Genomic DNA, 72089 nt, shown 5'->3' on the forward strand with positions numbered 1-72089 from the left:
TCAAGTGAATTCATGTTCCCAAATCAAAGACTCATGTTTGGAAGCAAAGAAATTAAGTTCAACATGAAATAATTTGAATAAATGAAAAATCTAGTCTAGAAGGATATCTCAACAAGCTCAATTGTATACAAATTAAGTTTGAGAAGATAAGTCTAGTCTAGAATAAGTTTGAACATGGAAAGCTATCCAAAATAAATTTTGACATGCTTGCTACATCTTTGAGCCAACCAAGTAAGGAGTTTAGCCGATCTAGTCTCAGTTTAAGGGAAAGACAGAAAGAGTTGAGATTCAGAAAAACTCTCTTAGTCGACCTAGACATAGTCATAGCCGACTCAAGCATTTGGATAGTTGATCCAATCACAGACTCAGGATGAAGACAAAAAGGTGAAAATTCAAAAAAAATTTCTGATGTTTCCTAGAGGCAGCAACCTAAGGGGGTGGATTGGATTTCTCAAAAAATAATTTTAACTATTTGTGCTAAAAAATAATCTTAGAATTGTTTATGGAGTGCTTAGTAAATAATAAATAAAGACAATAGAAATAATAATGTAAGCAGAGTAAAATAATCACAAAACAAAAAGATTTATAGTGGTTCGGTGCTAAACTAAGCACCTATGTCCACTCTCCAAATAAACTCACTTGAGAATTTCAACTATAACCTCTTCAAGATCATAGTTCGATTATTTTATTAGGTTTATAATTTATTCTAATTGATTTTATTTGGATCACCAACCATAACTTTATAATTGATTGTTTTATCCCAAACTAACAATCAACCTCAATTAGTTTCTGTGGATATATCAATCAAAATCTTATACCGTCCAATTTTAGGCTTAGACCAATCCTAAGTTTACACACCCAAAAAACTTATTACAATAAAAATAAATAGGAATATACAAATAATAGAGTCTAAAAATAATAAAACTCTTTTAGACTCTGAAGAAGTCGAGGTACGTAGATGAGCTTTCAATACTTGGACTCCTTGAATGCTTGAGAGGATTGAGATAGCTTTCAATACTTTTTCATAACAGTAGATAGCTCACATTAATGTTCTCTTCTTCTCTTTCAAGTGAATATAAATGTGAGAAGGACTGAACTTAATACACTTTTGAATTCTTTCCTCTTTCTCTTTCGAGTTCCACACACTAGCTTAAAGAAAATAACTTAATAAACTTCTTTTTCTTGAAAACTTGGTTCCCTCCTTTAATGCTTCACATTTAAAGTCTAAAAAATATTTATAATTAATGCTCTAGTTATTGAAAGCTTGAAAATAGTCGTTAGAATCATTTTAGATATGTTTTAAAAATTTTAAAAAATTAGCTATTATTCTATCAAAATTTGTGAGTAAGCTTACCCAGGCTCTTAATCAGCTGACCTTCGACATTCAGTCGGCTCAGTGAAAACTCTAAGATGGCTCAATAGTAGATGCCAAAATTCTATCATTTTATCTTTTTAAGATTGGGTCGACATAGATCTCTTCTTATTTGGCTAATTTGATTGCTTAGTCAACTAACTAATTCTTTGGATCAGCTCAGAAGACTTGTTGATTTATATTGCTTTTAGTATTCTCCTATCTTTAAGGCTGAGTCAACTAAGCTCTAGTCTTGATTTGCTAATTTGATCACAATGTCAACTTAAAAAAAATACTTTGAACCTTCACCTTTCTATTTTCATCTGGAATCTGAAATTGGTTGGTTATCCAAAACTAGAGCTGGCTAAGGCACTGTCTTGGTCAACTAAGATGAAAGCTTGGTCGGCTAAGTCGATAGCTTGGTCGGCTAAGAGAGTTTATTTGAATTTTTTTGATTTCTATCTTTCTCTCAAATTAAGACTGGGTCGGCTAAGCTCCTCACTTGATTGACTCAGTGATATGCTAAGCATACTGAAAAGTATTTTAGATAGCTTTCTTTAATAAATCTTATTCTAGACTAGATTTGCCTTCTCAAACTTAATTTATGCATATGCAGATTTGTTGAGAGGTACTTTAGTTTCTTTGCTTTCAACTGAAGTTCTTTAACTAGCGATCATGAATTTTCTTGCGAAGACTTTTTTTTTGAGTAAACGAATTGAACACATTGAGAAATCTTGCAATCACTCTCAAAAGTATCATTAGTAAACGTAATTGATACTCAAATATTTTTAACATCATCAAAATCAATTCTAAGACTAACATCTGAGCCAACCCAGCAAACAACATAGCTGACCAAGATTAGAGCTTGGCTGACTTATACAGAAAGATAGTCAATGTAGTTTCAGAGATTGAAAAACACAGAAAGCAGTATTAATCAGTAAGTCTTCTGAGCCGATCCAAAAAATCTATCAGCCAACTAAGTCACAAAGTTAGTGATTAAGAAGAGATTTAAGCTGATTTAGTCTCAAATAAATAGAATAGATAGAAAGTTAGAATATTTGCATTTGCAACTGAGCCATCTCAAAAATTTTATTTAGCTGACTCAAAGTTTCAAAATAGCCGACTAAGAGCCTAGGTGAGCTGACTCATAGAAAAATAATGGCTAGTTTCAGATTTTTTTCAAATGATTAAAATATATTTCTAACGGTTATTTTTAAGCTTTCAAGAGCTAGAGTATTAATTCCAGATATTTTTGAGGTCTTAAATAAAGAAATTTCAAATGTGAACAAAAAGGATTATGCTTTAGAGTTTATGGACTTTTATTCTTCAAGCTATTGAGTAGAACTCAAAGAGAGAAAGTGGAAAGAATTTAAGAGTACCTTTAATTTAGTCCTTTCCACATTTATTTAACTCATAAAAAGGAAGAGTGCATTGATTTGAGCCAATTACTTTTGAACAAAAGCATTAAAGCATTTAACAATCCTCTCAAGTATTCAAAAAAGAAGTCAAAGCAATCAAGAGCTTAACTACTTCGACTTCTTCCAGAGTTTAAAGAATTTTATTATTCTAAACTTTAGATTCTTATATATCTTGCTTTGTTTGTTGTGACAAGTTTCTTAGATGAAGAAACTTGGGGTTAGTCTAAGCCTTAAGTGGGATATTGTAAAATTTCAGTTGGTATCTCTACAAAAATTAACTAGATTGATTGTGAATCTAAAAAATAATCAATTGTAAGATTCTAGTTGGTGATCTTGTGAAAATCAACTGGGTTGGATTGTAAATCTGAGAAAATAATCAGATTATAATCTTGATGGCTTATAGTTAGATTTGTTGGGGATGTCTGATCAGGACACCACCACCATTGGATCTTCTCGATACCACTTACATTGCACCCGATCAGCAAGAGAAAGAAAAAAGAAAAAAAAATACAAGATAAAAAAAAATCATGTGGATCAGCCCAAGACTTACCTCCACGAAGCATGCAAAGCTTTACTATGAAAAAGAATAAGTACAAGAGGAGATCCTCACACTCTCAACCCTTATACACAATCTCTCTCAACTAGAAGCTATCCTTACAAAGCACTCACTAGAACCTAAAAAGATCCTTGAACCTCTGGAACGACCGCTGTGTGACAGTCTGCCCAAGGCATCCTACACCCTTGCTCTCTGCCAAACCATCACATGGTCTGCAGCTGCTGCTTGCTGCCACCTCTCTCGAATTTTTGCTGAACACCAAAGCCACGCCACTGCTCTCTGTTCGTCCATAGGTGCCTTTAAAGGCCTCAGATCAATTCTTATGCGAACCCGAACTCCTGATAGCACACAGCAAGCCATTTCATCATTTGATCGTGATCGCTCGCTCATTGGGCCATTTGATTGTGCCTCAGCATGTGCTGTACGCCCCTGATTAGCATCTGGATTGCTCGATCAAGCCCAGAATCATGCCCATGCCATCCGATCGCATGTTTGATCCATAAAAACCCTCGTAGACCATGAGAAACTATGTGGAAATGCCCATCGATTCATCGTAGACCATGAGAAATGGCGGGAATCGATTTAACGGTCCACGAAGCACCCCATAGATCATGGTCTGTGGTACACTGTGCTCCCACGTGCTCGCTTGCGCATGTCGTGCTAGGTTGGCCCATACGAGACTGCATGCTAGGTCGTGCTATCGGGCCTGGCTACGCCACCATCAGTCTCTGCTGGCTCACCATCGACCTCCACCACTCCGTGGGTTGTGTCATCTTCTTTTGTACGTATCTCTTTCGTCTGGACTCTGTTTGGACTATTTTTGGACTCGTTGGATTCCATTTGTTATCCTAAATCTCACTGTGAGTTTATTATGGATCAAATCTTGAGACATCAAATTCTAATAATCTTCATCTTGACTCAACATTCGACCTCCACAATATCTTCGAGAGCTCATCTCTCACCTCTATGCCTTGGGGCAAATGCCTGCTGCTCATGGATGGACAAACATAGGATTCGAGCCAGACTGCTTAATTCCATCTCCATCACATATTGTGTCCTCTCTGAACTAAGACCTGCTCGAGATAGTCTCCTGTGGCAATAGGAACTTTACCTTGCGATGTCACCTCTCGTTCTCCCAAGTCTCCCATCTCATATCCGATCTATCTGCTTCTGGAGCTCCACCTCGCACTGGGCTCCCTGCCAAGAGATAGCATCCTCCATACTGCTTTCCCTTCATCATGATCTTATTGCCGCACATGACCTTTAGAATTCCTCCATCAGCTCTCCACCTATAGCTAGTCGAATCCAGTTTGCTGAGAAAAATTAGATTTCTTTTAAAGCTGGGTATGTATCGAACCTTACCCAACTTTCTTACTGCTCCATCATGTGTCTCCATATTGACCGTCTCGATGCCTTTGATCGCATAGCTCGATCCATCTGACAAGCAAACAGTGCCCTCACTGCTCTTCAAGGATTCAAATAGCTCCTCTCTGTAATAGACATGATGGGAACAAGCAAAGTTTAAAATCCACTACTAAGAAGGAGTAGATACCTCATCTGAGACCATAAGTGCATCAACGATCTTAATATCGCTACTAACCGCCGCCATAGTAGCCATTGTCCTTGAGTTGAGGGTAATCTCTGACATGATGCCCCAACTCATCACATCGATAGCATCTAATTTTGCTATAGTCTCTCATCTTGGAATTGGACCACCCATGTTGCGATCCCCTATTGCTTCATCTTCTGTCGTCACATCCTCCAATCACCATCAGGGCTGAGTCACCACCTGAACTCGAAGCTCTATTCTCCCACCTAAGAACCTCATTCTAGAGAACTGCAAAAATCATCTCTTTCATCTTGATGATGCTCTTCTCCACTAAAAGAGCAGTCACTACCTCTTTTATCTTGATGGTGCTCTTCTCCACTAAAAGAGCAGTCACTAAGGACTTGAAAGAGAAAAGAAGGGATGATAGCAAGACCAACACCCTGATCTTCTCCTCAACTTTCTCACCAATGCTGAGGAGGTCAATGAGGATCTTCTGAAAGTTGCTTAGATGCTCCTACACGCTCTATCTCTTGATCATCCACAGCTGGTAGAACTGTCTTCAAAGGAAGAGAGTATTGGTGAGGGACTTTACCATGTATAACTCCTCAAGTATCGCCCATATTGTTCTTGAAAAAATCTCATCAAGCATATGGATTACCACATCATCTGTTAGGTACAAGTGGATCGTACTCACCATCTACATCTAGAGTTGCTTCCAAACCATCACCTTCATGGTAGTCGGCATCTTCTCGCACAAGAAAGCATCGATCAACCTCTATTGGATGAGCACATCCTTCACCCTCGACTATCAGAGGAAGAAATTACTCTTTCCATCAAACCTGCTGATCTCCATCTTGATTGAATTTGTCTTCTCCATCTTCTTCAATCTTGATCAACACCATCATGATCTGGACAATCTCATGCGCTGATATTGCCTGAGCTCTGATACCAGTTGTTGGGGATGTCTGACCATGACACTATCACCACAGGATCTTCTCAATACCACTAGCATTGCACCTGATCAGCAAAAGAAAGAAAGAAAAAAAAATAAATATAAGATAAGAGAAAAAAAATCAAGCATGTGGATCAGCCTAAGGCTTACCTCCACGAGATATGCAAAGCTTTACTATAAAAAAGAATAAGTACAAGAGAAGATCCTCACACTCTCAACCCTAATACACAATCTCTCTTAACTAAAAGCTATCCTTACAAAGCTCTCACTAGAATCCAAGAAGATCCCTGAACCTCTGGAACGATCGCTGTGTGACAGCTTGCTCGAGATACTCTATACCCTTGCTCTCTGCCACTGCCACCTACTGCCCGAGTTATCCTATACCATGTCTGCAGCTGCTGCCTGCTGTCGCCTCTCTCAGATTTTTGTTGAACACCAAAGCTACACCACTGCTCTCTATTCATCCATAGGTGCCTTTAAAGGCTTCAGATCGATTCCTATGCAAATTTGGACTCCTGATAGCACACAGCAAGCCATTTCACTATTGGATCGTGATCGCTCACTCACTAGGCTGCTCGATCGTGCCTCAGCATGTGCTGTATGCCCCTGATCAGCATTTGAATAGCTTGATCAAGCCTAGAATCATGCCTGCACCATTCGATCGTATGTTCGGTCCATAAAAATCTCTGTAGACCATGAGAAATTATGCGAAAATACCTGTCGGTCCATCATAGACCGCGAGAAATGGTTAAGAATCGATCCACCGGTCCACAGAGCGCCCCATAGACTAGGGTCCGTGGTACACCGTTCTCCCATGTGCTCACCCGTAAGCCCGCATGCGACTGCGCATTGGGCCGCGCCTACCGAGCCTGGCTGCACCGCCATCGGCCTTCGCCGGCCCGCTGCTGGCCTCCACCACTCCGTGGATCGTGCCACCTTATTTTACGCATATCTCCTCTGTCTGAACTCTGTTTGGACTGTTCTTAGGCTCGTTGGACTCTGTTCGCTATCCTGGATCTCGCTGTGGGCTTATTGTGGATTGAATCTTGAGGCATTAAATTTTAACAAGAATTTTCAAGTAGGTTGACTTGAGGAATGGATTTAGCTATTAAGTTTAACACCGAAACACAATAAATCTTGTGTTTGTGATTGTGTTGTTGTGTTTATCTTTTAATTTTTACTGCTTATTTAGTTTCTTTTAAGCACTCCACAAACATACTTAAATTTATCTTTGGGTACAAGTTATAAAATTAATTTTTAAGAGATCTAATTCATCCTCTATCTTAGTTTGCCTTATCTAGGAAACAGAAATCATACCATAAGTAGTGATAGTTGCTACAATATTAGTGCATGCTTTGGCTACAGCCAAAAGGGCTATAAAATGGCTGGACGTCTAGAAAGGAAGGAAAATCAATCTAGCCATGTAGTTGAGCAAAACAAAGATAGAAGTTAGAAATCTCAAATTTATCGATAAATTTTACAATATTTATACATTGAATTTTGAGTCATAGTATTTGTGATTTGTGAATAATGAAGTATGTATTTATTTGTTTAGTTTATCTTATTATAGAATATTATTTGATGTATGATCGAAAGTATTAATTTTATCATAGATTGTGATCATTTGATTTCAATTCCGAATGATTTTGTGTGTGTATCTCTCTCTCTCTCTCTCTCTCTCTCTCTCTCTATATATATATATATATATATATATATATATAGCTTGATTTGAAACATAAATTTTGACTCGATATATTAATACCCTGCTAGTATAGATTAATTATGTATTGCTATATCGATGCCCCATCAATTATATATATATATATATATATATAGCTTGATTTGAAACATAAATTTTGACTCGATATATCAATACCCTGCTAGTATAGATTAATTATGTATTGCTATATCGATGCCCCATCAATGGGGTTACATGCTCGTCAATATTTTACCTGTAGAAATTATATGCTGGTATTGAGATGATAAGACATTCAATAGAGAAAACAAAACAAAAAATCTGAGATGATAAGGCTGTGATGCTCAAATGTTATCTTGTCGCCTGCAAGCCTTCGAAGATATGCTCTAATAATTGTTCATTTAATTTTGCTTTCTTAGAAGACAGAAACAGAAGCACGTATGAAGAATGTGCGATCGTTTTTTTTCTTCTCTGTCGTTCCATCTAATAGAGTGCAGCTTTATGAATCCCATTCATTATATTTGGAACTGATATTTCATGTTTAAGAATATAAATCTCTGTGGTTTTTATGGATTTTCAGGTATTACGGAGCATTTGAGTCGGATCAAGCTTTCTTTTTATTCTGTGTACCATCTTAGGGGCACGAAAGTTATATGCGCTCCTATACAATAGAAATTATAGGCGGGCAAGGATTCTGATTCTTCGCATATGTAATTAGAGTTTCCCTTTTAATCATACATAAATAATCGTCCTTTGACCTAAAGAAGGAGGCGATGGCAGTAATTGATCGAAATTTGTATTAGTCCAAAAAAAAAGAAATCGCTGATGACTCAATTGACGTTACTTCCCATTCATATTGATTTCCCTAGATGGTAACCAGTATTTCTTTCTTTTCCCAAAAGGTTTCTTCAACATTAAATCAACGAGGCAAAAAAAGGAAATCAATAACGCTGATGACTAAATTGACGTTACTTTCCATTCATATTGATTTCCCTAGATGGTAACCAGTATTTCTTTCCTTTCCCAAAAGGTTTCTTCAACAAATCAATAGCGGGACGACTAAATTATCGCCACTTTCCATTCATATTGATTTCCGTAGATGGTATCCAGTGTTTCTTTCCAATCCCAGAAGGTTTCTTCAACCTCATAAATTCCAGTGCCACCGTCAAACAAAATTCTTCTCATCACCGGATACAGAGAGTGCTTGAGAGACATGGCACGAGTGGAGATGCAGTGGAGGTTTGTAGGGCTTGCAGTGATTTGGCTTTTGCTGCTCAACAACTATTGTTTCGTGGAGGCAGCGCCCGAGGAGACTGTTAGAGGGCTGTCCAATGAGGGTTTTGTCGAACCGCGGCGCATGCTTGGGGCATTCCAATCCAAGCGAACTCTATCGACACCAACCCCTCCTAGACGTGGCTGTCTTCCGATCCACCTTTGCCGTGGCGTCCCGCCGGCAGCAAATAAATAGTTTATCTAAGTCCTATCTTTATTGGAGCTTTTCTAATAATGCCCTTTCGTGGCTTCTGGTTGATTTAGCGTCTTGTTTTGAATAAGAGAACTTGGATATTTAGTGGTTGTTCCGCCGGAAAAGACACCTCTTTCTCTCTCTCCTCTATTTTAATTGATTGTTATGGATGTCAGTAAAACTGTAAAACTAAAGATGGTAAGATATATGTCCCTGGATTCCTCTTTATTCCGTCAAAAAAAGTCCCCTTTAAGTCAGCAGAAATCTCCTCAATGAATATTTTTAATATTTTTTTCCGTAATAGAGCTAAAAGATGTTTTCTTATATCCTTTGCAGTGATCTGATAGTACTAGTAATTCTCATTTATCTGGCAACTGGTGATACTGCACATGCTGATATTTAAGTAGTAATCTGAAGGTCACAATAAGTGATATCAGTAGCAGAAACTTGTAGAAAATTATATGGCGGTTAGCTAGAGTGCTTGTGATTTGTATCCAACCATGCATTGAATCTAATTGAAATGTAAATGATATTAGGATTTCTAATGGTTTAGACAATATTTACAAGTTGGTTAATAATTTTTTGTAGAAATATAAAAAGATAGTATTTTTTTACTTTATATAAAAAAGAGAAAGTATTTAGACTTAAAAGTAGCTCCTCAGTTGAGTTTTACTAAAAATAATGTAATACTATCTTATTATGACGTAAGACTATTGTAAAATAGTACTTCCTTATTATAATACAGTACTGCTTTTTATTATAATATAACACTATTATAAGATAGTACTATCTTATTATAAAACAGTACTATCGTATTATAAAATAATACTACGATATTAGAAAACAGTATTATCTTATTATAAATCAGTATTACATAATATATTATAAAATAATATTATGATATTAAAAGATAGTACGGTCTTATTATATATCAGTATCGTATTATTGTAAAATAATACTGATTTGTTGTATAACCGTACGAAGGTATAAGGATATAACAGTCATTTCAACTAAAAATAAAAAGTTACTTTTAATTTATGTTTGAAATAAAAAATTATTTTTAATTTAAATTTAAATAATTTTTTTTAAAATATAAAATATAAAATAAAAATTTTTATTTAATTTATTTAAATATTTATTATTTTTATATTTTTCTTTCACTAATTTTGGGCATGAAAAAATTTGAATTGTCGCACGTGACACCATCGACGCAAAATTTTGGTGGGGTTTTCTCCCTTAACCAAAAAGTGTGCTGATATCAATTTTATGGTCATGGTCGTACACCATGTCTAGAAGAATTCAACAATACTGTAAGATTCATGTTTTCGGAATCCAATCAGAGGAATATTGTGGACAAGTGGAAATATGCGATGGTGAACAAGAGTTTCGGTTTCTGGATCCAGTTATCATTACCCATGGGAAGACAAACGATCAGTCATGAACCATGAACTTGATGATGTGGGACTCTGTACCAACTTGGTAACAGAGTCAGCAATGTGACTAACTTCACGTCACTCTCAGTAGCCGACCTGGATTTGGTGGTATACTCGGAGATGGCTCCAACCAGAACATGGCGATGACCCAGGAAACCGACTCAGACATAGCTACAATTTTAGGCGCAATGCCAGCATTATCTTCCGCACATCTTCCCCACTTTGTCCTATGTCACCTGTAGTGTTATCTTATAAGTTAGGTTTCTCGTGACAGATCAAGCAAAAAATATATCTAAAATATTTGTAGTCTATATGATAAATTAATCATTTGTGTTGAGTTCCTTTGTATCCGTTGCGGCCTCTCTTCATCGAGGTAGTCGGTCGGGAGCCGGATTGTTATGCTTGAGTTTCGGGGGGCAAGAGATATGCAAAAAAAATTTGTTTGTCGAAAATTATCCGGCAGGAGACCCTCCGATGCTTAAGCTAGCCGGAGAAAGGGACATAGTCAAAAGAGAGTTAAAAACGAGAGGCAAAGCTTGTAATTAGAAAAGTTTAGCTTATCAGATCCCCTGTTACTTACCGATATTTGTAGGGCAGCTGATGCCGTTACTGTGTAACTCTCGTCTCTGAGTATTCGAGACGTGGGAGTTATAGCATTTAGTGGGCAATTACCTCATTAACTGTCATCAAAGATGAGTAATGGACTACTCGTGGGCGATTATTGCGCTCCACATTTGCAAATAGTTAATGCTCATGTCGAGTAACCGTCGTCGATTCAAATAGTCAGTACGGAATCGAGGAAGTAGTCAGTTAAATGCCGAATATCATCAGCCAATCATAGGTTGCATTTCGAATCAAGTCGGTTAAAGGCCGACTAGATTAGGTTCGTCGCCCGTAGTTGGTCAAGTATTGTCGGTCTTAGTTGGTTGAATGCCGACTAGAGCAAGACTCGACGATCCAAGTCGGGTCGACAACTCGATCGGTGCAGAGATGAGAGAGAATTGATTGTAGTGCACTTGATCGATTGGAGCATACTTGGTCGATTGAGAGGTGAGGAAGAAGACTAGTTGGCTAAGCGATGAGGATCTACCCTAACAGTTGTCTCCCAACTTCTGAGTCTGATTATGTAGCCTTAATTAGGTGAAAGGAGTTAATCATTATGCAGATCTGAGTTGCTTTTTCTGATGATCTTTATTTGATGTTGCCCCAAAAGCTGTATGTAGCCATCTGTCGTTTCGAGGAGCGAGTCATCATTTTGTAGAACATTTCATCGAATTTGAAGCATAGTCATCAAATCGAAGCATAGTCATAGATCATTTCATCAAATCGGAATATAGTCGTAGATCATTCCATCGAACCGGAACATAGTCAATTAGAGAAAGTTTCTCTAGTTTATTTTGGACCATTTGATCCTTAGTCAATCGAATTAAAGCAGACTAACTACATCTTTATCTGCTTCGATCTGTGTGCATACCGTAGCTGATAGGCTTACAGCCCTTAGGCCATAGCTAGTATGCTTATGGTAGCCGAACCTTATGGCTCGTTGAATTATTTTGCTTTTCCATTAATTGAATGTCAGCTGAATAATATTTCGTCACGTACTAGCTGACGATACAATTGTTTGATCGGGGCTCATATGAATAGAGTGCTCATCCCAACAAGAGATTTTGTCCGCTTTGGCCATATGCACGCCGTAGCTTATACACTTACAGCCTTTGGGCTGTAGCTGATATGCTTGCAATTGCCATAGCTTATAAGCTTACGGCCTTTGGGCCGTAGCTGGTACACTTTCGACTGTCGAGTCTCATGATTTTGTCCTCTAAATTTTGACCCAAAAGATACCTCTTGAAGGAGAGAGGATCTTCTTATTTGCCTGCTGACAATTGGAGGAGCTTTCCAAACCGTCTACCTCCCGGAGTCTGGGTCCAATTGAGATCATGTTGACCATGCCCGTCGTAGATTGAGCGTGAGTTTCTTCTTCAGGATGCGGCTGTGGTGGTGGATCAATAGGCAGCTGCATAGGTCGGTCTCGCAAATATTTTTTAAGATATCCTCACCTTATTAAGGCCTCTATCTCATCCTTCAACTAGATGTATTGTTCGATATTGTGATCGTGATCACAATGGAACCGATAGTAGCACTTCCTGTTATGAGATGTCAGCCATGACTTCATCGATCGGGGTCATCAGAGGTAGCTCTCCTCCTCTATCTTTATGAGAATTTATGCACGAGGAGCAGTAAGAGGGGTGCAAGAGCCATACCTGCCACCAAAGGCTTTAGGCTTTGGATTTGATCAGAAAGATGGAGCCTCTCTTTCAGCACGGGTTTGGTTGGGTCTCTCGGAGATTCCTTCCTTCTTCATCTTTTTTTTTGATCTTTTCCCTCAGACTGGCACTGGTCAATTGCTCCCTTCTCAGTGTGAATGTACTTCTGCACGTATTGGAGGAGTTCGACATGGGACCGAGGAAGCATTTTGTTCAGGGAGTAAGTAAACCTAGAGCTTTGTAGTCCCTGCTTCATGGCTGCGATGGCCGTCGATTCATTGAGGTCCCAGACCTCTAAGGTGGTGGCATTGAAATGCAACACGAGTCTCATAGAGATTCTCCATCTTACTATCTAACGGAAAAGAGGCTATCGAAGGTTTGTAATATTTTTTGGTTGGTGCCAAAGTGCACCACGAAAGACTGTTCGAATTACTTGAAGGAATGGATACTCCCTGATTGAAGTCCAGAATATCATGTTCGGGCAGTTTTCTAGAGAGTACCTGAAAAGGCTATACAAAGGAGGGTGTCCGATGCCCCATGGAGAAGCATGAGAGCTTTGTAGCTCTCAAAGTGGTCAAGTGGGTTGGTAGAGCCATCGTGCAGCTCAATCTACGGCATCTTGAACTGATTAGAAATCGATTAGTCAAGAATCCTTTGAGAGAAAGGTGGATGGATGCTGATGTCGAGTTCGCCGGTGGGATCCCAATTATTTATTTAGAGCTGATCCAAGTGGTGGTCTAGTTCCCTCAATTTACAGTCGTACTCATCCAACTATCGTTGAGAGTCATCAGGATGCTTGGAATATCCTAAGGAAGAACCTTCCCCAGAAGAACTTGATGGTGATCGTGGCCCTTTCCCCTCTTGTGAGGCTCGTCGAGGGGAAGAAGACCACCAATTTTTGAAAGTGGCATGTGGAGCGTGCCAGGTATCAGGATAAGGTGACTGCCGATTGGGTCGATGACTCATCCAGTGGGAATATTGAGTCAAGTGGCGGGATGGAGAACGAGGGCGGAGGCTATGCTTGGAGGGCACATCTTGCAGCATTGGATCCTCCTACTGCCACTACTGCTATTGTTGCTTCTGCTTCATAGTTTGTTGGAGACTGTGAACAGCCTCCGTCAAGATCTTCACTTGCTGTACTAGGAAAGCAAATTGATATTGGTCCACAGTCACCATTGGTCATGAAGTACTGGACTCTCCAAGAGTTGCTGGAGGTGCATCACTCTGTGATGAGCGTCGAGCAGAACTTGTGGAAGTATTTTGCACTCTTATTTTGGCCATTGTAGTTCTTGGAAGAATTTTTTTTTTTTCTTTCTGGTGCGCCAAATTGTTGCGGCCTCTCTCCAGTGAGGTAGTTGGTCAAGAGCCAAATTATTGCGCCTGAGTTCCAGATGGTAGAAGACCTATAAAAGAAGTCTGCTTATTGAAAGTTGTCCGACGGGAGATCCTTCAATGCTTAAGTTAGCCAGAGAAAGTGGCACAATCAAAAGAGAGCCAAAAATGAGAGGCAAAGCTTGTAATAAGAAAAACTTAGCTTATCAGATCCCTCATTGTTTATCGGTATTTATAGGATAGGTGATGTCGTTATTGTGTAACTCTCATCCTTGAGTATTCAGGATGTGGGAGTTATGATATTTAGTGGGTGGTTATCCCATTAACTGCCTTCAAGGACGAGTAATGGCCACTCATGGGTGATTATTGAGCTCCATATTCGTATGTAGTTAATGCTCATGTCAAATAACCGTCGTCGATTGAAATAGTTGGTATAGAATCGAGGAAGTAGTTGGCTAGATGCCGAATATCATCAACCAGTCATAGGTTGCATGTTGAATCAAGTCAGCTAAAGGCTGACTAGATTAGGTTTGTTGCCCTTAGTTGGTCAAGTATTATCGATCTTAGTCGGTTGAACATCGACTAGAGCAAGACCCATCGATCCAAGTCGGGTCGACAACTTAGTCGATGAAGAGACGAGAGAGAATCGATTATAGTGCACTTAGTCGGTTAGAGCGCATTTGGTCGGTTGGGAGACGAAGAAGAAGGCTAGTCAGCTAAGCAACGAGGATCTACCCGAATAGTATCATTTAACTAATCTATTTAATTTATCACTGAAATATTTAAAGATGAATGGAATGACTTGGAAGACTAATGTATTAAATGTGTTGTGTGAAAGATAATATAATCAGATTGCTTTGCATCAGTACGGAGCATCCACTTTGCACAACATGGGTATATAACTTCATATACTAATATAAGAAACTGACTAAATAACATATTTTAAAGCATTGGAATTGACTAAGGTGGTAACAAATTCATATCGATCAATCACTTAATCATGGCATTTATTGTAAACTTTATTGTATGTTATTTAGAATTTTTTTTAGTTGATTATAAAATATTTATATTCAATTTGAAGTTCCTCCTCCCTCTAGTTAATCTGGTCATGTTTTGCAGTGTCCCTTTTTGTTTTATCATAAAAAAAGAATATAAAGTCAGCATCATGGAAAATACATATCTATGTGCCTAAGCTGTTTGTTGTTATAGTATTATATTCTTTTATGCATATTGGAGATAAATAAAGTTCTCAATTATAGAAATTATTTTATGATCTTAGATTAATGAAACAGCTGAGATATGCAGGTTGTTAAACCAACCAATATCTCTACCTTCAGGTTTATAAATATTAGGCTCTTGTTGTTTATTAATCCATTGATAGCTTGTAGCATTTTTTCAAGGAACATTTGTTTTATGTGATTTCTTTCTATATTAGCAGATCCATTCTTTTATACCTCAAAACTCTAGATGACATCTACTCAAAACTGGAGGAAATTTATTTTTTGCTTTGAAAATTTATGTTAGCAAGAAACAAATCATTGCAGTTAAAATTCTTGGCCATTATGAAACAATGCATACATCTCATATAATAATTTCTCCTATATTATCAATATGGTCTTTTAAACTAAAAAGTTAAAGTCATCACTTGGATTAAACACTCATGTCCATCTTAGGCATTTGCGTGATATAAGAAAATGCCTATTGAAACACAAAGAATCAGACCAGCTAATTTTCAGCATGACAGTTGGTTCTATGATGAATTTTAATCTTCTGAAGGCTAAAGCAAAACCTTAACCTTCAAAAGACCATGGTTCCTTCTTTTCTTTTCTTGAGATCATATTTTCTAGAAAAAATCAAAAACAAAAAACAAAACCATTTTTTAGTCATTAGAAGACCATGATTCAAAACCCTAACCCTCAGAAGAGCATCAGATTTGGATCAGAACCCTAACCCTACCAAGCACAAAAAGGGTCAAAATTCGAGCTTTCGTTCAAAAATCAAAGTTTGAAATGGTGGGGTCGAATATGGGGAAGGGAGGGAAGGAAACCTAAAGATTTAACAACATATTTAAACTTTTAACAGGATTTGAGGACTTTTTACTTTAGATTTTGACAAAGCCCCTAAACATGAGAACTTTGAGAGGATCAAAATCCCATTTAGAGGAAAAAAATAAAGAGAAATTTTTGGTAAAAGGTCTTACCTTTTAATTTTTTATTTGTTTCTTATTTTTCTCTGATTTTTTTTGAACTTTTTTCCTAATTTTTCTAGAGGTTTTTGTTGATTTTTCCTCTATTTCTTCCATCCTTAAGAATCTCAATCGGTTGAGGTTAGAGCAGCCGCATACAAAAATGTGGTGGCTAAAGAGGGAAGCTTAGTCAATGGGGTAAGGGTTTTGAGTTGGATTTATCTGTAAGGGTTTGAATGGTATAAATATTTTATCAACGATCATATAAATAAGGCTTGATTAGGCCTTGGTGGCTAATTAAGGTATTGGATAGGCTATTCAAAGATTTGGAGTTCAAATATATCTTCGATGAATTATTCATCCAAAAATTTTCTTCTACTTGTTCAAATATATCAAACCATCTTTTCATCAGAAACAATTATTTCAATAACTTAAAATATTGTTTTGAATTCTTTTAAAAAATTTCTAATGAATTTTCTGATGGAGTTGTTTCTGACAAATAATCCTTCAAAAATTTGTCAAAGATTTTAACACTTGTCAATTATATTTTATTTCTCTTTTTTTGATGAAAATATGTTAGTGATCCATCAAAAATTTCTAATGAATCACATCCGTCAGAAAATGCCATCAGTGAAGCCCTTATTTCTAGTAGTATCGTGTTAGATTTATACCCTAAAAGTCAATTATTGGCTGACACATCTTATATTTTCAGAGCTTAAACTTATACTTGTAATTTTTTTATTATCAATAAAGGAATTTTTTATTCTAATCATGTATATGTGTCCATGATTTATCCTAAAAATTAACAAAGATGATTTTTGTATATTCTTAAAGTATTAAAAATTTGAGACATACATTAATTAGTGATTAATTTCTAAATACTTTCGATCAAAGAATCATCACGGAGGACAGTGATCAATCTATTCAATATCGATGCACAGTTCACCTCTCTTATGGGCAGATGAGTCTTGGATCTGCAATGTAAGAACACTGGGGTGAGGGTGCAGGTGGTTGTTAGAGAATAATTTGTACTAAGCATGACTAACACGAGAACCACATGGATGTCTACTCATTCATCAGTGGTATTCTCGATGCTGTAGTGGTATGAGTGATTCTTTGACCTACAGTGTCATTGATTATTCGTAGCGAGGCTACAGAGTTTGACTGCACGTTCTTTTGATCTCTAGCCATTCGGATCCTTGCTATGTATGTTAGCTTCAGTAGGTTCAGGTTCGCTGTTTGGTATAGGATGCACCTAGATGGAATCATCGATCTTGATAGAAAAAAAAAGTTCTATGTGATTTGTGAGACTGAGTTCAAAAAGTCTTTGGCCAAAGCAAGTGTGAATATTGAAAAAGAGTTTTCACAGAATTCACAAATGAACTCAAGTTGAGCCAATCTAGCATGTGACTAATAAGAGGTCCGACGAGTTCTTCATGACCTCCATCAAGTCGAGACTCACGATAGAAGGACTGAATCATACAATAACTGTACCTAAAAATTCATACTTTCATTCTACTGGATTGCCACTACATAATGCTAGGTGTCACTAGTAGATTATGAGACGTATCGGGCATCATCTTGATGATCCATGACCCTCGAAAGGTAGAATTAAAAATATTTCAATCCATTGAAAAGAGTTTCGATGATATTATGATGGAGATCACAATATATCTCACTACTAAATAGAATAGAACCTATGGGATCACAAATTAAGAGATTTAATCTTGAATTTGTCAATTGGACTTATGAAGTTCTAATTGGGTTAGAATTTATTAAAATCCTATTGGGTTTAATAGAACCATGCTAGTATATGGTTAAATCTAATTCTTCTTGGGATTTTGATTGGATCAAGTCCATAGCCTTGAACCTAACCTAAATCTTTTTAGATTTAATTGGGCTCTTAATTGTAAGCCCAAGAGGATTGGATAATATCAATGAGTTGGCATACATTATCTCTTTATTATCTCTACATTATCTCCTAATTATCTCTAAGTGGTATGTCGAATAAATGGAAAGAATGGGTGGTGCCTACCTTCATTTTTGACAGGACCATGAGGCGTCAATCCCATGGATAATGCAAGAGGGTCCCACCCCCTTATGTGGCATGGCATGGAGGAGAGAGAAAGAGGGGCCATGCCACCTCTCATGAACCAAGAAACCTTAAGGGGCACCAAGTGTTGGCACCCCATCTACCTACTCTTCATGACATGAGGTGCCCAATCAGATTGGGGTGCCCCATGTACTTGTCAAAGGAGGATGATAACATACCAATTAAGTCTGATTTTATTGAAAAAAAATTAGATTACAAAGGTAAAATTTTTTATGAGATAAGAATGTATTTTTTTTAAGTTAATTGAATTCTTCTTTAGAGTCAAGGTAGAGTCTATTTAAGAGAAAGTCTCTAAGGGTTTCTAGTTAATAAAATTTTGTGAAATCAAAATACTCTCCCTCTTTCTTCTCCACACCTCTCCTCCTCCCTCTTTTCTCTTCCATGCCTAAGGCTTAGGCATCCCACTATTCTACATGCCAGGGTGGAGGTGATCTTCTTCAAGAGCGAAGAACGAGGAGAAGAAGACTACTAGATCAAAGAGTTAATTCCGCAGTCTAGATCAAGAAGTTGATCAAGGTTCTTAAGACTGAGATTCTACTAGGAGAATAAGAATCTACTATGAAAAGATCAGTTTGAGATTGATCCCTGTGGATACCCGTAGAAGCCGAATACATGTGTGGCTCAAGAATCTATGAATCTGTGATCATCAGTTGCGGTGAATTTTTACCCATACTAAGATATTGAGATTTGATTTCATATTTACTTTTATTTTTGGTTTACATGTATGTCTTTTCTTCTGAGCTTGGACAGAATTAGATATGATTTTATGCATATGGGGTTAAAGGGTTTAACTCGATCATTTTTTTACTGCAGTTATAAAATTTTTAAAATCTACATATGCTGCCTATCTGACTTTCTAACAGTGATATCAGAGCCACTGATTTTTAAAGATATATATAATCTAGATTTTATCTTAGATCTAAAAATTTTAATGATTTAAAATTGATCTTGTGCTGATATAAGGTTGTCTTGATATAGGATTTACCCCCTATATTGTAAAGGTTGTCCTAGCACAAGATTGATCGATTTTGAAAACTATTTTTAAAATAATTAAATTAATCTTTTAGATCTAAAAATTTATGTATGTGATATGTCTAATTTTATGTTTAGATCTGAAATTAGAATGATTAAAAATTTACATCAAACTGGTATAAGGTTGTCTTGGTGTGGGGTTTAACCCCTATATTGAAAATATTATCCTAGTTTGATGCGAACAAATTTTTTGAAAAGATATTTTTAAAATATTTTAATCATTATTTTAGATTTAATTTTATATATATTTGATATATATAATTTTAGTTTTAGATCTGAAATTTGATGTTTAGATCTAAAACTACATATATTTGATATGTGACATTAGGTTTAGATCTGAAACTGTTTCAAGATCATAAGTCACTAACGCATGCAATGAAATATAATCTAAAAATTATTTTTAGATCTGAAATTATGATGTTGTATATGGGTATGGGTTGAATAAATTAGGTCTAGTGATCAAACTATAATTAGGGTCAAATTGATTAGATCAAACTAAAACTCAATTTTCAAGTTTAAGCAGTTGATTGAACCTAATCAATGGCTGATTAGGATTAGGTCAAAAGGGCTCAAAGTCGAGTTTAGTTATAGTTGGTTGCATCGATTCATATTTTGATGTGAGTTGATTGACTCAAGATCAAATTTAGCTCAGTGGTTTGGGCCCGTTTCAATAGGTTAACCGGATCGATTCTAATCAACCAATTTGATGTCTAAGGTAAGTATTTAGATGATGGTTATTTAATTGATTCTATTGTCTGACCGGTCAATTTTGATTGGTGTCTAAGAAAAGCAATGGGGGGACCTCCACACATCTTAACTTACCTAGCCATCTTGAAAGATTTAGTTTCGTGTTAGATTACTTGCTGACTCAAGTTCACCCATGTCGATTAGGTTGGTTAAACATGTTGATGTGCTGACCTGAATTTGATCAGTCGGATGTCAGATCTACTAATTTAGAGAGACCTAAATCTAAATCTTCTCATTAAATATTAAGTCTAGAGGTCTTTCATCATCGTAGAGATGTGGGTGCCTTCCTGGCATTGATCATTCTCGATTGGTTATGGTGGTTAGGTTGCATCGAAAAGGTATAACCACTCTATTGACATTTGATATCTTGGGATAGAAATGAGGTTGGGCCCAATAACTATTAGATGAGGGTCTCAATGACGGCTTTGCTTCTGCTGGTGAATGATGGGTCTGACTTAACTAAGAAATATGTCAATAATTGTTAGGTGAGGCCACCGGACTTAAAGATCAAGCCCACTGCATCTTGCTTAGTGAAGCAATGGACAAAGTGTTATCCACTCATTGGTTTGTACTCACCAATAACTATTAGATGAGGTGTGTATAGGTTAATGGGACCTTAATATCCATTTGAAATCGATCGTGTATAGATTTTTGTTTCTCCATCCGAGGAGTGTGGGAGATTTAAAAAAATAGAAGAAGCTTTTGTTTATTTTTAAAATCTCTAGAATAAATATTTTTATAAATATAAATATCTAATTAAAAACTATTCTCTCTGCAGATAATCATATCGAGTTTCAATCTTTTAGCTCGTATTCTCGATACCAATAGGTTGACCAGTACCAACTATAAAGACTAGCTCTGAAATCTGAGAATCATTCTCAACTCTGAAAAACTCACCCATATCCTTGATCAAGATGTGCTTGTGTTACCTACTCGTCCATCTCCTGATCAACGAGCTACACTTGAGAAGTAGATGGATGAAGATAACAAGGCAAAGTGTTACATTTTAGTTTTCATGTCCAATGATCTTCAGCAACAGCATGAAGATATGAGGACTACCAGAGAGATACTTACTCACCTATAAGAGTTGTATGGTGAGCAGAATCACACAGCTTTCTTTGAGGTCTCTCAAAGATTTTTCAAAGTGAAAATATGTGATGGACAGTCCATCAAGGATCATTGTTTGACAATGATCAAGGACATCAAAGAGCTTCAGAAGCTCAATATGAACATGGATAAGGAATTACAGGTGGATCTGATCCTCCAATCTCTTTCTAATTCATATAGACAGTTCATCATGAACTACCATATGAATAAAATAGATGTCACTTTGCTTGAGTTATTGAATATGCTAGTAACAGTAGAGGATACCTTGAAGAGTTCAAGAGGTACATTCTAGCTATGGAATGGGTTTCCTCCAAAAAAAAATCTTCTTTTAAGAAGAAGAAAAAGCCTGCGAAGAAATAAAAGAACGAGGCCAAGCTCAAGAAGCAGATTCCAAAGAAGGCCGATAATAAGGGAAGGTATTTTCATTGCAACATCGAAGGCTACTAAAGGAGAAACTGTCCGGCCTACCTGACGACTATCAAGAGTAGGAGGAAGGATGGACCTTCTGAAAGTACATCTGATATGCTCATTATTGAAACTAATCTAACAATTTTCTCTTCTTCTAGTTGGATTCTTGATTCTAGTTCAAGTGCTCATTTGTGCACTTCTATGCAGGATCTTAAAGAAGTAAGAGGGCTGAGAGAAGGCGAGATCACTCTCCGGATCGACAATGGAGTAAGGGTTGCTGCTATGGCTGTCAGGACCTACCCTCTACGACTACCATTAGGACTTAATTTAATTTTAAAAGACTACTTTTATATATCTGTAGCTAGTAAAAATTTGATTTTTATATCTGTATTGACACAGAATAATTATAATATTTATTTCAATAAAGATATATATTTAATTTATTTTGAAAATAAAATTATTGCACGTGCTTTCTTGATTGATGATCTTTATCATTTACATATGGATGCGAGTGAAAATATTAACGAGCAAGTTGTGAATGCCATAGGGACTAAGAGACTTACAGATAAGATTAGCTAAAAATATCTGTGGCACCTTAGGCTAGGCTATATTGGAGAGGACAAAATTAACAAATTAGATAAAGATAGTCTTCTTGGATCATTGACTTTTAAGTCTTATCCAGTTTATGAATCATGTCTTCAAGAAAAAATAGTCAAGCTGCCTTTTATAGGATAAGGAGAAAGGGCCACTGAGATATTAGCTCTGGTACATACTGACGTGTGTGGTCTATTTGATATACAAGTCAGAGGTGGCTATGTCAACTTTATAACCTTTATCGATGATTATTCAAAGTATGGGTTTGTATATTTGATGCATAGAAAGTCTGAAGCTTTTGAAAAGTTCATTGAGTTCAGACATGAAGTAGAAAAATGGATTGAAAATTTTATTAAGGTTCTTTGATCAAATCGAGGAGGAGAATACCTCAGTGAAAATTTTTGAATCTATCTCAAGGATAATGGCATAGTCTCATAGTGGACACCTTCAGGGATATCTCAGCTCAACGAGGTATCAGAAAGGAAGAATTGGATCCTATTAGATATAGTCTGATCCATGATGGGCTTCATAGACCTTCCTATCTCTCTGGGGACATGCATTGCTTTCTGTAATTCATCTTTTGAATCGGGTTCCCTCTAAATCTATTCCTACCATAGCATATGAGTTATGGCATGGTAAGAAGCCAACTCTTGGTTATCTCAAGATTTAGGGATGTCCGACCCATGTCAAGCGACAGTAGACGGATAAGTTAGAGGCTAGGTCCTTTAGAGCTCACTTCATAGGGTATCCTAAGAAAATCATAGGATACTACTTCTATCTTTCTGAGGATTACAATGTGATTGTGAGCCATCATGCCGTCTTCTTGAAAAAAGAGTTTATCCAAGATGGAGGCAGTGGAAGGAAGATTGAGCTCAAAGAGAAAGTCTCTGAAGAGCATCGAGTCCAAGAATCTGAACCCAATAATGAGCCAGTAGATGTGACACCTCCTCCACCTCGTAAATCAAGTAGGGTCTCCCATCCTCTTGAAAGGTACTTAGGTATTTTTACATAGGATTTAGAGAAAGTATTCTTTATGGGAAATAGGGACATTAGGAATGATCTCAAGACCTATGATGAGGCAATATTAGATATAGACTCCAAGAAATGGATGGAAGCAATGAAGTCAGAAATTGATTCCATGCATTCCAACCAGGTTTGGTCCTTAGTAGATCACCTGAAGGTATTATACCTATTAGGTATAAATGGATTTATAAAATAAAAAATTAGATTAGATGGTAAGGCAGAGACCTATAAGATAAAGCTAGTTGCGAAAGGTTATAGTCAATACGAAGGCATTGACTATCATGAAATCTTTTCATTCGTGGCCATGCTAAAATCTATTCGTACTCTGCTTGTGATAGCAGTTTTTTATGATTATAAAATTTGATAGATGGATGTGAAAACTGTCTTCGTAAATGGATATCTTAAGGAAGATATCTATATAGAGCAACTTTTAGATTTCACATCCATTGATAGTGATCACAAAGTCTGCAAGCTGCAAAGGTCTATATATGGACTCAAGCAAGCATCTCAGAGTTAGAACACTCGCTTCAATAATGTGATCAAAATATTTTTTCATCAAAAATGAGGAGGAGCTGTGTGTACAAAAAGATCAGTGGAAGCACTGTCACATTCCTTGTATTGTACATGGATGACATTCTCCAGATTGGAGATGATATTTTCATGCTGACATCAATCAAAGTATGGTTGTCGAAAGAGTTCACCATGAAAGATCTAGGAGAAGCTTCCTATATTCTTGGTATAAAGATTTATAGAGATAGATCTAAGAGGATGATAGGACTCTCATAGTGTATATACATAGAGGAGGTGCTGAAGAGGTTCAGCATGAAAAACTCCAAGAGAGATTTTTTATCCCATAGATATGGTATTCATCTCTCCAAAAAGATGTGTCCTAACACACTTGAGGAGATCCAGCTAGTGCATGAGCAAGATCCCTTATACTTCAATAATAGGGAGCCTCATGTATGCTATGTTATGCACACGACCTGGTATAGCTCTTACTATGAGTGTTACGAGCAGATATCAGGCGAATCCAGGTGAAGAATACTGGATTGCTATTAAAAATATTTTTAAGTACTTAAAAAAGACTAAAAGTTTGTTGTTGGTCTTGGTGGAGGATCGGAGCTAAAAGTAGAGAGATATACCGATTCAAATTTTATGACTGATGTCGATGATAAAAAGTCTACACAGGATGTATCTTCTTGTTAATAGTGGTGCAGTTAGCTGAAAATATTCTAAGTAGTCGATCATTATAGATTCGACCATAGAATTCAAGTACATCGCCATCTTTAAAACTACTAAGGAAGCCTTTTGGCTCAAGAAGTTCATTGCGGAGCTGGATGTGATGCCATCAGATGCTATTGCACTATACAGCGACAACAACGGCGGTACCATAGCCCTCGCTAAGGAGCTCAGGTCTTACCAGAAGTTCAAACACATAGAGCGATGGTTTCACATTATATGTGAACACCTCGAGAAGAAGTTTGTTGATATGCAGAGAGTCAACTCTGCACTAAATGTAGTGGACCCGCTGACCAAGCCTCTCAACCAGCAGAAGATCGAAGCTCACCTTGAGAAGATAGATCACAGGTATATGGCTAATTGGCTTTAGGTCAAGTGAGAGTTTGTTAGATTTGTACCATAAAAGCTAATTGTTGGCTGACATATCTTGTATTTTTAAGGCTTAAACTTGTACTCGTAATCTTTTTATTATCAATAAAGGATTTTTTCATTCTAATCATGTATATGTATCCATGATTTATTCTAGAAATTAACAAAGATGATTTTTATATATTCTTAAAGTGTTAAGAATTTGAGACATATATTAATTAGTGATTAATTTCTAAATGCTCCTGATCAAAGGATCGTCACGGAGGACAGTGATCAATCCATTCAAGATCGGTACACAGTTCACCTCCCTTATGGGCAGATGAGTCTTGGATCTGCAGTGTAAGGACACTGGGGTGAGGGTGAGGATGGTTGTTAGAGAACAACTTACACTGAGCATGACCAACATGAGAACCACATGGATATCTACTCACTCGTCAATGGTATTCTCGATGCTGCAGTGGTGTGAGTGATCCTTTGACCTACGGTGTCATTGGCTATTCACAGTGAGGCTATTGAGTTTAACTGCATGTTCTCTTGGTCCCTAGCTATTCAGATCCTTGCTGTGTATGTTGGCTTTAGTAGGTTCAGGTTTGTTGTTTGGACTAGGATGCATCTAGATAGAATCTATCAATCTTGATAGAAAAGGAGAAGTCCTATATGATTTGTGAGACTGAGTTCAAAAGGTCTTTGGTCAAAGCAAGTGTGAATACTAGAAAAAAAATTTCAAGGGATTCACAAATGAACTCGAGTTGAGCCAGTCTAGCATGTGACGGACAATGGGGTCTGACAAGTTCTTTATGACTTTCGTCAAGTCGAGACTCATGATAGAAGGACTGAATCATATGATAACTACATCTAGAGATTTATATTTTTATTCTACTGGATTGTCACTACATACTTTTAAGTGTCATTGATGGATTTTGAGACTCATCGGGCATCATCTTGATGATCGATGGTCCTCGAAAGATAGAATTAAAAATATTTCAATCTAGTGAAAAGAGTTTCGATGATATTATGATGGAGATCATAATATATCTCACTTTCAGATAGAATGAAACATATAGGGTCACACATTAAAAAATTTAATCTTGAATTTGCCAATTGGACTTATGAAGTTTTAATTGGATTAGGATTTATTGAAATCCTATTGGGTTTAATAGAACTATGTTAGCACATGGTTAAACCTAATTCTTCTCGAAACTTCGATTGGATCAAGTCCATAGCCTTGAAGCTAACCTAAATCTATTTGGATTTAATTGGATTCTTAATTGTGAGCCCAAGAGGTTGGATAATGTCAATGAGTTGGTATACATTATCTCTTCATTATCTCTACATTATCTCCTAATTATCTCTAAATGGTGTGTAGAATAAATGAGAAAAATGGGTGGCACCTATCTTCATTTTTGGCGGGACCATGGGGCCCCAATCCCATAGATAATGCAAGAAGGGCTCACCCCCTTATGTGGCATGGTGTGGAGGAGAGAGAGGGGCCACGTCACCTCTCATGAACCAAGAAATCCTAAGGGGTGCCAAGTATTGGCGCCCCATCTACCTGCTCTTCATGATATGAGGCACCCAATCAGATTGGGGTGCCCCATGTACTTACCAAAGGAGGATGATAACATACCAATTAAGTCTGATTTTATTGAAAAAAATTAGATTAAAAAGGTAGAGTTTCTTATGAGATAAGAATGTACATTTTTAAGTTAATTGGATTCCTCTTTAGAGTCAAGGTAGAGTCTATTTAAGAGAAGATCTCTTAAGGTTTTTAGTTAATAGAATTTTGTGAAATCAAAATACTCTCCCTCTCCCTTCTCCATGCCTCCCCTCTTCCCTCTTTTCTCTTCCATGCCTAAGGCTTGGGCATCCCACTATTCTACACGCCAGGGTGGAGGTGATCTTCTTCAAGAGCGAAGAATGAGGAGAAGAAAACTGTTTGATCAAGGAGTTAATTTCATAGTCTAGATCAAAGAGTTGATCGAGGTTCTTAAGACTGAGATTCTACTTGGAAAAGAAGAATCTACTACGAGAAGATCAGTTCGAGATTGATTTCGATGGATATCCATGAAGTCGGACACGTGTGTGGCTCAAGAACCTATGAATCTGTGATCATCGATTGCGGTGAATTTCTATCCATGCTAAGGTAGTAAGATTTGATCTTATATTTACTTTTATTTTTAGATTACATGTATGTCTTTTCTCCTGAACTTGGATAGGATTAGATATGATCTTATACATATGGGGTTAAAGGGTTTAACCCAATTATTTTTTTACTGCAATTGTAAAGTTTTTGAAATCTACACATGCTATCTACTTGACTTTCTAACATATAGGTCATTTAGCCCTTAGCCCTTTACTTTTGGACTCACCCCTAATGCCTCAAATTGCTCTCATTTCAATGGTTTCATCCCTCTTTCATCCTTGAGTAGCTAAGATCGCCTACTTCCTAGTTTCTTTCCAATGGTTGCAACCAGCGACGACCGTGGGATTCTCTGGAGGTGCTATAGATCATCTCCACTTTGGTGATGAGTAACTATGATTGATAGTGTGAGGTGGTTAGTAGTATCAATTGATCCAATCCACTACTTCTAAATCTAGGTAAGAGATTATGAATTCTTAGTCTATTCCTCAAATATTCACTTGTACTACGTTATTTATGTGGCGTTTGATTTGGAAAGCAAGTTTTTTTGTGTCAATCTAAGAAAATGCGAGCTTTGTAGATCAATGCCTCTTCAAGTTCCGATAACAAACTTCCACCTAATGTATTCTCTATTCTAGTTGATGTATCTCTTCTTCTTGTTGATTTGTCATTTTGTTCTTCTTCTTTATTTCTTTCTTATTTATTCTTCCAATTGATGTATCTTTGTTGTCTCCACAAATTTAGGTCTGCTTGGTGTGTTTTGGAGACCCCTTGAGCATGACAATAGTTTTGGTTTGATGACAATTTTGTGTTTATTATTAGTAATTAACACAATAATAATTGATGCATAATGTGCCTTATGTGTGGAGGACAAGTGTTTAACTATGTCCAGCTGCAAACGATAGTGTTTTTGTTCATGGCTGATTTTGTTTGAAGCTATCCTAGAGTCAATGTATAAATTTATATAATTAGTCATGCAATTTAAGATGATGAAAATGTTAGAAAATAGATCATCCTTTTATTATAATTCTTTTAAAGAATAGTACAAGTGACATAGACATGTTGAAAGCTTATAATCAATTTTCATTGTAAATGTCACATCTATTTCATGTTATATAATCATTGATTATGCATCTTATGCTCATGCAACTCAAGATTATCAAAGAGAAGAAAGCTAGTGTTTTACCCTTTTTGGGTTTGAGGGGCATCTAAGTTGCTAACTAGCTAAATATACGCTTATTAATTTTCATAAACTTAGAAGCAAAAGAATGTCTGGAATTCTATACACTGCTTAGATATACAATGGTGACTTGGTCTCACAAAGACCTTATTTTTAATCCATGCATTGATGAAAATTGCCTTTAAACATTATGTTTATGTCATTATGTAGAGAATGTTACTCTTGTCATTTTTAGAGCTGGTGGAGGTCATAAATAACAACTATCTATGAGCCAAAATTACAAAGTTTGTGGAAGGCAAATCGGACTCTGAGAATCATATTCCTACATTAGCGAACATAGTAGGTGATTTGGACAAGGCAAAAGAAATTGTAGAAGTAGCTAATGCTTTCCAGTTGATTCATGGTTTCATTCCCTTTTTTAGCTTTGATTTGTCATGATTTTGCAGCAAACGGGGGTTCAAGGGGAATTCAGGGCACATCGTCCATTAGCTTTCATGCACCTGAAATGCATGATTTGTCTAGTTACCTTACCATCACTCTCTTTTTTTCCTATATTTTTTTTTTCTTTTTTTGGTGTTACATTGACAACATAGTCTGGTTATCTAGGCATGGTCCACTTGACTAGCCTAGTAGCTTGGTTCAAGTCTAGAAAGAAAAAGAAAAAAAAAGATGGGAAGAACTCTCTCCTGATATCACTAGAGGGAATCTAATGCTGACAAGGATTCACGATGATTCATCCCTTCGATTTTAGGCAAACCCCACCTACCAAACTAATGCTTGCAAAGTTCATGGGCATTTGCCTGAGTTCTGTTATGAAAAAATTTTGCCATCACCAAAGCCTGAGCATTGCCGAAAATAAGGTAACCACACCCAATCTCCTAAATAATCTTTGCTCCCATCCTCCATAACTGTAGAACATAGATTCCAGCCAGTTATTGCCAGATTTTTTTTTGGAAAACTAAAGCCCCATTTGTTCTTATTTTTAGCTATTATTTTTGATGTTTTCGATGGTGATTATTGCTATTGACTGTCAGATAAGGGGGGCCTCCAGCTTCACCACCATGGCCCTTATTGGCGGCCATAGTTGCCATCGATTGTGAGCCCTCCCCAGTAGTCTTCTATTATGCCAAGAACTAAAGAAAGAAGAGAGAGAAAAAAAAAGAGAGAAGAAGAAAACAAAAAGAGAGAAAAGAAAGAAATAAAAGAAAATGAAAAAAAAAGAGAAAAAAAAGAAGTAAAAGGGAGTTTCTCTTTTTTGTCTCTCTCCTTTCTCTCTCTTTCTTTACTTTCTCTATCAAATTTCTCTCTCTATAAAATTTCTCTTTAGATTATTTCTCTTTTTATAGTCACTCTAGGTTTGTTTGATCCAATAAAGATCTTCCTTCAATGATCTTATAGACCCTACTGAAGCGCACCTGATCTGTGGTCGTTGGATAGCATGTCGGCCCCCCACCTTAGCCAGGCCAAACATTGCTAGATTTTACCATCAATTACATCTTAGCATCCTAACATGACTCTTGATTTATCATTGATTGGTAGGATATCCTAGATCCAACTATCTAGGATGTCAAGTGCTACCGTATAGCCAACCTTATGAGGGTTTTGGAACTCTAGATTTTTATTTTCAAAATAATCATGATTAAATTTTGATAAAGTATAATTTTGGATATTAGATTTTGAAGAAAAATCATGGGATTATTTGGATTTGCCTGCTTGTTATGCGAGCAAAATTAAGATGCCTCCACATTGAAAAAAAAAAAGCACCAAACTACCATCACTCTCCAGTAGGTTGGTGGCATCCTTCAGTAGGGAGGGAGTCATTGATCCTACTAGAAATACTTAGACCTAAGTTGGAGTGATACAGATGCAATAACAAATGCAGCTACATTTGCTTCAAAAATAATAAACGCAACAATATCAACATGCATAGCAACAATGAGGATTTGAGGATTAAAAGAAGTAGCAAAATAACATTATAGAATTCAAGAAGCTATCACCACCAACTTTGAAGGAGATTACCAAGCCTTTGAAAGTTAAAAATTAGCTTATGGAGATGGAGAATGCATTTGCTATTCAAATATGCTGTGATGATGAGAAGATTCTTTATGCATGCCACATGTTGTAATGTGAGATATTTAACTAATAACAAATATTAGAATATAAATATGAACAAGATAGTGAACAACTCACCTGAGAAAGGTTTCTAGGAATATTTTGTGATAAGTGTTCCCTTGAAGTATGAGGATACAAAAATGCTGAAATTTATTTACCTAAAATAAAGGAATATGATGGTTGTAGAATATGAAGCTAGATTTACTGAGCCGACTAAATTGATTTCAAGATTGGTTGAGGATGAACTTGATTGAGTGCATAAATTTGACATGGGATGAAGGATTGGAATTAGGAAGCAAGTAGTGTCATATGAACTTACTACCTCACAACCATGGTAAACAAAGCTTCAATAATTGAAAAGGAAGTCAATGAAGAATGGGTAGAAAGGAAAAGAAATCTAAAGAAAAGGACTAGGTCAATTGAATCTCAAGGACTGGGATTTCAAATAGAGGATTGGCGAATAATAACTTAGGGCAGATGAGTATTAATAAATGTTCTAGATTTGGTGGAAACCATGCCATAAATGATTATTATTGCAATATTAGTGCATGCTTTGGTGGTAGTTAGAAGGACCATAAAATAGCTAAATGTCCACAAATGAAGGCAAATTAGGCTGCTTAGATAATGGAGCAAAACAAGGACACAGAAGTCAAAAATCCTAGAACTAAGGAAGGGCTATGCTCTTGCACAATAGGATGCATAGGTTTCTAATGCAGTGGTGACGGGTTTTAAGACTATTTCTCAAAATTAGTTGGATCAGTCAGTTGGTTTTGCTCTCAAAATAAATAATGTAACCTTTTTTCTAGATTTATTGGTGTATTATATAGTATTTATATCATCGAACTTTGGGTCATATTATTTGTAACTCATGAACATGAAGCATGATATTTATTTGTTGAGTTTATCTTACTATAGAATATTATTTGATGCATATATAATCAAAGGCACTGATTCTATTAGGGATTGTAATCAATTGATTTCAATTTTGTATAGTTTTAAATATAGTTCAATTTGAAGCAAAAAATTAAAAAGAGTTTTGATTCAAGATCGATTTTGATCTTAAATCCAACTATATATCGATATCCTACCAAATAAGGGTTATGCATTAGTATATCAAGTCAATACAAGTGGGGGTTATGTGTAGGTATATCGATAATTGCTCATGCTTGTTGTGACTGGTATATCGATACTCCGCTAGTGGGGGTTATGTGTCAGAACATCAATATTCTTCCAATGTGGTTTCTGTACTAGTATATCAACAAGCTCTAGTAGATGGTTACGTGTTGGCATATCGACATCTTGTCAATGGGCATTGTACATTGGTATATCGACACTTTATCAGCATGGGTTATATATTAGCATTTTGACTATTTTGAGCTTATTATCTAGCCAAGCCATAAGGTATAAGTGTGATTATAATTTATGCCTATTGAGATGAACTGGTTGTTTTGAGAAAAAAATTGATTTATGAATAAAATTTAAATTTTGAAAAGATTGTGTTCACATGCATATTATTTTGATAGTGCTGTGTACTTAAATTTGATTTTGAATTAATATGATCTGCATACTTATTTCTAATACGTTCTTATTACTTGATCTATTTAAATTAAGTGTTCATTGTTTACTAGATTATCTAGCTTCTTGTTTCATGTTTTACTATTGTATAAGTATAGAGAATTAGCTCGACTTGAGGATTCATTATGAGAGAGCAATTAGAAATAGAATTTTTAAATCTTTATTTTAGATTATGTTTTATTGAAGTTTGATGTAAGACTTTAGAATATTATTTTATAATATATTTGACTTAATTATTTAAATAAAAAATTTGAATATTAATTATTTAAATTTATTCTTTTATTGCTTGTGACATCGTGTTGAGATATCTTGCATGCTTATTTGGAGAGTCTGTATGAGTATGTTGTAGTTGCTATGACCCCTAGCTTACAATCTTAGATTGGAGACATAATAATTAATATGGTATTAGAGTATAAGTAGATGATTTAAATATATAGAATGAGACATAAGATGAGCGTAGGTGGGTAGATGCTAGGGCATTGGGATGATAATTTATGTTATTTCTGATGAAACTTAGAAATCTATTGACACAAGTATGCTAATAGATTTAAATCATAGTTGCACAATGAAAGCCTAGTGAGCTGAATTATTTTGAAACTCGTTAGAAACAATAACCTTATTTTTAAAAGTGTTATGACTTAATTTGGAAGAAGTATTGCCCTAGCTTTTTCAAGACTCAGGTATAAAAATTTTGGAGATGGAATTTCTTTTTTAGGAGGGAGAATGTGACCATCTAGCCTAATTACTTGGGCTTCTTCTGCTTGACTGGCCCAACATCTTGGTTTAGGCTTGAAAAGAAAAAGAAATAGTATAAAATGGGGAGAAGAGGAGTCTTCTTTCTTCTAATATCACTGGAGGGAATTTGAAGTTGAGAAGGATTCTCGATGCTTCATCCTTCTATTAAAGGCCAACCCCCCTTCAATTCTAAACTGAAGTTCATGGAGTTCATGAGCATTCCTCGAGTTTGAGCATGGACAAATTTTGCCACCACCATGGCCCAAGCGCCATTAGAAATGAGACAACTCTGATCAATCTCTAATATAATCTTCATTCCTATCCTCCATGACCGTAGATCAAGGATTTTGGCTGGCTATTACTGAATTCTTTCAAAAACTCATGCCCTACTTTTTTCTAGTTTCAGCTATTATTTTTTATTTTTTTGAGCAGCTAGTGACTGATGCCGCTGACTGCCTATTAAGGGGGGCATCTCGCTGCACTTCCATGGCCAACATTGTTGGCTATAGCTATTGCCGACTGTAAGCCTCCTTTGTTTTCGCTAGAAAGAAAGGAAAGCAATCCCCTATTTTGCTAAGAACAAAAGGAAGAAGATAAAGGGAAAAAAGGAGAAGAAAAGAAAAACATAAAAGAAAGAAAGACAAGGAAAAGAAAAAAAGGAGAAAAATAGAAGAAAAGGGAGTTTCTTTCTTCTCTCTATCTTTTTGACTTTCTCCCCCTTATTTCTCACTTTATAAAGTTGCTCTCCCTAGATTGATTCTCTTTCCACCATCTATCTAAGATTGTTCGATCCAGTTAAGGCCTTCTTTCAATGATCTTGATAATCTGTGGTGAAGGGTTCGAACCTATTGTCGCATGCTACAGCATGAGGCATTTAGCTGGTGGTGACTAATGGAACATAAATATGATCAAGATATGGGACAACTCACTTGAAAAAGATTCAAAGGAGTAGTTTTATTGAAAAATACTTCCCTAAAAATGTGAGAATACAAAACAAAAAAGAATTATTCATCTAAAACAATAGAGTATGTCAATTGTAGAATATGAAGCTAGATTTGCTGAGTTGGCTAAATTTGCTTCGAGGTTGGTCAAGGATGAGCTTAATCGAGCGAAAAGAATTTGAGATGGGACTGAGGTCTAAAATTAGAAAGCAAGTAGTGCCATATGAACTGACTACCTATGTAACTTTGTACACGGGACTTTGATAATTGAAAGGGAAGTAAATAAAGTATGGGTAGAAAGGAAAAGAAATCAGAAGAAGAGACCTCAGAAAATGAATCTCAAGGATAGAGTAGTAAAAACATTGGTGGTCCAAACAAGAGAGCAGCAAGTGATAACTCAGGACAAATGGGCCTCAATAAGCATTCTACATATGGTAGAAATCATGCCATAAGTGATAGTTGTTGCAATATTGGTGCATGCTTTGGGTGCAGCCAAAAAGGCTATAAAATGGCTGAATATCTAGAAAGGAAGGAAACAAGTCTACTCATACAATGGAGTAAAACAAGGATAGAAGTTAGAAACCTCAAATTTATCAACAAATTATACAATACTTATACATTAAATTTTGGGTCATATTATTTGTGATTTGTGAATAATGAAGCATATATTTATTTGTTGAGTTTATCTTATTATAGAATATTATTTGAAGCATGATTGAAGATATTGATTCCATCATGGATGGTGATCACTTGATTTCAATCCTGGATGGTTTTGCATATAGTTTGATTTGAAACATGAAATTTGACTCAATATATCAATCCCCAGCTAATGTGGGTTATGCTTTGCTATATTGATACCCTATTAATAAGGATTGTGTGCTAGTATATCGATATTTTATAAGTGAGAATTATATACTAGTATTAAGATAATAAGGCATTCAATAAAAAAAAATTGAGATGATAAGGCTGTGGTGCTCAAGTGTTATCTTGTTATCTGCAAGCCTACAAAGAGATGTGCGTGCTTGGATATGGATCATTTTATTTTTGCCAAAGTCAAAGGATGTAATTTGGTATCCTGTAAAGATCGAGAATATGAAATGTAAACTAAAACAGATGCCAAAAAGCTCCTAGAAAAAGTTGTTCATTTAATTTTGCATTCTTAGAAGATAGAAACTGAAGCATGTATGAAGAACGTGCTATTGTTTTGTGTTTTCTTTTTCCTTTCATTCCATCTAAAAGAGTGCAGCTTTATGAATCCCATTCATTATATTTGGAACTGATATGAATATAAACTTCCATGATTTTCATGGCTTTTCAGGTATTATCAAGCATTTGAATCAGATCAAGCTTTCTTTTATTGTGTGTACCATTTTAGGGGCACGAAAGTTGTATGCGCTCCTACACAATAGGAATTCTAGACAGACAAGGATTTTGATTCCTCGTATGTAATTAGCCTTTCCCTTTCTTTTAATCATACATAAAGAATCTTCCTTGACCTAAAGAAGAATGCGATGGCAGTAATTGAAGCAAGGACTCTGCAGCAATTGATTGATCTTCTCCCTTAACAAGAATTATCTGGACACATGAGCAAATGTTAGTCTGGATCCAAAAGTATGCTCAACCTGAAGAAGAAGAAGAGAGCATACTTCGTCAAATGATGAAGAAAAAGAACGAAAAAAAGTGCCCCAAGAAGAAGACCACGAAAATCAACAAGAAAATTACTCTGACCGACCTCGAAAAAATCCAAGGTCCAAAAGCCCACCTCAGCGATTCAACTCCTATGCCTCATTATCTGCTCCTCAAACTCCAATATTGATGGAGATCGAAGACTAAGGCTATCTTCACCAAGCTAATCACATGAAGCCCCACCAACAAAAAGAGATAAAAAGAAATATTGCCACTTCCATTGAGATCATGACCATGATACTGAACAGTGCTAATAACTTAAAGATAAAATTGAGGTACTAATCCATCAAGATTATCTTAGCAAATATGTTCAAGATTAGGCAAATCAAATTGCTGAATAATGCCAGAGGCTCGATGGTGAACATGAGCTCAATAAGCCCACTACCGAGGTTATCAACGTGATCTCAGATCTTAACGAAGCTCAAAAGGTAACTAAAGTAGCTAAAAGCCCTTCTCCAAAGTGGCAATATACTGGCAATATGATTTCATTTTTTGATGATGATGTCAAAGAAGTCCAAACTTCTTATAATGATGTTGTTGTTGTTTCTATAATAATAGCAAAATATGATATAAAAAAGATACTAGTTGATAATGAAAGCTCCACTGACGTATGGTTCTAGGATGCATTCTAAAAAATAAACATACTAGGTCAGTTAAAATAGGTCGGTGCTCCGCTGATCGAATTCTCTAAAAATTCTATAGCTGTGGAAGGAGAAATTACTCTACCAGTCACCACAAGAAGAGAACCTCACCAATCCACTATATCGCTCACTTTTCTAGTTGTCAAGATATCCTCAGCTTATAATGCTATTCTTGATTGACCAAGACTTAACGCCCTCAAAGTTGTGGTTTCCACTTATCATTTGCTAGTTTGGTTCCTAATCAAGGATGGGGTCGGACAAGGAGATCAAATGCATACTAAGCAATGCTTTTTGATTGCCACAAAGATGAAAAAAATCAGTAGAGGCTCTACCAATTGAAATACCTGATAAAAAAAAAAAGTTGAAGTCAGCAAGAATCGAAGAGAACCAGCTGAATGGCTCATTACTATTTCTTTAGGTGAAGATCTGAAAAAAATTGGTTAGATCAGATCTCAATTGAAACCTAATCTAAAGGAGAAATTGATATCTTTTCTTTAAGCAAATGCTAATGTCTTTATCTAGTTAGCCTCTGACATGCTCAAAATCTCTATCAATGTCATTGTACACAAGTTAAATATTAATCTAAAGCATAAACCAGTGTAGCAAAAGAAAAAAAAATTTATCCCAGAAAGGCAAAAAGCAATAGATGAAGAAAAGCTGAGTTCATTAGAAAGGCACAATATCCAAAATGGATCATAAATATTGTTATGGTTAAAAAGGTCAATAAAAAAATGAAGGATTTATATTGATTATACCAATCTCAACAAAGTTTGCCCAAAAGATAGCTTTTCTCTTTCAAGGATTTATCAACTTATTGATACCACCTCAGGACATAAATTGCTAAATTTTATGGATATCTTTTCTGACTATAATCCGATCAGAATGGCACTTGAGGATGAAGAAAATATGATCTTTATCACTAAAAAAGGTTTGTACTATTATAAGATGCCTTTTGGTCTTAAAAATGTAGGTGCTATGTATGATATCTCGTGATGTTGTCGTTAGGATATTGTGATTATCAGTTTAAATTTGATTATTTTAAAAAAATTTAAAAATATATAGAGAGTAGCGAGTTGGATCAGATCCATGGAGAAGACAGTGCTAATTTAAAAACTTTGATTTTATAAAAAAAATTTGAGAAAGTAATTTAAGTCAGAAATAAAAATTAAAAATATGAAAAAAAAATTGGTACTAAGATCTACTATCTAGATCTTAGCTTCTACTTGCCATAAAAATAAAGAATAGAAATTTAAAGTATATAAAAATAATTTGGTACTAAGATCTGCTATCTAGATCTTAGCTTCTACTTGCAATAAAAATAATGAGCAAAAATTTAAAGTACATAAAAATAATTTTTATATTAATTTAAATTTAAAATTTAATTATAAAAAATTTAAAAAAATAAAATAAAAAATAAAAATTATAACAAAGATTTTTAAAGTTGATTAGCGCAGTCTCGTCAGAAAGATGGTTGATTACCTCTCCTTCTTTCTTCAAACTCCTCAGAGCAAACTGGACTTCCTCTTCTTCTTCTTTAAATCTGATCTTCGAGATTGTGTAGACGTGGAGATAGCATAGGAATAAAGCTCTCCTCTAAGTACCTCCTTCTTAGAAGCTTCTCGCAATCCAAAGCTTGTTTACTGTCCCCTCTTTATGCCTCTCTCTCTTTTGAATGCCTTTTCTTTATAGCCTGGGATCCTTTTTATAGCCTTCCTGGCCCCCTAGTTTCAAAAGTCCTTCCTATCCATGGAATACATCACGTTATAGGTCTCCTAGTTGCTCTAAATCTCTCAAATCGCATCAAAATTACATCTGTGAAACAAGCTTTTTGTCCGTCAGATCTCAATCAAATGCCCTAGATTAAGCTAAAACATCACCTTATCATAGTTAGATTCAATGTCAGCTGTTGGATTAAGCCTTAGATCTACTCTGGACTATTGGATTGTGCAAAAGATTTCTTCTATTTTAGTTCTCCAGCTAGCAACCAACCACAACCATTCGATCACACCCTTGGATGATTCTCAGTCTCCCGATCACACACAAAAGCCAGGTCTCCCCATGCACCGCGATAAAGATCAACAGGCACTATTCCCATATATCGCGTATAGACTTGGTGTTGCGTAGCTCATGCACTGTGCGGTAGACCGCACCCTATTCTGTGGACCAAACAACCGGTCCACCATACACCAAAGGCCATTTTGAGTTGATTTTTTGATGATTTTTTGCTGATTTTTTGGCCTCTTGGCTTGTTCTCCATTTCCAATATTTTTTGCTATATATGTGACAAAATTGAGCTTGGATTTATGCTTAATTGGGCTTAATGTGATTAAATCTTCATGACCAATAATTTTTGAAAAAAAGTACAATAAGTATCAAATATAAAATAATAAAGATTAAATATCCAATATTTTAATACCTTTTATATCATATTTAATGCTTTGATCACACCCCCTACTTGAGTCAAGAAAGAATTTAGAGTTAAATATCATTTAACTTAGACTTTCGAATTTCACAAGATAATTTTCAAAAGGACCATTGATGTTCAGTAGAGCATGAGTTATGTTATTGGAGTATTAGTACTAATCAATATGAAAGTTAAGTCAAAAATACTAAATCTTTTCTTAACTTTTTTTTAAATTGCCCCTATCTTTATCTTTAAATCATCTAACTTTCATATGGATAAGTGTATTGTTACTTCCATCTTATATTTATTGATTTTTTTATTATTATAGAAGTATTTTTATATTGCCCACTTTTTTATGTGAACATCATTTCTTTATGAGGCAATGAGATCCGATTACTCGATAAGAGACCAATGCTTAGAACTTGCTCCTCTTTATTTTTTTTATATTTTTTTAACATTGTACTGCTATTGAGTATCTTAATCTCTTAAGCTTTCTATTTAATCCATGTAGCGAGTTTTTAGTTAATCTCTCAAACTAGATGACTTTAGGATACTAGGTATAAAATATCCCTCAGATTTACTTGCTTGAATCAAATAAGCTATGAGTTAAGACTAGCTTTACAATAGAGTATTTTTATCCTTCATACTTTTTGATGTGAAACTCAATACTTATTTAGGCAAAGAGGCTCGGTTACTCAGCATGAAGTACTTTAAATTTTTTTTTATTTTATGAAGAAATATATAGTTACCCTATACAAGTCTATAGGAAGTAAATTCTTCTTTAATGCTAGTAAAAAAAATTAGAAATGCTCACTAAAAAAATATTTATGTTCAAAACTTAACTATTCATTGGATTTTTTTAATGCTTAATCCCTCGATATCTCACAAACTCTCTGATCTGTGTATTAATTTTTTTTAAAAAAAATACTTGGTTCAACTTGATTCTTAAGCATAATCGGGTGCCTAAACACTAACTACTAACTTATTCAAGAACTTAATTTTTTTTTTATTTTTTTCTCCCTCCAACTTAATCGATATTGTCCTTAATAGAGTAAAAAAAATAAAATATGACAGACAAAGAGGAAGAAAAGAAAAGATGTCACCTGATCCAGATGTGTACTTGGTTCAGCCTGATCTTCATAATTCCACTCGAGATCTTTTCAAAATTGATTCTCCCCCCAACTTAGTCCTAAACTTAAAAAAAAGGTAAGCCAAAAAAAAAAAAAAAAAATCAAATATAAAAGCTAGGTTGCCTCCTATAAGTGCTAAATTTACCATCTTCAGTCAGACATGGATCAAGTTCCTAATAAATTGAAAAAAAATGAAAGTAAAATGCAAGAATCTAGATTGCCTCCCAGGAGAGCTAAATTTATCATCTTTAATCAGACTATACCGATTCTCTCACCTATCCCATATCAAATATTGGATTGATAAATTTTAATAATTTTGGATTTCTAATCTCAAGAAGATAGCCTACGATCCCTTTATTAATAAATTTTAGTATTTTGTTGCTAATCTCTAGAAAGTAGTTAATGACCTTGTTCTTTATCAGTTTTATCTTTCTAATTTTAAGAAGATTATTTACGAATCCATTCACATATCTTTATTTGTTGAGAATTTTTTCTATTTGTTCTTCTAAAATACTCATAAATTAAGTTTTTGGATTAGGAGTGGAGTCCGATGCAATAGGTACCAGAAGGATGTCACTTGATTTTAAACATGCATACTCGGATGTGACCAAGGATGACTTTAGTTCTAGAGGAAGTGGTGATTCTAGAGAGAAAAAATCAGCTTCTAGGATTGAAGGGAATGGGACTCTAGATTTATATGTCTTGACTAACTCATCTATTCTCTTCTTCCTTTTATCTCTCTCACTCAAATAGGAACTAGCATCAGTCCCAATTTCGAGATCAGATTCTTCTATGTAGTTAGTCTCAGTACTAATTTTCTATTTTAAGTTCACATTTTGACTAGCATCAGTATTAGCCTCTCTTATCTAGTCTTGATATGGATCCTTAAGAATTCTATCACTTCTAAGCTCAAAAATTACTTTAGCATTCTCAAATTAAAGATTCTTAGGTAGGACATTGGATTGATGGCTGGTCCAGGTGGTTGGTAGACATTGAGTGGGTTGTTCCTGAGATTCAGTATTGGTTGGCTCAATAATTAACCTGATTTTCTCCTTATGATGGACTCAGCTAACTATCCTATTTGTGCTTCTAATCTGACAATGGATTACTATAGGGTCATAATCAGTTATTGAAGTTGATTGAACTTATCGTCAACTAAATTGGTCTGTTGAAGAGGTGGGTATGATAGCTAATTGTAATATGGTGGTTGGATAGGCTAACCTCTATTATAGGTACAGTTCTAGTATTGGGGCCTATTTTGAAAGTTTTGCACAAAAAAAATTTGGATCTAAGCTTGAGTCTGTTAGGATTTCTAAAAAAAATTGTGATGGTTCCTCGAACCTTGGTTATATGTGCTCATGAATGAATCATTAACCGGCTTGGAGTAGCCTTGTGCAGCTTGGACTTGTTCTTGGATGAAAGATAGAATTCGTGCAGCCATAGAATATTCACTCACATGATGGGTTAGGCTAGCATAGATAGAATAAATCTCTTAAAATTAGAAGGTGATGTGTATTGTGCAAGAGATTGTTGATCTAGTGCTAGGAACTGATCTAACTTCTGGACAAGAAAGTCGATTTTATCTAATTTTTAAGCTATCAAGTTCAAACCAGTCTTAGAACTAGAGTCTGAATATTTGATCTCATAGATTGCTCACTTTTGGTAAGGAATCAACTTTTCATAAGAAGATAATGAAGCATGCATGGTTGATCAAATTTTCACTCAAGATTTCAAACAAGACATAAGCTTCATCCTCACTCTTACTCATGAATGCACCTCCACAAGATGCATCTACCATTTGTCTATATTTGTCTCCTAAACTCTTATAAAAAGCTTGAACAATTTGCCACTTAGATAGACCATTGTATGAGCATTTTCTAAGAAGTTTCTTAAGTCTCTCCCATGACACGTGAATTTATTCTCCTGAAAGATGAGCAAATTCAATGATGGCTTACCTCACGGTGTTGGTTTAATCTATGGGATAGAATTTCTTAAGAAACTCATGCTATATTTAAGCCCAGGTTCGGATTAGTCTCCTTATTATGCTAAGCCAGTACTTGGCTTTGTCCTTAAGTGAGAAGGAGAATAGGGTCATTCTGAGTGCATCATGAGTAAAGTTATGAATTTTCAGAGTAGAACATATTTCTAAGAACTCATCTAGATATTTATAAGAATCTTCGTTGGTGTTCCTATAGAAAGATGGGAGCATCTGGATTATGGTCGACTTGATCTCATAATGGCTTGCAGAAATATCAGGTAAGTGGATACATATCGATAGGTTATAGGTGGAAGGAATAAAATATTCCTTCATATGTCTAGGTGGTTCTTCAGGATTTCTAGCTATTTAATTGTTAGGTTTAATATAGATCAGTTGTTTAATTTCAAGATTAGGTTCAACTAGGTTAGAAAAAAGTGATCTCCTACCATGCATGTACCAGTGCAACCCTAATGTGTGGTTCAAATTTTTTTTTTTGGAAGAGGGAGAGAAGAAGAAGAAGAGAAAAGAAAGAAAGAGAGAAGTTCTAAAGAGGAGAACTTTAAGAGAGTCCTAGACCTAGAGATGATAGACAAGAAGAATTAGTTATGGTAAGATGTTAATTTCAATCAAATTAGCATAAAGTGGACTTTTTATCTTAAAGTTATCCTAAATCTAGACAGTTTCTAGCTATTCCAAATACACCGTCAAGCACTTCAAGTACGAACCTAACCAACCAATTGGTCAGATAAGTGTAAGGTTGATGGGGGTCCTCCCGTTGCTTTTCTTAGACACCAAGTTGGCCAGATCGGATCAGCGAATGGAATCAATTAAATAACTATCTTTCTTCGGGATGTAGTTCCTGAATCACTTTTTTAGACACCAATTGATCAACTAGGCCCGATCTAGTTTAACTTTCGGGGTCGCTTGTCCTATTGAGCTCGAGTTCCTTGGAGGTTGATGTCTAGTTAATTTTAATTAGGCTTAGATTAATGAGCGATGCTGGTTGGTTATTTTTGGACTAAGAAAGAATGATAAAATCTTTACCTTATCTTGTTAATGGGTGTTACCCGTAAGTTGATTTGAGATGAATATACACAATCAATTTCAAACAAGAGATTCTATGCAACTAAATTAGATACTTAAAACTAATTAAACTTAAGATTTTCACCTTGTCTCTAGCAATCACCAAAAAAAATAAATCTAAATGACAGATTCTCTAAGCAATTGGGTTTCTACTCTTGTCATGAAGTTTTAATTAGGTTTAAGTGGGTTATTTTAAGTTAATTTGAAAAGAAAGCAACTAATGCTAAAAAGAGAAAAAAATTTAGGGTTAGGATTGATCTCACTAAGCAAAATTGGAAGCTTTTTTTCTCCCCCTTTTTTTATAAAAAAAATAAAAAAAAATTAGTAAGCTGTATTCATAAAAAATTAAAAAAATCAAAAATCTTAGCATTCGTGCCTTCCTCAGAAATAGTGCCAAAAATTTGATATCTCATAATGTTGTCGTTAGGATACCATGATTATTAGTTTAAATCTAATTTTATAAAAAAAATTAAAAATATATAGAGAGTAGTGAGTCGGATCGAATCTATAGAGAAGATAGTGCTAATTTGAAAATATTGATTTTATAAAAAAAATTAATAAAATAATTTAATAAAAAATATAAAATTAAAAATATAAAAATAAAATTTGGTACTAAAATTTACTATCTAGATCTTAGCTTCTACTTACAATAAAAATAAAGAATAAAAATTTAAAGTGCATAAAAATAACTTGGTACTAATATCTACTATTTAGATCTTAGCTTTTACTTATAATAAAAATAATGAACAAAAATTTAAAGTACATAAAAATAATTTTTATATTAATTTAAATTTAAAATTTAATTATAAAAAATTTAAAAGAATAAAGTAAAGAAAATAAAAATTATAACAAAGATTTTCGAAGTTGATTGGTGTAATCTCGTCGGAAAGATGGTTGATGACCTTTCCTTCTTCTTTCAAACTCCTCAGAGCAAACTGGGCTTCCTCTTCTTCTTCCTTTTTGGATCTGATCTTCAAGATGGTGTAGGTGTAGAGATAGCACAGGAACGAGGTCTCTTCTAAGCACCTTCTTCTTAGAAGCCTTTCCATAACCCAAAGTTTGTTTACTGCCCCCTCTCTATGTCTCTCCCTCTCTTGGATGCCTTTTCCTTATAGCTTGGGGTTCTTTTTATAGCCTTCCTAGTCCCCTTATATCAAAACTCTTTCCTATCCATGGAATACATCGCGTTATAGATCTCATGGTTGCTCTAAATTTCTCAAATCGTGTCAACAATGTGTCTGTGCGTGAAACAAGCTTCCTATCCTTCGAATCTCGATCAAATGCCCCAGATTGAGCTAAAACATTACCTTATCATAGTCGAATTCAATGTCAACCATTGGATCATGCCTTAGATCTGCTTTGGACCATCGGATCGTGCAAAAGATTTTTTTTTTTAGTTCTCTAGCCAGCAACCAACAATAACCATCTGATCACATCCTTGGATGATTCTCAATCGTCTGATCGTGCATAAGAGCTAGGCCTCCCCATGCACCGCTGTTAGATGTATGTCCTAGAAGCCAATATGGCTGACACATTGTAATAATTATAGGACATAATTTTATACTTAATATATTGATATGATCAATAAAAGGATAATTTTTTTTTCATTCAAGTGTAATGTGTTCTTGAATCATCTATAGAATTAGTTTCGATACATATTCTCAAAGTGTTGAGAATTAAAGACATGTATTTAATTCTTAAATACTCTCGATCATAGGATTATCATGAGGATGATGATAGATTCGAATAGACTGATGCACAAATTACTTTTTTCTGAAAGAATAACGTCCTACAAGCCAATCACATATGCGATGCGATAGGATATTTTTTATAATTTATTTTTCAAACTCATATAATTGATATTTATATTATTAATAAAATAAGATATTTTTGATTCATTATATGCTGCATCTTATTGTTCTTAAGATTATAATGAACCCCATAGGTCTGGATAATAATTTTAGGACAGTGATGAGATCACACCAGTGAGATCTAAATCCTTGATAGTCATGACCTAAAACATTCTTAATCATTGATACATTGAGTTAGGGATCAATGATATCGGTAAGACTGGCATGTCTTATGTATGTTCAGAAATGAAGGTGGTTGATCTCACAACCACTTATGTGATGACACTAATATAAGGATATGGGTGCTCATTAGAGAATGAGTTCATTAAATTGACCTGCGAGAGAATATCAGATGGAGTCTTATTTACATGTCAACTGATGATTCTCTAGTAGGAGTTGTGTAAGTGATCCTTAGATCTGAGATCACCACAGTACCTTGTGTACTTGAATCCATATTTTGGTCTACTTCCTAACTTGATTCTTTGATCTTTGTATGGGGTGTTCTGGATATGATGAAGAGTGCATGAAGGTTGTGAGTGATAAATAAGGGATCAGTCACTCCTAATAAGGGGAGCGAATATCCTATGTAATCTCATAGGTCAGTGATTCTGGAAGTCTTTGGCCAAAGCAGGATGATAATTAGAAAAGAATTTCTAATGTATCATCAACTGAATCATCACCTTCAGATCAAGATACATAAAGATAAGTGATTGGATTTGACATATTTTCATATCCACAACTCATCTGGGATATTGTTTGACTGAAGGATTGAATTACACAGGAACTTACCACTGAAGGATATTTTAATAATTTTTCATCAAAATTTTAAATCTTTTGGATAGTCATGATACATTACTAGATATCAATCTTAACTTATAAACTTAATAAAATTAAAATAATTTAAATTTAAAATCAATTTGAAAGAGTTCAAGTTAATTGGGACTCTTCGGGTGACCTAATCTCATCGGATTAGGGTTACATCGAAAGTCTTGGTCCACTGCTGTCTAGATTTGAAATCTTATAGGTCACAGACTTTGAGATTTAGCCTTGATATGATCTAATTAGAGTTTAATATAAATTCTATGGGTTAATTAGATATGCTAGCATATTGTATTAACCCAAGTTCTTAAATTAGTTTAGATCAAAGTGCTTGAGCTAACCTAGACCAGTTGCCTTTGACCTAATGGGATTGGATCAATTTAAATTGGATATTTATCCAACTTAGACCAGTTTCAAGTGGAGAAGGACTCCTCTACACCCACTAGAAACTACAGCAAAAATTAAATGCCACCCACCTCAATTTAGCATATGAAATGGAGAGTCCTTCTTAAAGAAGGCTCTTAACTAATACATGTTGCTTTTATTTCTCAACCAGATATCCTATGATTTAACATCAATTTAATGTGAAATTTTTATGGCACATAGAGGAGGAAGAGTCCTTCTACTACAAATATCTGATGCACCAAAAATTTATAGATGAATTTATTCACTGTGTGAGAAGATGGAGCACTAAAGGTGGGCGCCCCTTCATCTCATGTGACGTCCCTTGGTCCCCTATTTATATGGGATGCCTCACTTGGTTTCTAACTATGATTTTAGGTTAAAACTAGAGAGGAGGGTCATGGTAATCATAACAAAAATTTTGAAAAAAAATTTGACAAAAAGGCAAGGGAAAATTTGAGTAGCAAATGTTGCAAGAAGGGTGGTGAGATTTTTAACAAGTGTTGCTAGTGTGCCCTAGGGTTTGATATTTTCATATGTTGGAGCTAAATATCAAATCCTAGGTTGAGTGACATTTTAAGAGTGTCTTCTTAGTATTGTTTTGATGGCAAGATTGAAAGCAACTGGGTTTTGGCATGATCGTAACATAAGTTTGAAGCCAACAATGTTCTTGAGAAGACAAGGATGCGATAGCACACTGGTTGGGAAGGACCTTGGCCAACTTTCATGTGGATCACCATTGGAGGACTTCTATCTTGGAGTCTTGTGGAGAACACCAACATGCCACTTTTTTATTTTGGTGAAAGTATAAAATTCTATCCCTTTTGCATGCTTGTTTTTATTTTATCGATATCGACAAGGTGATTCTAGGGTTTGGATTCTGGCTCGATAGTTTTATTTGATAAAGCTATTGATTTGTATGATTTTAAAATTTTTAAAAATTATTTTTTATTACGTGGTCGAAACCCAACAGTGGTATCAAAGCCACCCTTATCTGATTCAATTAAACAAGTGCAAAGTTGTAGCATAGAATCATTCTTGTTCGTATATCCTGCCAAAAATATTGCATTATTTTTAGTATTGGTCTTTAAACTCAAAAAATATTTTTGACTTTATATGTACCATGATGTTAAATTTTAATTATTAGAATTATGATTTTATGATAATTTAAAATTTTTATTATCATGATAGGTTGATGCTTAAATTGATGCATAGTTAAGGGTGTAATGCATGCCTAATGTGATTAGGGTTTGCTATACTTGTTCGATATGCTTGTCATATGTTTTGATCTTAATTGCACCCTTATATATATTTTTTTTGGCATGATTATATGATTGCTATTATAAATAGTTGAAGCACGTCAAATTGTATAATTTGTAGTGTACATTTTGTGTAGTTGTAGTTAGGATGTGCCGAGATCAGTTTAAAATTTCTCATAAAAATTATATTAAGTTGTAATGTCAGGATTCACTTTTAAATCAAAAGTCCAATTCATAAGATCAATTGGTATCGAAGAAAGTTTAAAAGGTGATTTTCTAATTAGATCCGTATGCTGGACTGGCCAACTCTGTTGGTATATAAGAAAAGCTTTGGGGAGCCTCCCACCTACTTACCTGACCAATTTGATCTTGTTGAATTTTGGACTTAGATTGATTAGTAATGTAGACACTATAAGGGCCTTCCTTCAAACTTGATCGATAGAGTATGTCAAAATCTTAGTGAGCTTATTGTGCTATCTACAAGGCTTACTATAAAATTTGACATGATGTTGATCAAGTGCATGTTGATGCTTATCGCATATTTGAATAGTGTTGCTTTGTTGTGTTATCCATAAGGGCAGCATTGTTTGAGTATGACCATATAGGATTGAAGGGTCAACTTAACTAGAATACTATAGTTTGTTGTGCTATCCATAAGGCTATATGTGATCTAGAGTTCATAGAGAAAGATGTTGAGAATTGTAAAGATACAATTGGTAAAGAGTTACCTACTCTTGAACTCATGAATACTTGTTGTGCTATCCACAAGATATTTATGAAGAATACGGATCTCAACCCCACTAAGAGACATTAGTATGTTTTTCAATTTTCATATTTGAGGAGTATAAAGTTTGATAAAATAGTGAGAGACACAATTAGATAAAAGTTCAGGTCTAGTTGTGAATGTCATCATGAGTTGTCCGCTTATGTTGTATTCTTATTATTGTAGATTAACTACATATATGGCATTCTCACTTTCACTTAGAGGTATCCTAGATGCAAACAAATTGACCAGATCTAACTATGTCGACTGGTTAAGAAATCTGAGAATTATTCTCACTCAGGAGAAAGTCTCTTACATTCTGGATATACCTGCACCAGATTCTCTTGGAGAAGATGCTTTCAAGGAGGAAAGAGCCACATATAAGATATGAAAAGATGATGGTGTGACTGTCAAATGCATCATGCTTGCCTCCATGAGCAACGAGCTTCAGAGACAGCATGAGGATATGGATGTTCTCTCTATATTCTTTAATCTTAAGGAGTTATATGAGGAACAAAGTCGAACTACTCGATCTGAGATATCAAAGTAGTTGTTCCATGCCCACATGACTGAAGGCACCTTTGTGCAAATGCATGTCCTAAAGATGATTGATTTGATCACTCATCTGGGATAGCTGGGTTTTGCCATGGATGGTGAACTGAGCTAGGATTTGATCCTGCAATTTTTTTCTGACTCTTTCTCTCAGTTTGTTATTAATTATCATATGAACAAACTGAACTTCAGCCTGCCAGAACTTCTGAACATGCTAAAAACAGCAGAGAGCCATTTCAAGGATGAAAAGGCTCAGGTCCTTCATATTGATAAGATCAGCAAGAAGAAGAAAAAGAAAAGTTTCAAGAAAAAACTAAACCCTAAGGCTGGGATCTCGAAGAAGAAGATGAAGAAGGTCTCCGCCAAAGGTACTGGCCATCACTGTGGCAAGGAGGGCCACTGGAAGAGAAATTGCAAGAAGTACCTTGCAACCGTAAAATCGATAAATATTGCTAAAGGTTTGTATATGATACAAATCAATTTATCATTAAATACTTCAATGTCAGATTCTTGAATATTAGATACCACCTATGGTTCACACCTTTGCAAATTGTTGTAGGGTCTACAAAAAATAAAAGATCTGAATAAAGGTAACTTCGAGCTGTTCAGTACTAGTGGAGAGTCCATTCAGGCCAAAGCCGAAGGAACCAAGATTTTGAAGTTGCCTTCGGATAAAATTTTGAAACTGAAGATCTGTTATTATATTCATCATATTGTTAGAAATATTATTTCTGTATCATTGTTATTGGAACAAGATTTTGAAATAAATGTAAAGAATAATGGTTGTTCTATTTACTTTTCAAACTAATATTATAGAAGTACTTTTATTGATAATGATCTTTTATTTCTTTCACTTAATGATAATGTATTTCATATTGATAATATGAAAAAAAGAAAGAGAGAGGATGTAAATATCACATACCTCTAGCACTGCCGACTTGGCCATATAAATGAGTTAAGAATTAACAAATTATTCAAAGATAATTTTTTTAATCCTTAAGATTATGAATCATATAGAACTTGTGAATCTTGCCTCATGAAAAAAATGACCAAGACTCCATTTATTGGACATGGAGAAAAGATGAGTGATATTTTGGACCTTGTACATACTGATGTATGTGGTTCAATGTCTATGAGCCAGAGGTGGATACTCTTATTTCATCATATTTACTGATGATAGGTCTAGATTTGGATATGTGTATTTAATGAAATACAAATCTGAAGCCTTTGACAAATTTAAAGAGTATCAAAGAATGGTTGAGAAACAAACTGGTAAAAGTATTAAAGCTCTTCGATCTGATTGAGAAGGAGAATACTTGTCTAGTGAGTTTTTTGATTATTTAAACAAAATAGAATACTCTCTCAATGGACACTTCCTTATACTCCATAATTAAATAGAATTACAAAAAAGAGGAATCACACCTTATTAGATATGGTGCGGTTTATGATGTGTTTCATAGATCTTTCGATATCTTTTTGGGGATATGCTCTTGAGACTGCAGTGTATATCTTAAATAAAGTACCTTTCAAATCTATTTCTAGCACTCCATATCAAATATGGAAAGAAAAAAGATCCAATCTTAAACATCTTAAGATTTGAGGTTGCCCGACTTATGTGAAAAATATTGATGGACATAAGCTGGATGCTAGATCAAAAAAATATGGATTTGTAGGTTATCCCAAGGAGAGTATAGGATACTACTTTTATAATCCTACTTAATAAAAGATATTTGTTGGTAGGTATACCATTTTCTTGAAGAAAGAGTTTATCCAAGAAGGAGGCAATGGGAGGTCTATTGAACTTGAAGAAGTTCAAAACCTACAATCCATCCAAGATTCATAAAATGGTTCTCAACCAGATGTGCCCATTGTTGAGGCACAGCCACTACACACACCTCCTCTCCGAAGGTCAAATAGAGTACGTAATGTACCACTCAAGTATGGGTTTGTCATTGAGAATGACAATATATCCTACATCATTGAGAATGATGATCTCACGATCTATTCGAAAGCTGTTATGAGTAGTGACTTTGACAAGTGGCTTAATGCTATGAAATCTAAAATGGACTCCATGTATGCTAACCAAGTATAGACTTTGGTTGATGCACCTAAGGATATGATCTCAATAGACTGCAAATGGATCTTCAAAAAGAAGATTGGAGCAGATGGCCAAGTAGAAACCTATAAGGCCAGGCTAGTGGCAAAAGATTTCAGACAAAAACAAGATGTTGATTATGAAGAAATCTTTTCATCGGTAGCCATGCTCAAGTCTATTCGGATTATGCTTGCTATTGCAGTATACCATGACTATGAGATCTGATAGATGGATGTCAAGATTGCCTTCTTTAATGAAAATCTTGAGGAAGAAGTCTATATGACTCAGCCAGAGAGATTTATCTCAAGTAGGAGAGCAAATCAGGTATGCAAGCTGAATAGATCTATTTATAGATTAAAGCAAGCATCGAGGAGCTGGAACATCTATTTTGATGAGACAGTCAAATCATTTGGCTTCATCAAAAATATGGATGAACCTTGTATGTACAAGAAGACTAGTGGGAGTGCTATTCTTCTTGATCCTGTATGTGGATGATATATTGCTCATTGAAAATGATATCCCGATGTTGCAATCGGTTAAGACTTAGCTATCATAAAATTTTTTTATGAAAGACTTAGGTGAAACATCTTATGTACTTGGTATAAAGATCTGTAGGGATAGATCAAAAAGGATGCTAGGCTTATCCCAGTCTAGGTATATTAACCTTGTGTTGAAAAGGTTCAACATGGAGGGAAGTAAAAGAGGTTACTTGCCCAAAGGTCATGGCATACAACTCTTTAAGAAGATATCTCGTAAGACACCTGAAGAGAGAAATAAAATGAATTCTATTCTTTATGCTTCAACTGTAGGATCAATTATGTATGCTATGTTATGTACCAAGCCTGATGTGGCTTATGGCTTGGGCATTGTAAGTAGATTTCAGGCTGATCCCGAGGAGGATCATTGGAAAGTTGTGAAAACATACTCAAATACTTGAGAAGGACTAGAGATGTTTTTATAATATATGGTGGATCTGATTGAAAACTGAAAGATTATACCGATTTTAGTTTTCAATCTGATCTGGATGATAGTAAATCTATTTCTGGATATGTGTTCACTTTGTATGGTGGTGCAGTAAGTTGAAAAAATTTCAAACAGCAAACTGTTGCTGACTCAGTCACTAAGGCTGAGTATATTGCTGCAAGTGAGGCTGCTCAGGAGGCCATCTGGATGAAGAAATTCATCACAGAATTGGATGTGGTTCCAGAGATTGAACAACCAGTGCCTTTTTATTGTGATAATATTGGGGCAGTTGCTCAAGCCAAAGAATCAAAATCTCATCATAAATCCAAGCACATCCTAAGATGGTTCTATCTTATTCAAGAGATAGTTGAAAGACGTGATGTGATCGTGGAGTGAGTTGACACCAAGAACAATATAGCGGATCCGTTCATTAAGATCTTATCAATGCAGTAGTTTGACTGCCACCTTGATAACATTGGTATCAAGTATATGGACGATTGGTTTTCCTGCAAATGGGAGATTGAAAGAATAATGCCCTACAAGTCAATCGCATATGGGATGCGATAGAATATTTTTTATAATTTATCTTCTATACTTATGTAATTGATATTTATATTATTAATAAAATAAGATATTTTTGATTCATTATATACTGCATCTTATTGTTCTTAAGATTATAATGAATCCTATAAGTCCGAAAAATGATTTTAGGGCCATAATGAGATCATACCAGTGAGACCTAAACTCTTGATAGCCATGACCTAAAATATTTCTAATCATTGGTACATTGAGTTGGAGATCAATGATACCGATAAGACTGGCATGTCCTATGTATGCTCAGAAATAAAGGTAGTTGATCTCACAATCACTTGTGTGGTGACACTAATACAAGGATATGGATGTTCATTAGAAAATGAGTTCACTGAATTAACCTACAAAAGAATATCAGATGGAGTCTTATTTACATGTCAACTGATGATTCTCTAGTGGGAGTTGTGTAAGTGATCCTTAGACCTGAGATCACCATAGTACCTTGTGTACTTGGATCTATATTTTGATCTACTTCCTAACCTAATTCTTTGATCCTTATATGGGGTGTTCTGGATATGATGAAGAGCGCATGGAGGTTGTGAGTGATCAATAGGGATCAGTTACTCCTAATAAGGGGAGCGAACATCCTATGTGATCTTATAAGTCGGTGACTCTAGAAGTCTTTGGCTAAAGCAGGATGATAATTAAAAAAAAAATTCTAATATATTATCAACTGAATCATCACCTTCAGATCGAGATACATAAAGATAAGTGATTGGGTTTGATATATTTTCAAGCCCACAGCTCATCTGGGATATTGTTTGACTGAAGGATTGAATTATATGAGAACTTGCCACTGAAGGGTATTTTGATAATTTTTTACTAAAATTTTAAATTTTTTGGATAGTTATGATATATTGCTAGATGTCAATCTTGACTTATAAATTTGATAGAATTAAAAGAATTTAATTTTGAAATCAATTTGGAAGAGTCCAAGTTGATTGGGACTCTTCAGGTGACCTAATCTCATCGCATTAGGGTTACGTTGAAAGTCTTTATCCACTGCTGGCTAAATTTGGAATCCAATGGGTCACATACTTTAGGATTTGGTCTTGATCTAATCTAATTAGAGTTTAATATAAATTTTATGGGTTAATTAGATATGCTAGTATATTGTATTAACCCAAGTTCCTAAATTAGTTTAAATCAAAGTGTTTGAGCTAACCTAGACCAGTTGCTTTTGACCTAATGAGATTGGGTCAATTTAAATTGGATCTTTATCCAACTTAGATTAGTTTTAAGTGGAGAAGGACTCTTCTACACCCACCAGAAGCCATGGCAAAAATTAAATGCCGCCCACCTCAATTTGGCATGTGAAATGGAGAGTCCTTCTTCAAGAAGGCTCCTAACTAATACGCATTGCTTTTATTTCTCAACCAGATATCCTATGATTTAACATCAATTTAATGTAAAATTTTTATGGCATGTAAAGGAGGAAGCATCCTTCTACTATAAGCATCTGATGCACTAAAAATTTACACAATGAATTTATTCACCACATAAGAAAATGGAGCATGAAAGGTTGGTGCCCCTTCATCTGATGTGACATCCCTTGGTCCCCTATTTATATGAGACATTTTACTTGGTTTCTTGCTATGATTTTGAGTTGAAACTAAAGAGGAGGGACGTAATAATCATAGAAAAAATTTTGAAAAAAAATTAAGAATAAAGCAAGGGAAATTGGAGTGGCAAAAGTTGCAAGAAGGGTGATGAGATTTTTTGCAAGTGTTGCTAGTGTGCCCTAGGGTTTGGTTTTCCCATGTGTTGGAGCTAAAAATCAAATCTTAGGTTGAGTGACATCTGAATAGTATCTTCTTGGTATCATTTTAGTGGCAATATCAAAAATAACTAGGCTTTGGTGCGATCATAACATAAGTTCGAAGCCGGTATTGTTCTTAAGAGGACAAGGCTGTGACAGTGCATCGGTTGGGAAAGACCTTGGCCAACTTTCGTGTGGATCACCATTAGAGAACTTTCACCTTGGAGTCTCATGGAGAACACTAATATACCATTTTTTTATTTTGGTGAAAGTATAAAATTCTATCCTTTTTGCATGCTTGTTTTTGTTTTATCAATATCGATAAGGTGATTCTAGGGTTTGGATTCCAGCTTGATAGTTTTATTTGATAAAGCTATTGATTTGTATAATTTTAAAATTTTTAAAAATTACTTTCCACTGCATGGTTGAAATCCAACACCTTCAGAATAGATGAGTCTCTGGTCTACTGTATAGAGACACAGGGCGACGAGTGCGAGTGGTTGTTAGAGAACAACTAGTACTGAGCATGACCATACAAGAGATCACTTAGATTTTTATTCAATCGTCAGTGATTGTCTCAATGCTATAGTTGTATGACTGATCCTTTGACTTGAGATGGTACTGTTACTCATAGTGAGGTTGCTAAAGTTTGACTGATATATAAACATGGGTCTCAATGAGCCCTTGTAGTGGATGTTGACAATAGTTGATCCACTGTAGGACTGGGGTACGCATCAAGACAGGATCTATCGACCTTGATAGAGAGGAGTAGTTCTATAAGATTTGAAAGGCTAAGTCCAAGAATCTATGGCCAAAGTAGTGTGATTGATGAAAAGGAGTTTTCACAGAAGTCACAACTGAATTTGAGCTAATCAAATCTATCATATGACTGATATTGAAATTTCATAATTTATCCATGACTAGTCGGGACTCATGATAGAGAGACTGAATCATACATTAACTATACCTAGAGATTCATTTCAATTCTATTGGGTTGTCACTACATACTTCTAGGTGTCACTGGTGGATTGTGAGAGCTCACTAGGATCGTTTTGAATCGACAATCCTTACTGAGTTAGAAGTGGAATTGTTCCGATCCATTGAAAAAAGTTTCAATGATACAATGATAGAGATCATTGTATATCTACTATTAGATAGAATTGAACCTATGGGGTCACACAACAAAAAGATTAGGTATAGAATAAGTAATTGAGCTTATGAAGTGTCAATTGGGTTTAGAGAAACCCATTGGATTCATGATAACCTTGCTAGCACATGGTTGGATCCAATTCCTCTTTTCGTTGGGATTACTTATTTGATAAGATAATTCTAACTTAACTACCTGCTAATAATCTACATGAATTAGATTCATGAGACTCTAATTGTTGGGAGTATAAGGTTATGGATCATATTAATTAAGAGTGTAAGTCTCTAATTAATTTTTTTGATATTTATTCTTGGGCACCATCATGATTTGATTAAGTTGGGCGTGTCCATTGATTAGAGAGATTTTAGTTCTCCTATGGGGTATCTCTTGGGTGTATTTTGGGATGTCTAATTATAGGTGCAAGGGCTCCAATTATTGACATCTAAAGGGTCTCCTAAAGTAAGTTGGATAACTTAAGTTAGCAGAAAACTCAATGCAAGTAGGACTTATATTATGTGATTGAATAGGATTCAATTCTTGTGCTTATTTAAAGGGACCTCTCCTAAGATTTCTAGAGTATCAAAACCAGTAGCCCCTTATACCCAAAGGCTCTCTCCATGCCCTCTCTTCCTCTCCTTTTCTCTTTTCTTGGGCGTTCTACACGCCCAACCCTTGGGACGTGAGTCCCAAGGAGTTCCAAGCCCAAGGTGCTGGGCGTCCTATAATTTACTGGTTGCTGGTATTTTGTAGCAGTACAAAGCAAGAAGAAACTCTTAAGAAGAGAAGAAGAAGAAGTTCAAGGAGAAAGATCAAGCGTTGATCATGATCCAGACTTCGTTCAGATTCAGTAGGCTAAATTTTGGGAGAACCAAAATTCAAATTATAGAAGACTGTTCCAAACTGATCCCAAGTGGATATTCATTGAGGTCGGATACTTGTACGGCAAAGAGAGCATCTCTTCTCTTTCAGATCCAGATTCGAAGAAAAAGATTGCAAAACAAGTTTGTGATTTGATCGCAATCTGAATTTCAGTATATATCAATTTAGCATATGAGATAGATCCATGTAGTTTTATATTTTTATGTATGTATAATTTAGATTAAAAATATTTTAATCTTATTATCTACTATGGTATTTAGAAAATAAAATTTTTGAAATATATACGCATGCACCAAATCTCGAATTTCAATAGTGGTATCAGAGCTACGAATTATCATATGCTGAATTTTGATATACATATTTTTAAAAAGATTTTAAAATTAAATTTTTTTCTTGATACATAAAATGTATAGATAGATCTTCTAATCTAAAATTTAATTTTATATTTAATTTTAGAATATATAAATGATATGTAATCACATGCATAGATCTGAATTTTGATCTAGAAAGAGTTCTAGTTCATATTCATGTGATACATAGATGCATGCATAAAATATAAAATTTTTATATGATCTAAATTTTGATGCATATATGTGATATATAATTACATATTTAGATTATAAATTTATTTTTAATCTGATCCATGATTAGTATATGAGATATACGATATCATCCTTAGATCTGAAATTTAGTTTAGATCTAATTTTACATGCATATATGTGATATATTGTTTGTATGACAAAATTTAAAAATTATTTTCATATTTTAAAACTTACTTTCATATAATAAATTTAGATCTGAAATATGATTTTAGAATCTAAAATTTATGTTTGTGCATGAGGATTTTGGTCATAGAAAAATCATAAATTAGGTCATGTAATAGGATTGTATTTAAGATTTTTGATTTGAGTCATATGTGTCTAACTCAATTAAGTAATTGATTAAACCAAGTCAAGTATTGATAAAGATTAGATCAATTAAGTTAATGATCATACAATTATTGTTGATCAAATCGATTGAATCTCATATATAGAATCGATTAACCTAAGGACCTAATTTAGCCTGTTGGTTTGAGCCCAATTCACTTAAGCTAACCAATTTTGATCAATCGACCTATTGGTGTCTAAGATAAGTTAATGAGATATGGTTATTTAATTAATTTCATTAGTTGATCTGACCAATTTATTGGTGTCTTAGGAAGGCAACGGGTGGACCCCCATCGATCTCCACTTATCTGACCAATTTGGAAGATTGGATCTTAAATTAGGTTGCTTAGCGATTTGGTTTAGCCCATGCCAGTTAGATCAGTCATATGATGACTGATTAGATGAGACTTAAACCTAAACCTCTCCATAAATATTAAGTCCATAGGTCTTCTACCGTTGTAGATGTGCAGGCGTGCTACCGACGTTGATTGTTCTTGGTTGGTTACAGTGGTTTAGTTGCATCAGAAATATGCAACTACTCTATTAGCAAAGAGTTGCTCCATGGTAAAGATGGGATTGGATCCAATAACTATTAGGTGAAGGATCCAATGATAGCTTTGCATCTGCTTGTGAATGATGGGTTGGACTTAACTAAGAAGTATAGACAATAACTATTAGGTGAGCCCACATGACTTAAAGACCAAGTCACTACAACATGCTTAATGAAGCATCTGGATCAAGAGTTATCTATGCATCGGTGTGCATGTTACCAATAACTGTTAGGTGAGGTGCATGCCATCGATGGCACCATAATATTCACTAAGAATTTTTTGTCGCGTTAGAGTTTCTGTTTCCTTCTTGGGAAGTAGAGGGATCCGATAAATTAGTGGGAGTCATTGTTTGCATCTTAAAGTCTCTAGAAGCAAATATAAATATTAAGTACAAAAATCTAACTTGAATTTCTACTCTCACAGTTAAACCATAATGTCAGTCTCAAACCCTCTAGCCCGCATCCTTGAAACTAATCATTTGACCGGTACCAATTACAAAGACTGACTCAAAAACCTCAGCATTGTCTTGACCTCAGAAAAGTTAAGCCATATTCTCGATCAAAATCTCGTAGTGCTACCAAACCATCCTACTGCTGAGCAAAGAGCTACTTTTGACAAGTGGATGGATGAAGACAGTCGGGTCAAGTGTTATGTGCTGGCATCTATGTCAAACGAGTTGTAAAGCCAGCATGAGCATATACCCAATGTCCGGACCATGATCACTCATCTACAAGAGTTGTATGGTGAGCAGAGCCATACTGTGCACTTTGAAGTATCCAAAAGACTCTTTAATCTGAAGATTTGTGAAGGGCAGTCTATCCATGAGCACTGTATGACAGTGATCAAAGATATTGAGGAGCTTGAGAAGCTCAGGATAGAAATGCAAAAGAAATTATAGATGGATCTGATCCTTCAATCTCTTACCAGTTTATATAGTCAATTCATTATGAATTTTCATATGAACAAATTTGACTGCACTATTTTCGAACTCGTTAACATGTTGGTCACTACGGAGGGTACCTTGAAGAGTTTAAGGGGTATTGTTCTCACTGTGGAGCGGACTTCTTCTTTCAAGAGAAAATCTACTGAAAGAAAAAAGGTTAAATCCATGAAGAAGCAAAAAAAAGAGAGCAAGCCAAAGAAGGATGATCCAAAGGTGGTTGAGGCAAAGAAAAAGTATTTTCACTGTCATACTGAACGCCATTGGTGGAGGAACTGTCCTAAATATCTGAAGAGCATAAAGATCAAAAAGGATGATAAGCCTTCTGAAGATATGCTTGTAATTGAATCTAACCTTATGTTTCTTCTACTTTTAGTTGGATATTGGACTCTGGCTCAAGTGCTCATATATGTACCTCAATGCAGGGTCTGATAGAAAATAGGAGGTTGAGGGAAGGTGACATGATCCTTCGGATCGGCAATAGAGCAAAGATTGCTGCAGAGGTCATTGGTACTTATCCTCTTCGATTACCATTTAGTATTAGATTAGATTTAAAAGACTTATTATATTTCTGTAGCTAGTCAAAATTTAATTTTTATTTCTATGCTAGCACAGAAAGGTTTTAAAATTTATTTCAATAAAGACTTTTGTTTTATTTATTTATGAAATAAATTGGTTGCACGAGATCTTTTAATTAACAGTCTTTATCACTTGCATGTTGATGCGAATGTGAACCTAAACGAGTAAATAGTGAGTGCTGTAGGCCAAAAGAGATCCAAAAATAGAATAAACCAGAAGTACTTGTGGCACCATAGACTAGGCTATATTGGAGAGGACAAGATAAACAGATTGAAGAAGGATGGGATCCTTGGCTCTCTTAACCCAGAGCTATATCCAGCTTGCGAATCCTACCTTTGAGAAAAGATGGCCAAGTTGCCCTTTGTAGGATATGAAAAAAGGGCCACAGAGCTACTTGCCCTAGTACACACCGATGTGTATGGGCCATTTGATATGCAGGTCAGGGACAGTTATACCTACTTCATTATTTTTATCAATGATCTCTTTAGGTATGGGTATGTGTATCTCATGAAACACAAGTCTGAGGCTTTTGAAAAGTTCAAAAAATTCAGACATTAAGTAGAAAAGCAGATAGATAAATTTGTTAAGATTCTTCGATCTGATGAGGAGGTGAATACCTTAATTGAAAATTTTTGAGATATCTTAAGGACAATGGTATAGTCTCTCAATGGACCCCTCCTGGAACACCTCAGCTCAATGAGGTATCCGAAAAGAGAAACAGGACTCTATTGGATATGGTCCGATCTATTATGAGCTTCACTGATCTATCCTTATTTTTTTGGGGACGTGCCTTGTTAACTATCATTCACTTGTTGAATAGGGTTCTATCAAAGTCCGTTCCTACCACACCGTATGAGATATGGTTTGGTAAGAAGCCGAGTCTGGATTATCTCAAGACTTGAGGATATCTGGCCTATGTCAAGAGACAGATGGTGGATAAGCTAGAAGATAGATTTATTATAGCTCACTTTATAGGGTATCCAAAAGAATCTACAAGATACTACTACGTTCCACAAGATTAAAATGTGATTGTGAGTCAAAATATTATATTTCTAGAAAAATAGTTTATCCAGGATGACGGTAATGGAAGATTAGTGGAGCTCGAAGAGAAAGTCTCTGAAGAGCCCAAAGCTATAGATCTTCAGAACCCATAGTCCATGAGCCAGTAGTTGATGTTCCTCTACCACCTCGTAGATCTAGCAGGATCTTCTGACCTTCAGAAAGGTATATGAGTATGCTTATGGAGGAAGTAAAGAAAATATTCCTTATAGAAGATAGAGATCATAGTGATGACCCTAATATCTTTGACGAGGTGATGTCTGACATCGATTTCAAAAAATGATTAGATGCTATGAAATCAAAAATTGACTCGATGCACTTGAACCAAGTCTAAACTTTAGTGGATCCACTTGAGAGTATCATACCCATTGGGTGTAAATAGATCTACAAAAGAAAGATAGGTGTCGATGGTAAGATAGAGATTTATAAAGCTAGGCTTGTGGTAAAAGGTTATAGTCAGTGCGAGGGCATTGACTATTAGAAAACCTTCTCGTCCGTAGCCATGCTGAAATTCATCCATACTTTACTTACTATTGCAGCTTACTATGATTATGAAATCTAACAGATGGATGTGAAAACTACTTTTTTGAATGGATATCTTAAGAAAAATATCTATATGGAGCAGCCTATGGGTTTCACATCCGGTGATGGTGATCACAGAGTCTGCAAGCTACAAAAATCCATTTATGAATTAAAGCAGGCTTCTCAAAGTTGGAACCATTATTTTGATGAGGCAATCAAATAATTTGATTTCATCAAAAATGAAGAGGAACCTTGTGTATACAAGAGGGTCAGTGAGACTACAATCACCTTCCTCGTATTGTACGTGGATGATATTCTCCTTATTGAAAATGACATTCCCATGCTGACTATGATTAAAAGATGATTATCTAAGTAATTCTCTATGAAAGATCTAGGAGAAGCATCCTATATTCTCAAAATAAAGGTCTATAGGAATAGACCTAAACAGATGCTTGGTCTATCACAAAAGTTGTATATAGAGAAGGTGTTGAAAAGGTTCAGTATGAAAAACTCCAAGAGAGGTCTCTTACCTCTTAGGCATGATTTTAGTCTCTCCAAGATGATGTGTTCAACCACATCTGAGAAGATACAGTGCATGAGTAGGATTTCTTATGCCTCAGCCATAGGAAGCCTCATGTACACCATGTTATATACTCGACCTGATATTGCCTTTGCCGTGAGTGTCATATGCAGGTATCAGTCGAATTCAGATGAGGAGCATTGGATAGCTGTGAAGAACATCCTTAAGTACTTGAAAAGGACTAAAGATCTGTTCTTTATCTTTGGAGGTGATTCTAAGTTGCGAGTCGAGGGCTATACTGACTCAGACTTCATGTTTGATCCTGATGATAGAAAATCTACGTCAGGGTACATGTTCATTTGTAATGATGGCGCAGTTAGCTGGAAGAGTTCCAAGCAACACATCATAGCAGATTCGACCATAGAGGTTGAGTATGTTGCTGCTTCAGATGCTGTAAAGGAAGGCTTCTAATTCAAAAAGTTCATTGCAGAATTTGGGGTTATGTCATCAGATGCCATACCGTTGTACTGCAACAACAATGGAGCCATAGCACTTGCTAAGGAGCCGAGGTCTCACCAAAAATCTAAGCACATCGAGCGGCATTTTCATATCATACATGACTACCTCAAAAAGAAATATGTCGAGATGTGAAGAGTAGACTCCGCAGATAACGTGGTAGATCTGTTGACTAAGCAGTTGAGCCAATAAAAAATGAAAGTCCACCTTGAAAAGATAGGACTTAGATTTATGGCCAATTGGCTTTAGTCCAAGTGGAAGATTGTTAGATGTATATCCTAGAAGCCAATATGGCTGACATATTATAATAATTCTAAGATATAATTTTATACTTAATATATTGATATGATCAATAAAAGGATAATTTTTTTCATTCAAGTGTGATGTATCTTTGAATTATCTATGGAATTAGTTTCGATACATATTCTCTAAGTGTTGAGAATTAGAGACATATATTTAATTCCTAGATACTTTCGATCGTAGGATCATCATAAGGATGGTGATAGATCCAGATAGACTGATGCATAAATCATTTCTTTCGAGATAGATGAGTCTCTGATCTACTGTGTAGAGATACAAGACGACGAGTGCTGGTAGTTGTTAAAGAATAACTAGTACTGAGTATGACCACACGAGAGATCACTTAGATTTCTATTCAATCATCAGTGATTGTCTCAATGCTGTAATTGTATGACTGATTCTTTGACTTGAGATGGTACTGCTACTCACAGTGAGGTTGCTAAAGTTTGACTAACATATAAATATGGGTCTCAATGAGCCCTTATAGTGGATGTTGATGATAGTCGATCCACTATAGGAGTGGGGTGCGCATCAAGACAAGATCTATCGATCTTGATAGAGAGGAGAAGTCCTATGGGATTTGAAAGGCTAAGTCTAAGAAACTATGGCCATAGTAGTATGATTGATGGAAAGAAGTTTTCATAGAAATCACAACTGGATTTGAGCTAATCGAATCTATCGTATGACTGATGTTGAGGTTTGATGATTTATCCATGACCTGCCATCTAGTCAAGACTCACAATAGAGAGACTGAATCACACGTTAACTACACCTAGATATTTATTTTAGTTCTACTGGATTGCCACTATATACTGCTAAATATCACTGATGGATTGTGAGAGCTCACTAGGATCGTTCTGGATCGACAATCCTTGCTGAGTTAGAAGTAAAATTATTTTGACCCATTGAAATGAGTTTCAATGATACAATGATAAAGATCATTGTATATTTCACTATCAGATAAAATTGAACCTATGGGGTCACACAATAAAGAGATTAGGCCTAAAATAAGTAATTGAGCTTATGAAGTGTCAATTAGGTTTAGAGAAACCCATTGGGTTCATGATAACCTTGCTAGCACATGATTGGACCCAATTTCTCTTTTCATTGAGATTACTTATTTGATAAGATAATTCTAACATAATTATCTGCTAATAATCTACATGAATTAGATTCATGAGACTCCAATTGTTGAGAGTCTAAGGTTATGGATCATATTAATTAAGGGTGCAAGTTCTTAATTAATTTTTTTGATAGTTATTCTTGGGCACCACCTTGATTTGATCAAGTTGGACATGTCTATTGATTAGAGAGCTTTTAGTTCTCCTATGGAGTGTCTCTTGGGTGTATTTTGGGGTGTCTAATTATGGGTGTAAAGGCTCCATTGTTGGTGCCTAAAGGGTCTCCTAAAGTAAGTTGGATAACTTAAGTTAATTGAAAACTCAATGCAAGTAGGACTTGTATTATGTGATTGAATAGGATTCAATTCTTGTACCTATTTAAAGAGACCTCTCCTAAGGTCTCTAGAGTATCAAAATCAGCAACCCCTCATGCCCAAAGGCTATCCCCATGCCCTCTCTTCCTCTCCCTTTCTCTTCTCTTGGGCGTTCTACATGCCCATCCCTTGGGATGCGAGTCCCAAGGAGTTTCACGCCCAAGATGTTGGGTGTCCCATAATTTGCTGGTTGCTAGTGTTTTGTAGTAGCACAAAGCAAGGAGAAAGTCTAAAGAAAAAGAGGAGAAAAAGATCAAGGAGAAAGATCAAGCGTTGATTGCGATATAGGCTTCGTTCAAATTCAACAAGCTGAATTTTGGAAGAACCAAAATTCAGATTATAGAGGGCTATTCTAGGCTGATCCTGAATGGATACTCATAGAGGCTAGATACTTATGCAGTTAAGAGAGAACCTCTTCTCTTCCAAATCTAGATTCGAAAAAAAAGATTGCGAAATAAATATGTAATTTGATCACAATCTGAATTTCAGCATATATCTATTTCAGCATTGAGATAGATCCATGTGGTTTTATGTTTTCATGCATACATAATTCAGATTAAAAGTATTTTGATCTTATTCTCTACTACGGTGTTTAAAAAATAAAATTTTTGAAACACATATACATGTACCAAACCTCGAATTCCAACAACTGTGATAAAGACCAACAGCCACTATTCTCATGGACTACATATAGACCCAGTGTTGCGTGGTTCATGCACTGCATGGTAGATCGCACCCTATTCTATGAACTGCCTATGGCCCGAACAGCCAATCCACCATGCACCAAAGGCCATTTTGAGTTGATTTTTGGATGATTTTTTACTGATTTTTTGGTCTCTTGGCTTGTTCTCCATTTCCAACATTTCTTGCTATGTATGTGATAAAATTGAGCTTAGATTTGGACTTAATTTAATCAAATCTTCATGACTAATAATTTTTAAAAAAAAGTATAACAAGTATCAAATATAAAATAATAAAGATTAAATTCTAATATTTTAATACTTTTTATATCATATTTAATATACTGATCAATGTACCAATGTTTGGTCAATAAGATCTTCAAGCAATAAATTGGCCATAATATGAAAATCTATATTGATGATATGTTGGTGAAAAGTATGGAATCAGATCAGCACATTACTGATCTAGAAGAAGCTTTCAGAGAATTATGTAAATATCAAATGAAGCTTAACCCTAATAAGTATGCTTTTGGAGTTACATCAAAAAAAATTTTTTAGATTTTCTGGTGACTCAAAGAGGGATCAAAGCTAATCTTGAGAAGATTCGAGCACTACTTGAGATGAAACATCCAAGCACTATAAAGGAGGTACAATGACTTGCCGGATGGATAGCATCACTCAATCGCTTCATATCCAGATCGGCTGAGAAATGTCTTCCTTTTTTCAAAATTCTAAGACAAATCAAAGATTTTAACCGGATAGATGAGTGCCAAGCAACCTTTGATGATCTTAAGAATACTTCAATACAGCCCTATTGCTGTCAAAGTCAGTTGAAGGTGAAGAATTATTTATGTATTTATCTATTTCGACTAACGCTATTAGCTTAATTTTAGTCCAAAATGATGCAGAAATATAAAAATCAATCTACTATACTAGTAAATTACTTTGAGATGCTGAAACTTAATATTCTAAAACTTAGAAATGATTTATACTCGCATAACATCGGCTAGACCACTTTGGTCTTATTTTCAAGCTCATTCAATTATGTTCTAATCGATCAATCTTTAAAATTAGTCTTGCAACAACTTGATATTTTGGGTCGAATAGCCAAGTGGGCTATTGAATTAAGCGAATTCGATATTCACTACCGACTTCAATCTTCACCAAGGGCTCAAATATTAGTTGATTTTATTATGGAATATTCTATCCTCGATGAAGAACCGATCTTGAAAAGTCTTAAAGATATTGATGAAAGCTCTTTTTGGGTGCTACATATTGATGGAGCATCAAATTCTAAAGGAAGTGGAGCTAGCTTGATTCTGGCCAGTTCAGAAGGTGTTAGCATTGAGCAAGCTTTAAGATTTAACTTCAATACTTCGAATAACAGAGCAAAAGTTTGAAGCTCTTATTGTTGGACTCAAAATGGTCAAGGAGCTTGATGTTAAAAGACTTAAAGTCTTTACTGACTCATAGATGATTGTCAGACAGGTACGAGATCAATTTGAAGCTAAAAATTTTATAATATCCCAATATTTACATAATATAAAAGAACTATAAAAAAGCTTTTAAGATTTAGAAGTCATACAAATATCGAGGTCAAAGAATATCCGAGCTAATGCCCTATCACATTTAGCCACATTGAATTTTTTTGAGCTCAACCAAAAAGTTCTTATGGATATTCTTGAAAAAATCTAGTATTGAAGCTTTACCAATTACCCAAATTGAGCATGAACTAAATTGGATCGATCTGCTAATGGATTATATTATGAAAAGAATTCTACCTACTGTTCTAACTGAAGCAAGAAGAGTTACAAGACAAGCTCCATGGTATGTCATTTAAGACAACCGATATCCAAAAAGTCATATTTTATTTTTGTTACTTCGATACTTGCAACCATCAAAAGCTGATTATGCTCTTTGAGAAGTTCATGAAAAAATCTGTGGCAATCACTTGAGAGGCAGATCACTGACTTATAAAGTCATTTGATAAGGTTATTATTGACCTACCATTCAAAAGGATGCTGTTGACCTTATCAATAGATGTGATCAATGTTAAAGGTATGCTAATATCTAACGACAGCCTGTAGCTGAACTCATTTCTATTACGGCATTCTAACCTATTGCTATATGGAGAATGGATATTCTTGGATCTTTTTCGATGGCTACAGGTCAGAGAAAATTTTTAGTTATGGCTATTGACTATTTTACTAAATGGATGGAAGCTGAACCTCTAGTACAAATCATCGAGAAGAAGATGTGTAAGACTTTGTATGGAAGTCAATTATCTACTATTTTGATTTACCTCAGATGCTAATTACCGATAATGGATGATAATTTAATAATTAAAAGTTTAAAAAATTTTGTTTTGAGCTTTATATAAATCATCGACTTACTTCGATGAGACACCCATAGTCTAATGGAGAAACTAAAGTCACTGATAGATCTATCCTTCAAGGTCTAAAGACAAAGTTCATTAAGGCAAAAGGTCTTTTTTGGGTAGAAGAACTTTATAGTGTTCTCTGGACATACAAAACTACATCTCAGAAACTAATTGGAGAAACATCTTTTAAGCTCACTTTTGGAGCAGAAGCTATAATATCGGTAGAAATCGATTTACTGACGATCAAAATAGAAAATTTTCATGAAGAGAGTAACTCAAATCAATTGAGAATTGATCTAGATATACTTGATGAAACCTAAGAAAGAGCTCAGATTCGTATGTCAACTTATAAGCAAAAAATTATCAGATATTATAATGCTCTGGTAAAACCTAAAATCTTTTGTAGAGGAGATTTAGTGCTTCATCGAGCAGAAGTCTCTAAACCCACATATCAAGAAAAATTTGCTATAAATTGGGAAGGACCTTATCAGATTACAAGAGTAATTCATCTAGGAGCTTATCGAATTGAGAATTTAGATAACACAGTTATTCCACATGCATAGAATATTGAGAATCTTAGAATGTACTATCAATGAAGTCCTTCAATAAAGCCTTCAATGTTTGCCTCAATAAAAATAAATTTTTTGATTATCTGAATGAAGGCGGTTTTCCATCAAAGAATTCTTTATCATCCAAACTAGATCGATGAAAATAGATCAAGCAAGGATGATAATAAATGGAATTCATTTCCAAACCAGATTGGTATCAAATAGATCAAGAAATAAGTCTATCCAAACAAGGCTACGATGTCTGACCAAAGGATGATAGTATCAAAAATTAAGCCTATCCAAATGAGGTTAGGAAAAATCAAATTAAGGCTATAATAATCCCAACCAAATCAAGATGGCTAAATATGAGATATCCGATTCAAATTGGATCTCAAATGAATGATATGAGATATCTAATCTTTGGATTGGACCTCAAACAAAAGATGTGAGATATTCGATCTTTAGATTTGATCTTAAATAAAAAATGTAAGACATCCGATCTCTAGATTGGACCTCAAATGAAAGATGTGAGATATCTGATCTCCAGATTGGATCTCAAATGAAAGATTTAGATATCTGATTTTCAAATTAGACCTCACAAACTTCTGCTAAAATGTTCAATTTTTGGGATAGATTCAACAAAAATCCAAAGAAAATCAGATTTACAAAATTAGCTTCATTACATCAGTTCGAAGCAATTAATGACCAAAGTCGCAGCAAGGCATCACAGGTTGAAACTTCATAGATAACAAGATCGAATCTATCACTCTGAATTTGGACAAAGGTACTTCTAGAACCTTTACAATAAATTATAAGAGATTGATTTATCTCTAATCAGTTGATTTGATTTAATTCATTTCAATGATAAGCTTATGTGTTAAATTTAACCACATTGGCTCCATTATTTATTTGACTAAGATTAGTCAATATTTATTGAATACCTTAATTGTTTACCTAACCAAGGTTAAATTATATATACTTGTAATTATCTAATCAAAGTCAGATAATGATCATCTATTATGAATGACTTGAGATGTTTTTCGAGATATCAAAAACTCAGAACAGGTTAGTTGATGAGATCGGTACTATCTAAAATGAAGAGAAAAAATACTAACTTGAAAAGTTTATTCCATTAATGTGAAAAAAAAACTTACAGAAGCCCACGTCGGGCTAATACAAGAGTTTGAAAAAAAAGGAGATTACAAAGATAATTTAGGCATTAGCCTGAGGAACATCTGTTGAAGGAGCTGGAGTTGGATCCTTATCAGTCGATTCCATCAAAGTAACTTCAACAATGGGGACCTCGATTGGACTGGCTGGGACTTCGATCGAAAGAACTTTAGTAGAAGGAGTGGCAGGTGGCACCATTGTACGGATCCCAGAGGTCACTTTGGCTACTGCTACCAGAGTTGCCTCCATAGCTACCTTATTGAGATCAAGGTCTGAAAAGAGCTTGATGATCAAACTCTTACAGCTCAAAAAGCCCTAATCGAAAGCTCCTTCTGAAGCCTCTATGACCTTATCTTGAAAAGCATCTAAGTTCTTATAATCTTGAATGATTCTTGAAAAAGCTCTTTATCCTTCTTAAGTTGCCTTTGATATGAGAGAATGACCTCATCATGTTTTTCGATCACAAATTTAGCCTCCTTCAACTTAGCCTCCAGCTCAAAAATCTTTTCAGTATCTTTTTATAGCTTAATCTTTTGGTCATTGATCTGACGTTGATTGTCCAAAAGCCGCTTATTCTTCTCCTTTATGGAGTCCATCTTTTCTTAGAGCTGCTTCTTCAGTCCCTCAGTAAGTTCACCTTCTTTGATAGCTTTCTTCTCTACTGCCTTCGGCCTTGAGCCCCTCTTCTAGACAGCTTTCTTCAGTCACTTTCTTAGCCTCCTTCTCGGCCTTGAGCCCCTCTTCTAGAAATTTTTTGTTCTTAAAAAATTATGTTTGGTGATCATTAAGCAACCTAAAAAATATGGCTGATTGTAGAGAAAAAATATTAAAATTAGATCGATAAAAAATTGATGTAAAAGAAAAGATAAAAGGAATAATGAAGAATGGAAACTTACATTCATAATATTGTTAAATCCAAAATTTATTATTTGCTTGATGGAAAGGTCTCTCCTCTGAGCATCCAGATCCTTCTAAGGCATCATCGTTGTTGAAAATTATGTCCTAAATCCAATCATCTAGATTGTAGATGATTGTACTCCATACATATATATAAAATATAAAATAATAAATATTATCTGACAGATTCATTATAAGGAATACATCTCTCTAAATAGAACTCATATGTTATGATGAAGTCCTTAGAGCTACTTCCAAAATGATAAAGGAGATTTATCGTGTAGTTTTTAAATCCTACTGGCGACCAAATGATATAATTATTATAAAAAAATAATTATATCAAGTGTAGGTCATTGTGTGCCATATTAATTGGTTGTCCTCTTAACCAAGATATATTATGACATGAGTATAGCATACGGGTGATATATAGGAGTGTATTTCACTGAACGTGACTACCTCCGGAGTACTCTACTATCAAGAGTTGCTTCGATGGGATATGGGTATAAGTATCCTTCTGATCTGAGGCTGCCTCGATGACTTGCAAGTAACTCACTGTGCTTTGGTACTGGACTATCTGAATTTCTAATTCGATGATGGAAGGTTTCTGGATATAGTCAAGTACTTATGAAGTCTAAGTGCAAGTCAAGATAGGATTGATCGCTCCAAGTAAAATTAGAGATGATGCATCACTATATTTTAATTCAGTAAAACTTTGGCCAGAGTAGTCTTAGTGAGGAGTCATAGAATTTTTGAGATTGAGCCACAATGTGGACCACTCATCTAGGGTTGATAGTTTAATCCTAAGTCATCTTTGAGCATCGAGAGTCAAAGGGATAAATTATATGGTAACTATATCCACATAGGTTCTAGAGTGATGCTGGACATATATTTGATCTATCCGAATATCAGATCACCATTACTAGATGGTTATATCAATTGGTACAGAAATTATTCTTGTGCTATCGACTTAGGTTCGAACCTATGGGGTCACACACATAGAAGTATCTGTCTGATCAAATGGCTGATCGATGATTATGAATTATTAAAAGATTTAATTATCAATATAATTGATGATTAATCCTATGTAAAGATTACAATAAATTATTTACTAATAATTAATAAATTAAAAAATAATTAATTAATAATTTAATTATTATTGGCTCAATTTTATTGAACAATGGAGATTGGATTAGATCTAAATAATTGATAAATTAGAAAAATAATTAATTAATATTTTAATTATTGTTGGCTCAATTTGATTGAGTAATGGAGATTGGATTAGATCTAATTGAATTAGATTCAGTTAGGTTTGCTTTGGATTGATTAGATGTAACCCTATTGGATAACAGGACTTATTCCAATTGATTTTAGGGATACAAAATAAATTTTGAGTTGAATAGGATTTAATTTAGTTTGATATAGATTTTGATTGGATCAAATCTTATTGGATAATAGGATTGATTGGATCAAGCCCTATTATCAAATACTTCTCTGATATCCATTAAGACGAGAATAATCAATCCCTAGATTGATGGGGTCTTAATCTAACTAATTCTCTAATTGGATTGGGGCCTAATTGATTTCATAATTAGGCTAGGACCTAATTAGTTAGTTTGTTACAGCTAATTCCTAAATTAGTTAGGATTGGATCCAAGAATTAGTTAGAGTTAGAATAAGATTCATGAATCCTATTTGGAACAAGACTTAACCAACTCCCTCCATCCATGTGATATAAGTTCTCCATGCCCCACATCCCTCTTTACCATGAGAAACCCACATCCAAATCAGATGGTGCACCCCCTCTCCTCTCTTCCGTGAAAAGAAGGCATCTCGTCCGTTTTGGTCGCCAAAAAGAAAGGAGGGGCGACGTCCCATATCCCATACATCTAGGCTTTCTTCCCAACCCCTTTTGAAGAAATTTTGTAAGGCTTTTGCTATTGATTCTTAGGCATCAAAGAGAGGCTCTCTTGTTGGTTATATAGTAAAAAATTAGACAAGAAAAGTTTTTTCCAACGATAGAAAGAGAAGGAAGAAGAAAGGTCTTCTTTCTAGTGCGCAGCCTTGAAGAAGAAAGAGTTCTTCTTTTAATTTTTTTTTATTTTTTATTAGAATAAAAATCAGATTGAATCTAATTTTTAATATAAGAATTTAGAAAAAAATATCAAAAAAATTTGTTTGGGTGTTTGGGGCTTCTTTGGGCTCTAGATCAAGGAGAAAAGGGAGAAGAAGAGCGAAGAATGGTTCTTCTCTGGGGTCTCTCTTTTGGATTCTTCTAGAGCTTAAGATTTTATGTTATTTCTTGTATAAAAAATTAGATTAGATCTAATTTTTATCATAAAAAATTAGAGAAAAAAAAATTCTTCTTAAAGGTATGAAAGGAAGAGAGAAAGGTTCTCTCTTGTGCGTGGGAGAATTGAGAAGAAAGGGTTCTTTACTTGATCTCTAATGTAGAAATTTGATGCATGAATCCAAAAAAAAAGGAGAGGATCTTCTTATTATTCATCTTCTTTATATTCTTCTTACATCAGCCAATAGCATGATATCTTTGCGAGCTAGCACTTTAGGAGAGACCGATCAACACAAGGGCTACCTATAGAGGTCGGACGCATGTGCGGCTGCTGAGCATCATGAAAAATCAACTACTATAGATTTCAAATATGGTGATCTGCTATCCATGCTCAAATATAGAGTTTTGAACTCAATTCATATTTAGATATGATCTAAATATAATTCAGATATAATCTGATTTGATATAGATGTAATCTATGTTTGCTGAATTTTAGATTTCAGATTTACATACATGCATATTAGTTCATATGATAGATCCTGTATAGTAGTTTTAGATTTGATCTATGCATGCATTATAGATTAAATTATTTAATCCATGTATGTTTCACTGTAAAATTTTAGATATGCATGCACAAAACCATCATGCTTTCCTTCAACTTGTATCAGAGCAAGATTCATTATGACATGAACATATATGCATGTAGAATTGAAATCTAGATTTAATAATGCATGAAATGTATTATGATCTGATTTTAGATATGATCTAATGTAAAAATCAGATCTAATATAATTTAGATTAGATCTAATTTTTTTACATATATGATATGCGAGTAGATTGATGATCCGATTAGCAAGTACTTGGATTGGGTTGATCACCAAGCTATCTAATCATAGAAGCAAGAAAGATTTTAAGGTCCTCTCTTTCTATTTGATAGGATGCTCTTATAGCGTATAGGGATGCCATGTGATTTAATCCCATGAAGAAGAATGCGAAAGGAAGAACTTACTTTTCTATAAAACTCTAGATGTTGAAATCTTAAGATTTATTGTATTTGATACAAAGCATGAGTTGTATGAAAAATAAAATATCTAATCTATATGATTAAAATTATTTTAATCATAAAAAATAAAATTTAAAATCATAAAATATTTAAATATGATCTAAAGTTAGTTATGATTGATTTTATTTTAGTTTATATG

Source organism: Elaeis guineensis, chromosome 7 (genome assembly GCF_000442705.2).
Source record: "Elaeis guineensis isolate ETL-2024a chromosome 7, EG11, whole genome shotgun sequence".
Taxonomy (NCBI): domain Eukaryota; kingdom Viridiplantae; phylum Streptophyta; class Magnoliopsida; order Arecales; family Arecaceae; genus Elaeis; species Elaeis guineensis.